This window comes from Elephas maximus, chromosome 17, assembly GCF_024166365.1.
Source record: "Elephas maximus indicus isolate mEleMax1 chromosome 17, mEleMax1 primary haplotype, whole genome shotgun sequence".
In the NCBI taxonomy this organism is placed as follows: domain Eukaryota; kingdom Metazoa; phylum Chordata; class Mammalia; order Proboscidea; family Elephantidae; genus Elephas; species Elephas maximus.
This window is the reverse complement of record NC_064835.1, coordinates 25560705-25632793: the sequence shown is the minus strand read 5'-3', so window position 1 is coordinate 25632793 and position 72089 is coordinate 25560705. Positions and strand designations below refer to the sequence as shown.

The window sequence follows — 72089 nt, the reverse complement described above, 5'->3', positions numbered from 1 at the left end:
AACAAAATTAATAAACTACTGGCCAAACAAAAGAAACACAGCAGAGGAAGCAAATAACCCAAATAATAAATGAGAGGGGCTATATTACAACAGACCCAACTGAAATTAATAGAATCATATCAGATTACTATGAAATATTGTACTCTAATAAATTTGAAAACCTAGAAGAAATGGATGGATTCCTAGAAACACACTACGTACCTAAATTAGCAAAGAGATAGAACAACTAAATAGACCCAAAACAAAAGAAGAGATTGAAAAGGTAATCAAAAAACTCCCAACAAAAAAAAGCCCTGGTCTGGATGTCTGCACTGCAGAGTTCTATGAAACTTTTGGAGAAGAGTTAACAGCACTACTACTAAAGGTATTTAAAAAAAAAAAAAAGGTATTTTAGAGCATAGAAAAGGACTGAGTACTACCAAACCCATTCTAGGAAGCCACCATATCCTTGATACCAAAACCAGGCAAAGAGACCACAAGAAAAGAAAATTATAGACCTATATCCCTCAATAATCCTCAACAAAATTCTAGCCAATGGAATTCCACAACATATCAAAAAAATAATTCACCATGACCAGGTGGGATTCATACCAGGTATGCAGGGATGGTTCAACATTAGAAAAACAATTAATGTAATCCACCACATAAATAAAACAAAAGACAAAAATCACATGATTTTATCAATTGATGCAGAAAAGACATTTGACAAAGTTCAGCACCCATTCATGATAAAAACTCTCAGCAAAATAGGAATAGAAGGAAAATTCCTCAACATAATAAAGGGCATTTATACAAAGCCAACAGCTAACATCACCCTAAATGGAGAGAGCCTGAAAGCATTCCCACTGAGATCTGGAACCAGACAAGGATGCCTTTTATCACTGCTCTTATTCATCGTTGTGTTGGAGGTCCCAGCCAGAGTAATTAGGCCAGATAAAGAAATAAAGGGCATTCAGATTGGCAAGGAAGAAGTAAAAGTATCTGTATTTGCAGATGACATGATCTTATACAGAGAAAGCCCAAAGGAATGCTCCAGAAAACTACTGAAACTAATAGAAGACTTCAGCAGAGTATTGGGATAAAAGATAAACATACAAAAATCAGTTGGATTCCTCTACACCAACAAAAAGAACATCGAAGAGGAAATCACCAAATCAATGCAATTTACAGTAGCCCCCAGGAAGATAAAATACTTCAGAATAAATCTTACCAGGGATGTAAAAGACTTATACAAAGAAAACTACAGTACACTTCTTTAAGAAACCAAAGGAGACTTACATAAGTGGAAAAACACCTTGCTCATGACTTAACGTTATAAAAATGTCTATTCTACCAAAAGCGATCTATACATTTAATGCAATTCTGATCCAAATCCGAATGACATTCTTTAATGAGATGGAGAAACAAATCACCAACTTCACATGGAAGGGAAAGAGGCCCTGGATAAATAAGGCATTCCTGAAAAAGAAGAACAAAGTGGGAGGCCTTACTTTACCTGATTTTAGAACCTCTTAAACCGCTGCAGTAGTCAAAACAGCCTACTACTGGTACAACAACAGGTACGTGGACCAATGGAACAGAATTGAGAATCCAGACATAAATCCATCCACATATGAGCAGTTGATATTTGACAAAAGCCCCAAAGCAGTTAAATGGGGAAAAGACAGTCTTTTTAACAAATGGTGCTGGCATAACTGGATATCTATCTGCAAAAAAATGAAACAAGACCCATAGCTCACTCCATGCAACAAAACAAGCTCAAAATGGATCCAAGACCTAAATATAAAATCTAAAATGATAAAGATCATAGAAGAAAAAATAGGGACAATGCTAGAAGCCCTAATACATGGCATATACAGTATAAAACATTATTAAGAATGCAGAAGAAAAACTAGATAACTGAGAGCTCCTAAAAATCAAACACCTATGCTCATCCAAAGACTTCACCAAAAGAGTAAGACTACCTACAGACTAGGGAAAAGTTTTTAGCTATGAGATTTTAGATCAGCACCTGGTCTCTAAAATCTACATGATACTTCAAAAACTCAACTAGAAAAAGACAACCCAATTAAAAAATGGGCAAAAGATATGAATAGACACTTCGCTAAGAAGACATTCAGGTAGCTAACAGATACATGAGGAAATATTTATGATCATTAGCCATTAGAGAAATGCAGATCAAAACTACAATGAGATTTCATCTCACTCCAACAAGGCTGGCATTAATCCAATACACACAAAATAATAAATGTTGGAGAGGCTGTGGAGAGATTGGAACACTTATACACTGCTGGTGGGAATGTCAAATGGTACAACCACTTTGGAAATTGATTTGGTGCTTCCTTAAAAAGCTAGAAATAGAACTACCATAGGATCCAGCAATCCTACTCTTTTAAACATATCCTAGAGAAATAAGAGCCTTTACATGAACAGATATATGCACACTCATGTTCATTGCAGCACTGTTTACAAAAGCAAAAAGATGGAAGTAACCAAGGTGCCCATCCATGGATGAATGGATAAATAAATTACGGCATATTCACACAATGGAATACCATGCATCGATAAAGAACAGTGAGGAATCTGTGAAACATCGCATAATATGGAGGAATCTGGAAGGCATTATGCTGAGTGAAATTAGTTGCAAAAGGACCAATATTGTATAAGACCACTATTATAAGACCTTGAGAAATAGTTTAAACTGAGAAGAAAACATTCTTTTGTGGTTACGAGAGGGGAGAGGGAGGGAAGGTGGGAGAGGAGTATTCACTAATTAGATAGTAGATAAGAACTACTTCAGGTGAAGGGAAAGACAACACACAATAAAGGGGAGGTCAGCACAACTGGACTAAACCAAAAGCAAAGAAGTTTCCTGAATAAAGTGAATGCTTTGAAGGCCAGCGTAGCAGGGGCAGGGGTTTGGGGACCATGGTTTCAGAGGTCATCCAAGTCAATTGGCATAATAAATCTATTAAGAAAACATTCTACATTCCACTTTGAAGAGTGGCACCTGGGGTCTTAAATGCTAGCCAGGAGCCATCTAAGGTGCATCAATTGGTTTCACCCCACCTGGATCAAAGGAGAATGAACACCAAGGCCGCAACATAATTATGAGCCCAAGAGACAGAAAGGACCACATGAACCTGAGACTACATCAGCCTGAGACCAGAAGAGCTAGATGGTGCCTGGCTACAACCAATGACTGCCCTGACAGGGAACACAACAGAGAACCCCTGAGAGAGCAGGAGAGCAGTGGGATGCAGACCCCAAATTCTCATAAGACCAGACTTAATGGTCTGAGACTAGAAGGACCCCTGTGGTCATGGCCCCCAGACCTTCTGTTGACCCAGGACAGGAACCATTCCCGAAGGCAACTCTTCAGACATGGATTGGACTGGACAATCCATGTAGAGGGATGGTGGTGAGGAGTGAGCTTCTTGGATCAGGTGAACACTTGAGACTATGTTGGCATCTCCTGCCTGGAGGGGAGATGAGAGGGTAGAGGGGGTTAGAAGCTATGGAAACGGACAGGAAAAGAGAGTGGAGGGAGAGAGTTGGCTGTCTCATCAGGGGGAGAGTAATTAGGAGTGTGTAGCAAGGTATATATAAGTTTTTGTGCGAGAGACTGACTTGATTTGTAAACTTTCACTTAATAATAGTAAAAAAAAGTACAACTCCATGCTGCAAAAAGAAACACACCTAAAAGCAAGTGATTCAGAAAGATTGAAAATAAAAATGGTGGCCAGAGATACATGAGGTAAATAAAAACAATCAACTAACCATTTTATGGGTATCAGCCAGAATGGAAATCAGGTAAAAAGATGTTAAATAAGAAAACTTAATAAGACTATAGGGTACAATTCCTAATGACTTTGTAATGGTCGTGACTCTCTATACACCTAATAATAAAATATCAGGAGCAACAGTGAGCTATAAACACACTAAAAGAGAGAAACTAAATTACCTTTCTCAGTTTATGGTAAAAGAAGATTGCAGAAAAAGAGAAAGAGAAGGGATATAGAAAATGAAGGTAAGATTATTTAATTTATATACAGGTTATATATAATAAATCTAAATTATATAGGCATATATATATAAATATGTGTGTGTATACTTCTATATTCTAGAAATTAGAATACACTTACTTAACAAGAGTCCAAGAAATAATCACAAAAATTGTGTATTAGGCAGAAAAACAAACTTTGAATGATGAGTGTGTTCTACCCTTTTGGTTTTCTAACTCCAGGTCTTTGAACTTTTCATTATAACACCTTACTTTATCTTCTCTAGCTGCCCTTTGAAATCTTCTGTTCAGCTCTTTTACTTCATCATTTCTTCCTTTTGCTTTAGCTGCTCTACATTCAAAAGGAAGTTTCAAAGTCTCTTCTGGCACCTGATTTGGTCTTTTCATTATTTGCTGTCTTTCTAATGACCTCTTGCTTTCTTCATGTTTAATGTCTTTGATGTCTTCCCACAACTCGTCTTGTCTTCTGTCATCAGTGTTCAATGAGTTATATCTATCCCTGAGATGGCCTCTAAATTCAGGTCATATTTCGGTTCTTGTGGACTTGCTCTAATTTCCTTCAGCTTAAACTTGAACTTGCATAAGAGCAATTGAAGGTCTGTTCCACAGTCAGCCCCTGGCTCTGTTCTGACTAATGATATTGAGCTTTTCTATCATTTCTTTCCACAGATGCAGTTGATTTGATTCCTGTGTATTCCATCTGGTGAGGTCCATGTGTATAGTTGCTTTTTATGTTGTTGAAAAAAGATATTTAGAATGAAGACATTGGTCTTGCAAAATTCCATCTTGCAATCTCTATCATCATTTCTATCACCAAGGCTATATTTTCCAACCACTGATCCTTCTTTTTTGTTTCCAACTTTCACATTTCAATCACCAGTAATTATCAAAGCATTTTGATTGCGTGTTTGATCAATTTCAGACTACAAAAGTTGGTAAAAATCTTCAATTTCTTCATCTTTGCCTTTAGCAGCTGGTGTATACTTTTGAATAATGGTCGTATTAACTGGTCTTTCTTTTAGGTGTATGGATATTACCCTGTCATTGACAGTGTTGTACTCTAGGACAGATCTTGAAATGTTCTTTTTGACAATGGATAGGACACCATTCCTCTTCAATTTGTCATTCCCAGTAGGGAAACCATATGATTGTACAATTCAAAATGGCCAATAGCAGTCCATTTCTGCTCACTAATGCCTAGGATAACTGACAGACTCATGGTGGAAAAAGTACGATATAAGGGGGAAATAATCAGAGACAGAAGGAATAAAAAATAAAAATACTTTGTTCAGCTCTATTCAAACGAATGACATGGATGAAATAGACAATTTTCTGGGGAAATATAATTTAATAAAATGAATTCTGGAACAAACAGAAAATCTAGAGCCCAATTCCATAGGAGAAATAGAGAATGTGTCAGTTATATTGTAAAAATTACCAGTTCCAGATGGCTTTTTTTAATTTTTTACCAAAGAACAGATCATTCCAATACTATTTAAAGTGGTCCAGAATCTAGAGCAAGAAGAGAAACTCCCAAATTATTTTCATAAAGTCAGCATAACATTGATGCCGAAATCTGGCAAGAAAATTACAGACCTACCTCACTTAATAAACATCAATACAAAAACCTTGTATAAAACACTCTACTCAAAAAACTCAGTGCCGTGGAGTTGATTCTGACTCATAGCGACCCTACAGGACAGAGTAGAACTGCCCATAGAGTTTCCAATAAAATGCTATCAAACATTATTCAGCCTCAAGTAAAAGAATAGGTCTCCAAATCTAAGTGGGATTTGTTCCATGAATGTGTGGATGACTCAACACGAAACCTGCTAATATAATTTATTCATTAGTAGAGCCAAGGAGAAAACCTATGATTATTTCCATAGATTCTTAAAAGACACTTATTAAGGTTCATTATCCATTTTTAAATCAATTCTCCTCATAACATAGGACTTGATAGAGCCAATTTGAAGTGTGGACCTTTTAAAAAAAATTTTTTTTTATTATAACTGAAAATCCTGTTGGCTTTTTTTCATTTACTTTTATCTCTAGGGATATATATATATATATTTATCAAACTGCACACCCTCTTTGGACAAAATTCACAGAGCCACTTTATTTGTTGAACACTCTTTTCTGCCCCTAAGAAATTCATGCTATGTTAAAGTAAAATATAACGTTATCACTGTCTTGTTCAGGTGTATTTATAGGTCCTTTTATCTCTCTGCTATTTCCAAGTTTTGAAAATATTCTGGGCTCCATAATTGACAGAGCAAAAGACACAGCATACTCTCATTTGCTTAGGACCAAAGGGCTTTCTGCAGCATGAAGTTTGTTTTCTTAGAGCTCTCTAGTACAAATGAAGACAAGATTTTTTATTCCTGTTTGAAAAAGAACAGAAATGTGGCAGAGAAACCCCTTAGGAGTGGGTTGAATACCTTTCCATGCAACTGTCACTCATGTCTTTGGCTCCTTGTAAGGCAGAAATAACACATGTGTATGTCTGGCCTTTGTCTTTTACAGAAGAGCACATTGAGATTCACATTCAAAGAATCAGCTAAGGTCACCAAAATGTGGCAGATTTCACTTTTAAACCCTGCTTTATTTTGCTCCAACTCCTGTGTTTTTTGCACTAATAAACATTTCCTTCCAGAAAGGAATGGAAAGAATAAGAAGACGAAATAGAGAAATAGGAGAGAAGAGGGTGACAATCTGGATAAATGGCTGAGAATCGGCACGAGAGGGGAGTCACAGAAACGATGTCCTAAATCCACGTGGCGATCCCATGTGTGTCAGAGTAGAACTGGGCTTCATAGGGTTTTCAGTAGCTAGTTTGTTGGAAGTAGATCATCAGGCCTTTCTTCTGAAGTGCCTTTTGGTTATCATCCAAGCACCATTTGCACCACCCAGGCACTCCAAATCCCTATAAGTGAGATCTAATCTGCATTGGTGTAAATGCCAAAGAAGACATGCACACACTATCCTTTAGAAGTTTGTCTACAGGGCTGGATGAACAAAGTTGACTATAAAGAAACATTGAATCAGTTAAGTCATAACAACAAATTTCACAAAGTTGAGGGATGGGCCAACCTCATTCTGGGAATATGTCAGGATCTCCAAGGACATCATGTATAGTTTAAAAAATGATTTAGTGTCATATAATTTTGTATATTGAAAATTAAATAAGAACAAATAATTTAAAATCAACTTAATGATACGTAGGACTCTAATGAAGGTACACTAAAAAAAATAGAATCTATCTTCCTGACATAACTTATTCTAAAGTTTATTCCTTTGGAGTTATATATTAGAATCTCAGGGGATTTGTAAAATTTAAATTTTCATCAAATGGATTTAAGATGGTTGAAAATGTATAGGAAAACATTTAGATTGTAGATTGTATTGGTAACCATTTAAAACTAGAAAAGAAAGTTTCCAAAAAATACCTCATTTTTATCTTCATAGCATTTTCTACAAACACCTTTTATATAATCATTAATTCACTAAATCATTCATTCATTCAACAAACATTTGTTGTGCTCCCATTATATTCTAGGTGGCAGGGATAAAGCAGTGAATAAAACTACAAAAAGTACTTTCTCTTGTGGAGGTTATGTTCTGTTGTTAGTTGCTGTTTATAAGGGATATAAAATAAAATAGGTATCTGACCTCTCAGAAAGTGACTAGACTAACTCTAAAAGTTCAAGGCAATCTTTCACCTTAACTTTTACACTTGTTGTCTAGCAGCTCCAGGTAACCTTTTCCCCAGATTCCATCTTCATTGCCTAGGAACCAAGCCATTATCATTAAGGAAATGAGTTTCTTTGCCCTCAGGCTAAAGAATGTGAACACTTAATGGAAACTTTAATCTCAGTCTCTTCCAGTTTCTGACATACTGGGCAAAGTGATAGAACACGGAAATTCTTTGTTCCCAATTTCCTCTATGAGATTGACGCTCTGAGCGAGGTAACTTTTTTTTTTTTCTTTTTTGAGCGAGGTAACTTTTAACCAACCATTCCTGAAAATATCCATCATGTCACATTGCTTTGTAACCAACACGAAACCCCCACTGTCCCCATGTCTTTCAATCATGTCTTTTAAGCAATCAATGTACTCATGCAACCAGTAAAGGAGATGTGACCCCAATACTCCCAGCATGTTTTCTCCTTTTTCAAAATGCGTGACTGAGAGCTTGACAGAACTAACACCATGATGAAGCTATAAGTTTTTCTCCTTCCTCTGCCTGCCTCCTCCTTCACATACCTCTGTTAATGACTTTGTTTTGACCTAATGTTAATGACTTTGTTCTTTGTTTTAAACTGATGCAAATAATCTTTTATTCTGTCCGACCACCTGTGGCTTACAACCCCCACAGGAAAACCAGAGCCCAGGTATCTCTTTAGCCTAATAAAGAGATGTTGGGCAGGTATCTTTCGGCACTATCCTGTAATGAATAACTCCTCTTGAGCTTACCTCCAGTCAGGCACAAATACACTTGTAACCCTTGTAAGATTCTGTATAAGCTCTAACGTAAAATTGCTCTTTGGGACTCCATAGAGACAACCTGTGTTGCTGCTGGGTCCCCGGTGATGTATACATCTCCTTATTAAACTTTCTCACTCTTTCTGACTTGGAGTATGTTTCATTGGCTCCACTGTTCCAGGGCACAGACCTTCATCTGGTAAGAGAGAGTCTTCTTTACAACACCCTTGAGTTGATTCCGACTCATGGTGACCCCATGTGTGCAGAGTAGAACTGCTCCCTAGGGTTTTCAAGGCTGTGACCGTTTGTAAGCAGACCACCAGCACTGTTTTCTGAGGCACTTCTGGGTGGGTTCGAACCACCAACATTTTGGCTCGTAGTCGAGCGCTTAACCATTTGAGGCACCCAGAGACTCCTGGTTTAATTTAAATTTTGCTTTAAAGCACATCTTTTTTTTTTTTTAAGTTTGTGTTTTAATAAGGAATTGAAAATTTTATATAAGAAGTTATATAAAATCCATGGCTCGGGTTTCGAGAAAGATGAAAAATAAGAATTTCAAGAAAAGTTCACATTTTGCACTTTAAACACCATGACTGAGGCACCAGCACAACCTGGTGGCTGCTTAAGTGAACTGCTTGGTTCAGTGTTTTGAAATCTCTAAGCTTCTCTTGTGAATTGTATCTGTGTTCTTCTGATGACCTGGCAAAATTTTTTTTAAACCACACTTAAAATTTTTTATAAATACTCTAAAATGTATACAACCCATTTTTGTAAAAGACATTTAGATGTTTCAAAATGCTATACAACCTGGTCTTCTAAAAACCATGTGATAGGTTGATTTGTCTCCCCCCAAACTTAATTTCTTGAGGGCAAAGGGAGTGCCATGTTCTTCTTAAATACAATTCTTCTCTTCCCTAGAGACTTAATAAATACTTTGTGGATTGGAAATAATCACTCTTATACTTGTTTACAATATCTTAAAGTGTCTATGGAATTTGCAGCTGCTTAATGCTCACTTAATAGGGTCTGGGAAAAGTCTCGTTGTCAGATCCATGATATATATAATCTCAGAAGTTGGAGATGACCCTTCCTCCAAGAGGCCATGGCTAGAAATATCTGGGCAGAAGCTAAATGATTTGTACTAGAAGACTTCTAATCTTAAAAATTTAAAACCACTAATGATTCATTAGTCCCTGGGTAGTGCAAATGGTGAAGTGGTTGGCTACTAACCAAAACGTTGGAGGTTCGAACTCACCTGGAAGTGCCTTAGAAGAAAGGCCCGGCAATCTACTTCTGAAAAATCAGCCATTGAAAACCCTATGGAGCACAGTTTTGCTCTGACACACAGGAGGTCACTAAGAATTAGAACTGACTTCACAGCAACTGTTTTTATTTATTTATTTTTAATGACTCATTAAAATAGTTAATTTCCATATGCTTGTACTTCCACTAACTATTGCAGGAATTTGACTCCTGTGAAATTTCCTTAACAACACCTGGGATCTGGTTGTGCTCAGGAACCAGCCCATCTTCTGGGTAGCATCACTACCCCTCCAGGCATCCTCTGTCCCTCTCCTGCAACCCTCCTGCACCAAAGCTGGTGATACACTGCTCTGGAGAGGAGAGATGTGCTGCTGGTGCCCCTGGGTTTCTGCCAGTTTTCCTGCTGCCCTCTCCCTCCAGGGCTCAGCAACTGGTCTAAGGAAGTATAGACACATTCTTCAAGGCTCTGCTACCAGGTCCTGATGCAGAATCCACCCTCCTTGGCCCTTCATTTCCATTTCCCACACACATCTGCTAATTTCTGGATGCTGGCCTCTGCCATCTCCTTTAAAAAAAATTATCCTTTTAACTTGCATTTAAACAAATACCTAAAATGTACTGGTCCCTGTATTTGGCACTGGAGATATAAAAAAGGAATTATTAAGACGTGGCCCCAGTTCTCATGAAACACCCATTCTAACAAATAAATATAGACACAAAACGATCATCTCACCATGAATGAATGAAGCCCAGCACTCCTTTGGGCTCATCTGCAGTCCTGTTATATAAGTATTGATTTTACTACCTTTGGTAAATGATACAATTAATCCATATTGAGTTTAATGATGAAATTGTAAACTTAATCTAAATAACAACAACAATAATAAAAGCCCATTGAATCACAGGTAAAAAGCATATACTCCATACCATGTGTGTTATGAAGTTGCTAGACCTTTAGGGAGCCCAGAAACTGAGCGTTTGGAACCTTTTTCTTTTATGCTCAGGATTGCACAAAGCTTTTGTTACTTTAAAGTTGGTAGATACCTCGGTCAGGTGAATGTTCGCAGAGAAGGAAGAGTGTGGATGCTTTTGGAAATTGAGACATGGAACAGAGATTCCTGGAAGGGTAGTTCAGACTCAAGATAATTAATAAAGTTATATGGATGTAGAGGTAGCAGAAGGGGGGAAAGAAAGGTAGATTTTGGCTGTGTTGGCCATGGAAAACCTTGTACATCTCAGAAGAATGAGTTAGGCAAAGGTGTAGGGATCAGGGAATGTATGATCAGCTCTTTGGTTTTAAACAAAGGGGTACAAACAGTTAAGCACCAGACTACTAATGAAAAGTTGGTGCTTTGAACCCACCCAGTTGAGTTTCTGAAGACAGGCCTGGCAATCTGCTTCCAAAACTTCACAGCCTTGAAAACCCAATGGAGCCGTTCTACTCTGCACTCTTGAGGTAGCCATGAATCAAAACTGACTTTGATGGCAACTAACAACAACAACAGCTTAAATGTGATTTGTTTTCACCCATCTAAACTGGTGTAGGACAGACCAAGTATTTAATACATACAATTCTAGTAGGCCCAGTTTTCAATCTTGGGAGTCCGCTGGCATGTTGGGGCCTCTATTAGTGGGGAGAATTCACGCAGGTAGGAACAACGTGCACATAGGATATTCCCTAACAATATGTATTGAGAGCATACCAAGGCTTAAGAGAAAGCTATTCTAGTAGGTAAAATGTTGATTACACTGAAACTATTAATCTCATGTTCAAAATAATAATAAAATTAACCTAAATGGGCAATAGCTAAATACTTCGGTTTCAGGGAGAATATAATTAAAAAAAATTCCCCTAAATATCTTAGCTTTTCTGTATCTGAGATAAAACCCTATGCTCCTTTTTAAAAATCAAGCTTTTATATTAATTGTTGGTTTATACCTTAACACAAAGAAAACCAATATCTTCACAACTGGACTAATAAGCAGCATCATGATAAATGGAGAAAACATTGAAGTTGTCAAGAATTTCATTTTACTTGGATCCATAATCAGCACCCATGGAAGCAGCAGTCAAGAAATCAAACAATGTATTCCATTGGGCAAATCTGCTGCAAAAGACCTCTTTAAAGTGTTGAAAAGCAAAGATATCACTTTGAGGACTAAGGTGCGCTTGACCCAAGGCATGATATTTTCAACTGCCTCATAGTCATGCGAAAGCTGAACAATGAATGAGGAAGACCAAAGAATTGATGCATTTGAATTATGGTGTTGGCAAGGAATATTGAATATACCATGGACTGCCCAAAGAACAAGTAAATCTATCTTGGAACAAGTACAGCCAGAGTGCTCCTTGAAAGTGAGGATGGCAAGACTCCGTCTCATGTACTTTGAACATGTTATCAGGAGGGGCCAGTCCCTAGAGAAGAACATCATGCTTGGTAAGGTAGAGAGTCAGTGAAAAAGAGGAAGACCCTTGAAGAGATGGATTGACACAGTGGCTATAACAATGGTCTCAAACATAGCAACAATTCTGAGGATGGTGCGGGACCAGGCAGTGGTTTGTTATATTGTGCATAGGGTCACTATGAGTTGGAACTGAGTACACGGCGCCTAACAACATATTAATTATAGATTTGCATGTAGATGTTTGAAATAATGCAGAAACATCCCATATACCTCTTATTCAGTTTCCCCCAATGGTAACATCTTGCAGAACTATAGGACAATATCATAACCAGGATATTGACATTGGTACAATCCATCAACCTAATTCAGATCACCCCAGTTTTACTTGCAGCCATTCGGGCAGGTGTGTGTGTCTGTGTGTCTGTGTGTATTTAGTTTTATACAAATTTATCACATGTGTATGTTTGTGCATTGACCACAACAATCAATATATAGAATAGTTTTATCAACACAAAAACCCCTCCAGTTATTCTTTTATAACCACATCCACTTCCCTTCTTCCCTTCCCCCGATCCTTAACCCCTGGAAACCATTCATCTCATCTCCATTTCTGTAATTTTGTAGTTTCACAAATGTGATATAAATGGAAGCATACAGCATGGACCCTTTTGGTATTGACTATTTCATTCAGCATAATTCCATTGAGATTCATCCAAGTTATTGCATGTACCAACAGTTTATTCCTTTTATTGATGATCCATGGTGTGGATGTACCACTGTTTTGTTTAACAGTTCATCCCCTGGAGGACATCTGTGTTGTTACCAGTTTTTTGGCTATTACAAAGAATGCTGTTGTGAACATTCATGGACAAGATTTTGTGTGAATATAAGTTTTCATTGTTCTGGGATAAATGTCTGAGAGTATAATCACTGGGCCATATAGTAGGGCCATATAGTAATCTCATATTTAATTTTAATACAAAACTTTTCAGAGTAGCAGTGACATTTTTACATTCCCAAATATGAGTGATACAGTTTCTCCACATCTCACCAGCATTAGTGTTCCCACTATTTTTTATTTTATCCATTCTGATAGGTGTGTGGTGATATCCCATTGTGGTTTTAGTTTGTATTTTCCCAATGGTTTTGAACATCTTTTCATGTGCTTATTTGCCATCCATTTGACTCTTCGGTGAAATGTTGTTTGTCATATCTTTTGCTCATTTTCTAATTCAATGACTTGTCTATCAATTGCTGAGTTTGGAGAATTCTTCAAATATTCTTGATGCTAGTTTTTTTGTCATATATGTAGTTTGCAAATATTTTCTTCCAGGCTGTAGCTTGTTTTTCACAGAGAAAAAAATTTTCATTTTGATAAGGTTAGATTTATACATTTTTCTTTTATGGACTGTGTTTTTGGTGCCTAGCCTTAGGTCCTGAACATTTTCTCAAATCTATGTTCTTTTGGGTATGTTCTTTTAATAACCTAAAGAAGTTTAACATTATTGGGTTTTTCTTTTGACGTCCACCTGTGACTGTCCTACTTAGGAGAGAAAGTTTCAAAAATAAGGGCTAGAAAATCAAGGTTTCCTTTTGGGAAGGTTTTCTAGGTGATCTTAGCTAAGAATTTACTTTTTCTTTTTTTGTGATTATTAGGAGGCTCTGTGAATCAGAGGAAATGCCCCATGAACTCTAGAGGGACATGGCCATTATATCATTAGCATTCATTATGAAATGAATCGTTTAACTGTGACACAATTGGAGGTTTCCTATTTTTAATTGTAATTGTAACCCTGATGACATTTGGAAAAGGTTGGGTAATAAATAAGGAATTTCTTTCTATGAAAAAGAACAGTATCAGTCACAGAAACAAAAGGACCATCTACCTCTGCGTAAAACTTTTAAAGGCACAGCTGCACACATTTTTGCCTTCATGGGACATTCCGTAGTGTGAGTTCCACGAGTGCAGGGAACACTTTGTTTTGCTTTGTATTACATCCCAAGCATTGCACCTACCGTGGTAGGGGTTAAAGAAATAGTTATTGAATGAAAGAATAAATACATATTACCACTAATTATTTTCTTAGCCAATTTAGGAGAGAAATCACTGAAAAAGCTGAAGGGTGAATTTACTTAGTGTTCTATATCTAAATAACAGGACTATGGAGAAGACAGGAAGAATGCTTCAGGCTGGTTACCTTGGAGAGGAAGGAGTCTCAGTCCTCTCTCCTGTTGTACTCAGTCTCAAGTACTGAGGTTTGTGTTCTGCTGGTTCACCCATATTCATTTCTAAGCTGAAAATTACCAAGATTCTCAGGTCTAGCCTCAGTCTTGGATTCCTGATTACACTCCAGCCCCTGCTAGGACTGACAAGATTCTCACCCTAAATCCTAGGCTACACTTTAGACATCACCCGGAGATAACCGCCGTTACCATCTTGCTTTATTTCCTTCCAATTCTATTTTGTAATTGTCATTTGATATCCCATTGTATGGTTATGGTCTTTCTGGAATGCATCATATTTGACTCTTAGGCTGTTCCTTCTAGAGTGTTCTCTCCCTGCCATGGTCCCACACCCTTATCTGACACTACACACCTCTCCTTTTGGTAAGTTGACCCGTTTCCTTGTTCTGTTCTACGTTTGAATCTTGCTTTCTGTATTAAGCCTCTCAGGCTCTTAAACCAATCTTATATGCTTGGACATCAATGTTCTTATCATTCTCACTGTAAGCATAAAATTGCTTGTCAGATTCAACTGCAGACTTTATGTTCTTCCAGGACAAAGGTCTTGTTTAAATCATTTGTCATTTTATCAAGCTGGCAGTAGTGTTATTGAAATGTAGCCAGGAAGTTTCTAGCCTTGGAACTACCCAGTACCATGGAGAGCATAGAAGGGTGAGTGTAGAGCTGAAAGAAAATGAACATTAAATGGCATGCTGAAAAAATCAAACCAAACCCATTGCCATTGAGTTGATTCTGACTCATAGCGACCCTATAGGACAGAGTAGAACTGCCCCGTAGGGTTTCCAATTAGTGGCTGGTGGATTCAAACTGCCAACCTTTTGGTTAGCAACCAAACCCTTAACCCCTGTGCCAGCTGGGTATAATCTAGCGTCAGAAATCCTCTAATTTTAGGGGACAGAAGAATCACCAGAATCAGCACAAACCTGGTTCCTAGTAGGTGGAGTTCAGCTTTTTCACCATTTCTGACACCAGCTATCCTCCCCATCACACTCTCTGCTTCTCTGTGAGGTTCGATAACTTGTTGCAATAGCCATACAGAACTCACAGACTGTACTCACAATTACGTGGTTGATTAGGGAAGTAACAGGCTGCAACCTGGGATCAGGATCAACTTGGAAGAACAGGATACCACTCAGGAGACAGGACACAGTTCGTCAATCAGGACAGCTTCCAGCCAGGATGGCTCTCAGCTCCTACTTGGCTGTGCCTGCAGGCAGGCCCTTCTCTCAGCTGCACCAGCTGACAGCCCTTCTGTTGGCCATGCCTGTCAACTGCCAGTCCCATGGTTCTTGCTGCTTGTACTGCTGCTGCTGCTTCTTTGCCACTGGGCTCTGCTGTGCTTGTCGTTGTTTCTTGCTGTCTTCAGTGTGACAGCTCTCTCTTCTGGGTCTAGGAGGTTCTCAGTGCAGGGACTCCTGGTGCAAAGGATGGACTCTGCTCCAGGTTCTTCTTAATGGTAGTGCGGTCTCTCTCAACCTCTGTGGGATTGGCCCTTATATTCAATTTCAAGGTATGGCCTTCCCAGCCTGACCATGAACTGAACAATCCCCTGGTAGACCACACATCAGTCCATTTGCATAGTAACTGACTAACTGCTGCAAGGTCACATAATTGTATTGGGTGATTTTATGCACCCTATTTGCATTGTGGAAACCACGGTGGTGTAGCGGTTAAGTGCTACAGCTGCTAACCAAGAGGTCGGCAGTTTGAATCTGCCAGGCGCTCCTTGGAAAATCCATGGTGCAGTTCTACTCTGTCCTGTAGGGTCACTATGAGTCGGAATTGACTCGACTGCAGTGGGTTTGCTTTTTTTTTGTGTTTGATTTTTATGTACACATATCCAATATATCAGACTGTCATAAATTTGTTTATACCTCACGGTTTACATTATAATAATGTAATTCCGTAATTATTCTTATAATGGTAATTGTTCTTACAAAAGCCTTAATACCTGTGATCCCCTTTCACTAAGCATGAGCATCTCAGATGCCATTGAGCCTTCCTTGAGCTTTCACAGTCCCTGATGCAGTACCTAAGGGAGTATCTTTTTTTTTTTTGACCCCACTGAGTATCTTTGATTCAAACTGCTGACCTTTTGGTTAGCAGCTATAGTTCTTAACTACTACACCGCCAAGGTTTCCAGGCGCTCTTTAGAAACTCTATGGGGGCAGTTGTACGCTTTCCTATAGGGTTGATATTAGTCAGAATCCACTCGATGGGAACACGTTCTATTATTATTATTTTTTCCTAACAGAGTATCTTTAGGAGCCCTGGTGGTGCAGTGATTACGGCTGCTAACCAAAAGTTCAGCAGTTCAAATCCACCAGCTGCTTCTGGGAATCCCTATGGGGGAGTTCTACTCTGTCCTATAGGGTCGCTATGAGTCAAAATCCACCCGACTGCAACCAGTTTGGTTTTTGGTTTGGAGGATCATTAATGGGAATAAATTAGTGCTGCATCTCTGTATATTCATAGGTTTAGAAAATTTGATCAGAATCAATTTTTGATATTTTGCATTATGAAACTACAAGTTTTTTCCCCTGTTTCTAAATATAAAATATAATAGCTATTTGGATTTTTCTTACATATTCACAGAGATTCTGTCATACCTCTCCAATTCAGGAGAGAATCACTATTATAAAGACTTTGATTAAATGTATCTAGAGGTATAAGCATTTCTACAGTTTGGAGCCAAAGCCTTTATGGACCATCCTTCTATACAGAGATTTTTTGGCCAAGGGGCCATTTACAGCCTCAGTTTTAGGCTGATTCCTAAAAAATTCTCTAGATTTTTATCTCCCATCTCTTTTATTTCCCGTATTTTTCCTTCAATTCCTTCTTGAGAGTCAAAATGATACCGTGGAAAGGACACAGGATTTGGAGTTGCTTGAACTGGGTTCAAAGCTGGGCTCTGCCATAAGCTAATTTTGTGACCTTGAGCATCTTACATAACCACTCTGAATCTGTTCCCTCATTTACAAAACAGGACTTTAAGCCTTATATTATGATAGCCTTTATAAAGTACCCAATCCCTTCTTGGTAAGAAGAACTCAACAAATGTAAATTTTTCTCAGAAGTGAAAGTTACAAAATGAAAGCATAACACCCTTCAGGACAAAGCTAACCCATGGTTGTTTTCATGTCTTGAAGACGAAACAGGTTTCTAGCTTTGCAAAGGGAAATTCTTTTGAACAGCTGGGCGAAGAAATCTCATGTTGAACCTGACTCATTTTTCTGAAACTAAAGACGCTTACTAAGTTGTGAATTTTATTTCATTCACCTATAGATCTCAAAATCTTTGTCTATAATTATGTAAATATTTGAGAAAAAATCAACAGACAAGACAGTAGCAATGTTCTTTCTTTCTATGATATCAAACCATTTACCCAGTGCCATGAAACAGAGCCATATTTCTCAAGGGATATCTGTAATTTTCATCTTTGATGGGTTTAAGAAGGTAGGCCCGTTGGTGAGCCTCAGATATCCTTATGTATTCTCAGGAATAAAGACAAAAGCAAAGGTTGAACAAAGTATATGGCTCTATCTCATATATGAGGCAGGAAATCTAGTACAGAAACCATGACTAAAAGAATTTTGAAAATCTTGCAAAGTTTATAAAAGTGTTTATAAATGTTGTCACCTAATTTTTTTTTAATATTTTGTCTTAATGTAGCACTAATTTTTAGAATGTTTAAAAGCAGAAAGGGCCATATATAATTGTTTTCAGGGAAAACAAAGAGTGGGTAACCTTTTCAGACATTGTTCCACTCCAATGTTTACTACTTATGAAAAATACATAGAAAGAGGCAAAGCGTGAGGTGGTCTAAAAAGGATTGGGAGTCAGGCTGAGTCCCTGGGACATCGTTTGAAGAACAAGTTTCAACTGAGGGGGTAATCATAGGACTGAGAATAACCACAGAGTTCAACAATATGTTTTCATGGCATGCTTAGAGAGGAAAAAATGTTTAAAGACCTTGTTCTGAAGAAATTTCAGTGAAAAAAGGCACACCAAAAAAACACAACAACCCAGCAACATCAGTTCTACTTAATTTGCAAATCTCTTCAGGGTTTTCTTCAGAGCAAATCTGACATCCTTGTTCCTCAGGCTATAGATGAGGGGGTTAAGCATGGGCACTACATTGGTATAAAATATTGAGAAGAACTTCCCCTGGTCCACAGAATCAGCAGAAGAGGTCTTGAGATGTGTGAACAATCCAGAACCATAAAATAGAGCAACAGTTATCATGTGGGAGCCACAGGTGCTGAAAGCTTTGGACAAACCCCCAGTTGATGAGATGTGGAGGATATTGGAAAGGATCAAAGCATAAGAAATGAAAATAATAAAGCTGGATAGTGTTACAACTGTGCTCACAATAATGGAATCCACCAGTTCATTGGTATAGGTGTTGCTGCAAGAGAGCTGGAGGAGGGGGAAGATGTCACACATATAATGGTTGATGGTATTGGTATCACAAAAGGACAGTCTGACCATGTTAGCTATGTGGGCTATGGCACCAGTGAACCCCATAACATATGAACCACACGTCAGCAGAAAACAGACCTGAGGGGACATGGCAACTGTGTACAGCAGGGGCTTGCAAATGGCCACATAGCGATCATAGGCCATGGCTGTCAACACATAGCACTCAGAATGGACAAAGAAACAGAAGAAAAATAGCTGAGTCATGCATCCTGCAAAGGAGATGATGTTCTTCTCTGACATAAAGCTCATTAGCATTTTAGGGGTAAGGACCAAAGAGTGACAGAGGTCTATGAAGGACAGATTGAAGATGAAAAAATACATAGGGGTGTGAAGATGAGAATTCAGGACAGTGAGATTCATTAAGCTCAAATTTCCCACCACCGTGACCACATAGTTCACTAAGAAGAGAAAGAAGAGGGGTAGCTGGAGTTCAGGCTGGTTGGTCAATCCTATCAGGATGAACTCAATTACTGAAGAATCATTTTCCATAGCCACTGTCTTTAGGGAATGATCTGTGAGGAAATGGGAGACTACCACGTCAGGAAGAGCCTCAGATTCTTTGCTTCTAGAGGAGGCTGGTTTTGTTGGTGGGCTCAAGTCCCAAGACTGGCTGTTGCCAGGGCAACTATGACTCCTCATGTTTTACCTTTCTTCTCTTACTTGTCCTTTCCTTCTGTATTTTCAAACACCAACTGTAATTTCTCATCTTTCGTGTGCTGACACTGCCCAGTATAAAGCCTTTTAGTACGAGTACTAAAATTGACCTCTACATTTGAGAGACAATGAAATGATATCTTGAAGAGATGAATGGGCTGACCAAGGTTATACAGCAGGAGAACAAAGGAGCCAGGAACGGTGCTTCGGACTGCTTCCTATGGAAATGCCTGAAGCTCTGAAACAAGAAAGTCACCATGTTCCTCCCTGCACCTAATACTCAACCCATTCTTTCCCTCTTACCTTTCTGATACTCAGTGCCTGGCTTAGAGAAAGTATTAAGGATGTCCTCTAATACCCTGCATTTCTCCTACCCATTCCCTTCATTCAGTCTTACCTCAAAATCAGAATGCATTGTTCAGGGAGGGCAGGTGGCCTGCCCAGAACTCTCCACTCTTGTAGCTCTGGGAGGGAAAACACCAGAACAGAGACTACTCAGATGCTCAACTTCTTTCTGTCTGGAGACCTCACTACTGCTGGCCCTTAAATGTTCATTCCTCTCCACTGTCCTGAAGAACACAAAGGTTCTGATAATGAAGGAGGCAGTATCCTGAGGACAGATCTCAGTCTCTGAACAGCTGGATTAGTTTTTTAGTGGAAAGGAGGTGATTCTGTTTGTGGATTTGCCTATAATGTCTTTTTCAGGGCTAGGCAAGAGCATAACTTTTTTCTCCACCATCAGTGTTAATTTATCTTGTTCTGCATGGATATCAGCATCTTAATTGGAAGCTTGGCAAATGAGCCTTTTATTTAGGATTTTAGGCAAAGTTTGATCAGGCTCTCAAGGGAAGAAATTATTGAGCCTATGTTTACATCATCTGTCTGTGAGTTAACACTGGTTCCTTTGGGGCTCAATGTTCTCCAAGTATGAGTTCACATTAGGAATTTTGAATTCTCTGAGCAGGAGGGAGTAGCCTCCCTTGTGTTCTCTGCACTGTCCCCCAGAACCCATGCTCAATTCTAAAAGAGGAACATTTGGGGAAGAGTCATTTACAATTTCCAAAACTTTCTTACATTTCTCTGTAATTGATATAGTATTATGTCATGCTATACTTTAATAATATCCATCTTCTGGTGTCTTTCATACCTATGTTGTTGCTATGTGTTGTTAAGTCACTTCTGACTCATAGCGACCCTATATGACAGAGTAGAACTGCCCCACATGGTTTCCTAGGCTGTAATCTTTACAGGAGCAGATTGCTAGGTCTTTCCTCCCATACAGTGCCTGGTGCGTTTGAACTGCTGACCTTTTGGTTATCAGTCAAGAACATAACCATTGCACTACCAGGGCTCCTTTCATACCCATAGAGAGTATAATAGAGAAATAAGAGCTTGAACTCAAACTCCTCTACTTAACACATGTGTGATCTTAGACAAGTTACTTAACCTCTCTGAGCCTTTTTGACTTATCTACATTATGAGTTTACTAATAGTTCCTACTTCCAAATATTGTTTTGAGGAATAAATACCTTATAACCTTTAGAACACTTAGAATGTTGCTTGGCATGTTATAAGTGCTAATTAAGTGTTGGGGTCCCTGGATGGTATAAACAGTTAACATGCTCAACTGTTAACCGAAAGTTTGGATGTTCTGGTTCACCCAGAGATGCCTCATAAGAAAGCCCTGGTGATCTAATTCTGAAAAATCAGCCACTGAAGAACACTATGGAACACAGTTTACTCTAACACACATGGGGTCACCATGAGTCAGAAAAGATGGTAACTGTTTGTTTTTTTTTTCCCCCTTCTTTATTCTTCTTGTCCGTATCTATAGCATGGACCTCTTCTCTAAGGTCACAGTTCTGTGTCCAACTGCTTACTATGCAGCCCCACTCAAAGTGCCCCAAACTGAATTCAGTGTCTCCTTGTGGTCCCAGAACTGTTTCTCTTATTATCTTTTTCTGTGCCAATGATACCACCTTCGCCTGTTAACTAATTCAGAAACAGGTTATCATTCTGGGATCCTCCTTCTCAATCAGCATTAACATCTGGTGTTGAAATTTTGTGTGATTCAATCTTCTTAAAATCTCTGACCCTTCCTCTTTACTGTACTTTGATAAAGCTGTCTTAGATCTGGAATACCCTAAAGATTTCCTAAACTTCAGTCCTACCGTCACCTATTGTATTAAATTTTTATTGCTCTGTAACACATTGCAACAATGCAGTAACATAAAACAGCACCCATTTATTATTCACATTCTGTAAGCCAGAAATCTGACATGGGCACAGTTGGATTTCTGCTCAGACCAAAATCAAATGTCAGTGGGGCTACATTCCCTTCTGGAGACTCTGGGGGGAAAACTTGGTTTCCAAGCTCATTCAAGTTGTGGTTGTAGGACTGAGGTCCTGTTTTTTTTTGCTGGGTATCAGTCAGGGGCTGTTCTCAGCATCTACAGATTACTCACACTCCTTGTTATGTGGCTCCCTCCACCTCCAAGCTAGCAATGGCTTCACAAGACTGTCTCTGCCCACTTCTACTCTCTCCCCTTTTCTCCCAATAAATCTCTTGCACATCTAATCTTATCTTGGCGTCTGTACTGACAGAGGTGGTACCAGGAGTAGTCCAAGACAACAGGCAGAAAAATAGTTCTGGGCCTGGCTTACTATCATCCAGCTGACAAGAGCACAGATCATCTTGAGTAGAATGTAGGGTATGAACAGGCCCTAGCATAATGGGGCAGTTGAATTGTAGATTTCACCAGTGATGAATGGTGTAAATATCCCAATGGAAAGGAATGATCATACTGGTTCAGGATTCTGCATTTGAAAGGTAAGGTGGCAATAATACCTATTAGGACAGCAGAGTTGCCTAGTTATTATTAAATTAAATTTACCTTGCTTGGAAAACTAATGAGAAACTGAGGATGTTGAATAAATTGTTAAAGGCTGCATGTTAGACCCAGAGGACTCTTTGGTAGCTTAAAAAGAGATCCTTATCTTCTGCAAAAAAAAAAAAAAGACACAGTTGTACAGCAGATTCAGCATTTGATAGAATAACAGAGCTTTTGGGATGTTTAAACATTTCAGCATGTACTTCAGAAAGTAGGCGATATTGGATTTTGAGAATGCTTGTTCAGAGCAGTTGAAACTTAAAACTGGAATTAAACAAGAATTCATTGATTTTGGTGGTACTTTCATGGGACTCACTATTTAACACCTCAGGAAGGACCCTAAGGGATGGGGTGAACTTGCTGCTGGTATGGTTCTTCATAAAGCTTAGAGAAAGTGATGCCCATGTTAAATGAAGTGGAAATCCTGGGTTGTCTTTGCAGATATTAAAGGAAGGGGAAAAAAGAAGAAAGGCCCAGAGGGGTATGTGTGCTGGAGTGGATATAACACATGAGGCCAGAAGACCCAGCAGAGTATGATTTTCCATGTGAGGGCCAAGCCGTCCATAATGCACTGCTGAGAGAGACACCAGCATCAGTAATAAGTTCAGTGGTGCCTCTCCTCTGCAAGCCAGGGCTGACATTAGAAGAGGTTGTCACAGAGATGGGTCATTAATAATCATAGAGATGATGTAACCCCAAAGTAATAGAGACAATTGACAGCATTTAGCTAGCAGAAGCCCGGGTGATACAAGTACCATAATACCAGTTATGCGGGGGGACAGTTTAAAGAGATGGCTCATAGAGCATAACACCCCTAGGGACAAAATGGATGATCAGCAAATGAGGAAATTGTGGAAACAAGCAAAGACTACCCAAATGAAGACAAGCAAAATCTATTTATTCAGAGATTGCAGCCATCACTTGTATTTGTCAGAGACTCAAAGGCAGACAGAAAAGTGGGAAAGTTTTAGAGTGGAAAAAATTTTTTTCAGGTATGTCCACATTGGAAGGCTGTTGGCAAGGAGAAACTGGAGGAGGACTAAGTAGGTGACCCTAGGGTTACCATAGGCAAGGCATGCTATGTGATTGGTTAGGGAGCATATTTGGCTTTTTCCAGTTGGTCCTAGTTTGATGTGGGGGCAAAAATTAAGGAAGCTGTCAGTTATTGATCAAGTAGTAATCATTTTGGGCTGATTGGTGCAGACTGTGGTTTGGCTTCCTGGGCTGGTTGTTGCTGGTTGTGGGTCAGAGTTCTATTGCCATATATGGTCTGGCCATTGCATTTTCAATCTCTCAATACCGACAACTCAAAGAAGGCAAAAGTGGAGGAGCAGAAGACTGAAGGTGGTCACCTGAGTAAAAAGTTATGACCCCTTGATCAGTTTAGACCCCTTGCTAAGTTTATAGACCTGAGCTAAGTTGTAGAACTTTAACCTGTTGACTGAGGAGATTGCAAGGCCCTGCCCTTGCTCCTTCCCCAAAGGAACGTGCAACCATTTACTTAGTTGACTGTACACTGAGGAAAAGAGATTGCCACACATTTTTAAGGAGAATTGGATACAGGGTCTGATTTGACTTTGATATGTGTTATTTCTCTAATTAGACTTCCGCAAAAATTTGAAAGCAGTAAAGTAGATAAATGAGCAATATCTGACTTAGCATACTCATGAAAGCTAGCTTGTAAGATAGAAGTGAGGAAAACTTTGAAAACACCTGAGCAATTCACATATGCCCAGGAATTGGTGACACCAGTTACCTCTGGCAGTAATGAAAAAAGTGGGGACAAAAATAATCAGAAAGCTTGAAAGTCTGTATAAGAAACCATAGGCAGAAAATCAGATTGATTATCCCACTCCGTGCAGTCAGGTGGTTTGTCCTCATTCACACCAGTAGAAAACTAGAAGGTAAAACAAAAAGTAAAGAAGGTAAAAAAACAAAAGTCTATAAATTTGGAGACTATATGCATATTGGGTTATGCATATTTGTGGGAGGTTTTACTATACTGTAAGCAGTGTAGGTAAGGAAAAGTTTTCTGTAAAGAACGTTGGCACACTTAGACTTCTTCCTCCATTAGCTCTGAGAATGCTAAAGCCATGCTTACGCTCTCCAGAGAGACTGTAAGATTCTTCTCTGTGGAATCAGACCTCGGCCCACTACACAGTAAAGCCCATATTTGATGACTAACCACCCATTCACAGATAACAATCAACTTTTTAGAAACCTACTCTTTAATGTAAATGGATATGCAGGTATGCTGAAACATTTAACAAGAGAGTATTATAACACAAAATCAACAGTCAAACAAAATTTGAACAACTTGAAAGAAACAGACAATGCAAAGGAAAGAAAACGTTAAGGAAACCTGTTACTAGAAGACAAAACGACCTCTTGAAAATGAAAATGATGCTGGAAATGAAAACAACATACCTATTTAATAAAATGGTTGGAACATAAAGTTGAAATCGTTTCCCAGAGAGTAAAGATATGGAAAAGTAGAAGAGAAAATACAATACAAATAAAAGAAACAGAGCTTCAACATCTGAATAATGGAAGTTCCAGAAAGAAAGAATTGAGTATTAGGAGGAGAAAAACCATCATTGGTATAATCCAAGAAAAAATTTCCAGAACTAAAGGACTTGAGTTTCCAGAAAGGGTGTAATAAATATTTATCCCAATTGATAAAAGTAGGACCATTCTATGACACATTATTGTGAACTTTTAGAACACTAGAAACAAATATATATATTTTTAAAAAGATTCCAGAGAGATAAAAATAATGAAAAGATTTTATACAAAGGCTCTCAGTTGATTAAAATAAGGACCATTCTATGACACATCACTATGAACTTTTAGAATACTAGAAACAAATATAAATTTTTAAAGATTCTAGAGGGATAAATATAGTGAAAAGATTTTATACAAAGGGTCAAGAATCAAACAGGCAGAATTAATGCCTTTAAAACTCTGAGAGCTAGGGATGCAATTATTCTGGCCCCAAATTCCTGGAGATAGATCAGATTTCACGTATAAGGCATAATCCACAAGACTACCCTCAACTTCAGACACCAGCAGCAAGTTCAGGAATTCCCAGGCCACCACAATTCTGACCTACTGATGAAAAATTTGGTGGCTTCCACTAACCTCTCAGGTTCCATTCACTAGAATGACTCACAGAACTCAGGAGAGTGCTAAACTTACAATTACAGTTTTATTTATCAAAAAAGGATACAAACTAGAACCAGCCAGAAGACGAGAGTGTAAGTGAGGTCTGGGAGGGTCTCAAACATGAAACGCTATGCCCTCTCCCAGTGAAGTCAGAATGCATCGATGTACATCGATGTATTGTAAATCAGGGAAGCTCACCTGAACTTTGACGTCCAGAATCTTTATTGAGGTATCATTACACAGGCATGGTTGATTGAATCATTGGCCATGTGATTGAATTCAACCTTCAGTCCCTCTCAGCTCCCTGAAGATCAGCTGATGTCACATGATGGGTCTTTGTAGTTTGGCCAGCCCCTATCAGGAATGACACTGTTAGGATAAACTATCAGCCCCCTGTGAATAAAAAATACACTGTAATCACTTGGGAAATTTCAAAGATTTAGAGGTTACCTTCCAGGAATCAGGAACAAAGGCCAAATACTTTGGATAAAGTTTTTGCTGCTCCCCACCCCAAGAATAACTTTTAAACTAGAAATCTGTACCCAACAATTGCTAATAAAATAAGAAAGTAAAATAAAGGCGATTTCAGATATGTGAGGTCTGTAAAATTTGCATTCCATGTACCTTTTAGTCAGGAGGCTAGTGGAGTATTTGCTGCATGCAAATGAGGAGGAAAACCAAGAAAGAGGTAGACATAAAAGGATCTCGAAAATAGAGGACCCAATGCGGAAAAGAGGGGAAGAGAATCATCAAAAATTTGGTAAAGAGAAATCTCAAGATATTAGGTTTCTTTCCTTTTTTTTTTGCAACAAAACTAGAAGGCATCCTATTAAGACTAGAGTGGATCAGGAGTTTCATGAGAAAACTTCTTTAAGAAAATGAAATTGATAGAATATCAGTGATTAAATATACCCAGAAGAGACTCATACAAGAGGGAAGAACTTGGGACTAAATGATGAAAATCATAGAATATTAAGTGAATGAAAACGCATGAAAATATTCACTTCAAAACAAAATTTTGTTTTCAAGGAAAACAAAAAGGAACATAATTATAAGATATGATGGGTTAACTGTAAATGGTGTTTAAAATAGTCTTAATAATGCAACTACTAAATATTGACCTGAACTAATGTATAATAAACATGTTGAGAGAAATTTGGGGGCAGGAAGAGAAGGGGTGTGTGTGTGTGTGTGCACGTGTTGGAAACTATTGGAGTAATCTAAACATTAGATGAAGAGAACCTTATCAAAGAAGTATGGTTGTTAGGAATTTCAGATGGGGGATTCAAGGAGATATATTCTTCATGACTTAGAGACTGGGTGAAGATGGAGAGTGAGAAAGAAGAGGGTAAGGTGAACACATGACTTGCAGATTATTGGTTCTAGATGGTGGTGAAAATAATGACCAGGGAATGAGCATTCTGGCAATTCATAATGCTGAATTCGGTTTGGGGCACTTTGAGCGTGAAACAACTTTCGGATATAAAATAGATCTAACCAGAAAACAGGAAAAAAGCTTCAGGCTCTTCTTACAGGTGAATATGAATGTGGGGAGAGCAAACACATTAAAATCAGACTCTTTCCAGGTGCCTGACAGTGTCCTTATTGTGTATGTTAGTACTCATTTAATGTCCACAGCAATCATCAGTCATTACAGTGAGGATACAAGGGTCAGAGAAGTCCAATGACTTGTCTAAAATCTCACAGTGATTAAGTGGAGAAGTCTAAATTTAAACTCAGGGATTCTGACTTGAGGGCCCACTCCCTTAACCACTTTGCTACAACATCTCTATTGAGGTGAAACCCACAAGCATATCTGGTATTAAAAAGATGACCTAATATTTTACTAATGTAATCCCAGAGGAATGTAAAAAGTAATAGAAATAACAAATGACTATGCCCCTGGACCTTCCTCATTTAAAGATGTGCAGAGGCTCCAGGTGATAATGCAGGCAGTGACAAAGGGGACTACTCACTCTTTTGCACTGGGGAGTAAACATTTCTGCTGTGAAGTGATAATTGGAAAAGGCAATTGAGTCCCTCCCAAAGGATCCAGTGGCACAGGAAGTAAACGCAGTTTAGTAATTGCTAATCTCAAGAGGCTCATAAAAGTTTTGGAGGAAATCACAGCAGGAGACTTGTCCTTAGGACTTTGAATTCATTTCCTCAGAACTACTACAAGGTCCCCAAGCTGTTCTTCCTTCCTTGAAACAGTTTCAGAAACTCAAGCTTCTTTACTTTCAGTCTAAAGATAATACTATCTACTTTTTTTCATGTGGTTCTTTCCCATCCATGATGAGCTATGGAATCATATGCTTTGCTTTCCCTAAAACAGTTACACAGGGGCTTTTTCCCTGTTAAGTGTGTGGGAGGCTGAAAAATGGGCTCCCAAAAGATATCCATGCCTTAATTCCTGGAACATGTAAATGTTACCTTATATGGCAAAGACTTTGCAGATGCAATTAAATTAAGGATTTTGGGATTCTGAGATTATCCTGGATTATCTGAGTGGGCCCTAAATGCAATCTCACATGTCTCCCGAGGGTGGCAGAAGGAGATTTGACATAGAGAAGAAGGCAATGTGAATATGGAGCAGAGAATGATTTGAAGATGCTGGCCTTGACAAACTCTCATTCTTTGCTGATGGGAATGCAGAATGGTATAGCCGCTTTGGAAGATAGTTTGGCAGTTTCTTACAAAATTAAACATAGTAGAACAATCCAGGAATCCTGCTCTTAAGTATTTACTCAATTGATTTGAAAACTTATACCCACAAAAACACCTGCACATGAATGGTTATAACAGTTCTATTTAAAATCTCCAAAAACTGGAAGCAACTACAAAGTCCTCAAATAGATGAATGGATAAACAAACTAGTAAATCCATACAAAGGGATTTAATTTAATGATAAAAAATGAAGCATGAAGCCACAAAAAGAAGAAAAAGAGCCTTAAATGCATATTGCTAAGCCAGTCTGAAAAGGCTGTATATTTTATGATGCCAGTTATATAACATTTGTGAAAAGGCAAAGCTATAGAGACAGTAAAAAAACATCATTCATTGTCAGGGGTTTGGAGGGAGTTGGGGAGGGATGAATAGGAGAAGCAGGGGGTATTTTAAAGGCATTAAGCCTATTCTGAATGGCATTGGCACTTTCCAGAATTCATAGAATTTTTCAGCACAGAGGGTGGACCTTTATGTATGCAAATTAATACAATTAATTTAGAAGGTTGAGGGATCCTAGAAAGGAATGTAGATTTCACAAGAGCATCTAACTGTATTGAAAACATATGAAACAACCACGCTAAGGAGGTTGGGGGTGGGGGGCAGGGGGAAGGTGTTTTCCTAGGTAACTTAGGAAACCCTGGCAGTGTAGTGGTTAAGTGCTACAGCTGCTAACAAAAGGGTCAGCAGTTCGAATCCACCAGGCGCTCCTTGGAAACTCTATGTGGCAGTTCTACTCTGTCCTATATGGTCACTATGAGTCGGAATTGACTTGATGGCACTGGGTTTGGTTTTTTGGTTTGGTAGGACTAAAGGCAAGGGAACTGCACGTAAGCATTTTAGTTGATAAAACTAGTTCTCATAGGGGTAAATCTGAAAAAAAAAAAAAAAAACCATTGCAGTTGAGCCGATTCTGACTTATAGTGACCCTATAAGGGGCATAACCACACCCATAGGGATATGGGTTAATAATTCTGATACTGTTATATATGTATACTGGAATTGAGTGGCAGATGGTGGGAGCCAGATTTCTCATTATGGAGTGGGAATTTCAGGATTAGCAAGAGGAGGGGACTAGAATGATATGTGTTGTAATGGACTGGAGTTGGAAACATCAGTAAGAAATCATGTTTATAGATATATGTATATTTATAAATATATGTATATATTTAAAGATTTTTTTTTATATATATACATGGGTAAGTATACAAACATATTTCTTAGCTCTCTCGGGTGAGGGGGCCTAAAAGAAATGACACCTGGTGGCAACAAGCAACCTAACATCCAGATCTTGGTTTCTAATGCCATTCTCCAATAAAAGAAATTGGGGCTCTCTCTTTTTTTTTTTTTAGCATTACCTAGCAATTTGATAGAAATGCAGAATATCAGTCCCCACACCAGACGTACTGAATTAGAATGTTCATTAACTTTTCCTTTCTGGCACTTGAAGATTTAATTTTCTCGTATCTTGGTTATATGTATCTTCACTTAAAAATATGTTAGCCAGGGTATCTGGGTGTTTGTTGCTGGTTAGCTCAGTGTGACATAATTCTGCAAATCAAAAGTCCATTAAGTTAAGATACATGCTTTCTTTTTCTGCATTATGATAATATATATAAAGCTTTTTTAAGTTAAATTACCACTGACTTTGGCAAGTTAGAACATATTGGTCTTCAGTTACCCAAGCCCAATGGATAGGCCAAAGATGCTATGGTATATCTCCGGGAATAAGATCATGAAGTACTTTGTCATAATTGAATTAGGCTAAGGTGATGTTATGCAGATAGAAGAAAGGAAGGGAATGAGACAGGTTTGCAATGTAAGGACCAAGTTCAGACTAGCTTTTTCTATAATCATTCCATGTTTGCTCATATTTCTACTGCTAATCAAAAGGTCTAAGGGTTCCAACCCACCAGTTGCTCTGGGGGAGAAAGATGTAGGTCTGCTCCCGTAAAGATTTACATCCTCAGAAACCATTATTTGTTGTTCAAAATAAAAATAAAAGGAAGGTGTACATTTAGTGTGTTCAAATAATTACACAAAATCCAATATAAGTAAGCTCATCTTTTTTTTTTTCTCAAAGGTTTTCAAATTTTTTGAAGGGTAGAGATTTTTTTTTACTAATTTCACATTTTACTTTCCTTCCTTTCACTTATGCTTAACAGTACTGGCTCATTAAGCCTGTTGAATTGAATACAGTTTATTTTTTGGCTATGGAAATTAACAAACATAATGATTGTGAGGATGGTGCAGGGCCTGGCAGGGTTTTGTTCTGTTGTACAAGAGGTCGCTATGAGTCAGAACCAATTTGACAGCACCTAACAACAAGAACAAATTAAATTAAATCTCTATTTTTCTTCCTGCAGTTGTGAAAGAGCACTCTAAAACTGAGGCTCGACATAACAAAATGAATGGCTGACACAAGCTGAATTGGACTCCATTTAGTCCAAGGCCCCTGTTTCTGCTTTTTAGAGTACCTGACCCAAGACAGGAAACCCTGGTGGTGTAGCGGTTAAGAGCTATGTCTGCTAACCAAAAGGTCAGCTGTTCAAATCCACCAGGCACTCCTTGGAAACTCTATGGGGCAGTTCTACTCTGTCCTGTAGGGTCACTAGGAGTCAGAATCCACTCAATGGCAATGGACGGGACCCAAGACATACTCTTGACCAGGATAGTTTGTTCTACTACATTCTGAGGTGGCCTACCCAGAATGTTGCAGGAAACAGAAGGACTCAGGTGTGAAATGCAGGAAATGATAGCTAAGACTGAGTACTCAAGCCAGTAGTGATTCTTGATAAATGAGTCTTATGAGAGCATGTTGAATGTCGAGCAGTCAAATGTAACCCCGTACTCTTCCCAACGCTGTACAAAGTTCTGGAAAATCGAGTATAAAAGATTTGAGCTTATGCTCCTTTTTTGGAATGCCATTTTGAACTTTCATTTTGGTGCTTCCTGAATGCAAATCTTTGAGTCTGAATAAAACTCTTATTTTACAGAAAATTTGCTTCATTTTTAACACAGTATAATGATAGAAATAAACTACATATACTTGAACTGTATAATGTGATGTTTTAACATATGTGTATACCCATGAAATCATCATCAAAATGAAGATAGTGAACATATCCAACATCCTCAAAAGTATCCCTATTTGTAATCCTCTTGTCTTGCCTCTTCCAACCTCCTGTCACCAGGCAACTACTGACCACCTTTGTGTCATTATAGATTCTTTTGCATTTTCTAGTTTATAATATAAATAAATCCATATAATATGCAAATTTTTTATCTTGCTTCTTTAACCCAGTAAAAACATTTTGAGATTGATTCAAGTTGTTATATGTATCAATAGTTTCTTGCTTATTGCTAAGTAGTGCTTAATTGTACAGATATACCACAGTTTATTTCAGTTTACTGATGGACATTTGGATTGCTTTCAGTTTTTGTTATTATAATTAAACCTGCTATGAACATTTGCATAAAAGTGTTTTATGGATATATTCATTCATTTCTCTTGAATATATACATAGAAGTAGAGTTGCTAGGTCATATAATGCATGAATATTTAAATTTTAGAAGAACTGCCAAATTGTTCTCCAAAGTGTTTATCATTTTCCATTCTTGTCAGCAGGGCATGAGGGTTCCATTTCCTCTACATCTGTGCTCATATTTGGAAGGGTCAGTCTTTTTAATTTTAGACATTTTAAAAAGATGTGCAGTGGTATTTCATTACAGTTTTAATTTTCATTTCCCTGGAGCCTTGGTGGCGCAATGGTTAAGTGTTCAGCTGCTAGTCAAAAGACTGGCAGTTCCAATCCACCACCTTCTCCTTGGAAACCCTGTGGAGCAGTTCTACTCTGTCCTATAGGATCACTATGAGTCAGGATCCACTCGATGGCAATGGGTTTTTTAAGGAATTAGTATCCTATTTGTACTGTAATAAATTACCACAAATACAGTGACTTAAAACAATACAAATTTGTTATCAGGTTATGGCAGTCAGAAGTTGAAATAGGTCTTATGGGTTAAAATCAAAGGGTCAGCAGAGCTGCATTCCTTTGGAGACTCTAGGAGAGAATATGTCCCTTTCATTTTCCAGCTTCTAGAGGCAGCTCACATTCCTTGGCCCATGGCTGCATGATTCCAACCCCTGCTTCCGTCATCTTATATCCTTCTCTAACTTGACCCTCCTTCCTCTCTCTTATAAGGAACCTTGTGATTACAACAACTCACTTCAATAATCAGGGATAATTTTCCCATCTCAAGATCCTTAACATAATCACACCTGTAAGTTCCTTTCGCCATGCAAGTTAATGTAGGTTATGGAGATTATGCCATGGGCATCTTTGGGTGCCAAAGAGTTATGTCTGTCCAATATGCAGTATAAATTTACACCATTTCAACATCTTCAAAAGTCTCAACCCATTACAGGATCAACTCAAAGTCCAATTTCTAGTATGAGTTCCATGAGTGCATGGAATTCTCTTTTGTACCCTAGCACCTACCATGGTCGTGTTCAAAAGTATCTGTTGCATGAATCAGTGAGTATTAATACCGACAGGATTCATGATCTAATTCTTAGGCAATGAGTTTTCTTTCTTTCTTTACAAGTGATAAATTGGCATGAAATATCAAAGCAGTGACTTCTCTAAGTTGTCGTTTTATAAATAACAGGACTATAGAGAAGAGAGGAAGAAAGCTTCCAGGTGGTTACCTTGGAAGAAAAGGTGTCCCAGTGTGGCCTCCCCTGTCCTGTTCAGTTGTAGGTTCTGAAGTTTGTGCCTTGGTGTGCTGATTCAGCCAAGTACCAAGATGGGCGATATGTTGGCATACCGTTGTCCTCCATACACAGAGTGGCCCTGCAGCCCTAAACTCAGTGCTTAGTGGTTGTACGCTGATTTTCTGGGCACCCATACTCTCTGGCCTTCCACAATCTCCCCTTCCCTTTTCTACTTGCACCTAGTTCTTATGCCTAATCTCAGTCTTGTTGTTGTTGTTGTTAGGTGCTGTCCAGTTGGTTTCAACCTGTAGTGATCCTATGTACAACGGAGTGAAACACTTCCTGATCCAGCATCATCCTCACAATCGTTGCTGTGTTTGATCCCATTGTTGCAGCCACCGTGTCAATCTATCTTGTTGAGGGACTTCCTCTTTTTCTTCAGCCTTAGATTCCTGAGTATATTTCAGCCCCTCCAGGAACTGACTAGATTCTCACCCTAAATACTAGGCTAGAGCTCACACATTACCCAGAAATGATTACCGTTGTCATTTTACTGTGTATCCTTAAAATCTTAATTTGTAATTGGCATATTATTTTCCATTTTATGGTTATACTCTTCCTGGAATGCTCTGTCACCTGCACTTCTTTTCTATAGTACCTTCTTGTCTATTCTTCTCCTCCTTATCTGAAAACATTAAAAACAAAACAAAACTCATTACCCTTGGAGTCAATTCTGACTCATAGCGACCCTATAGGACAGAGAAGAACTACCCCATAGGTTATCCAAGGAGCAGCTGGTGGATTGGAAATGCTGACGACATTTGGTTAGCATAGCTCTTAACTATTGTGCCACCAGGGCTCCTATCTGACAATATACTACTTCCCAAATTCTCAGCTAACTCTTCAATTTTCTGTTCTCTATTTAATCATTTCTGCCCCTGTTATGCCTTCCTGGCTGTTAAACTTACCTTACATTCTGGGAAAAAGGAAAGAAGGAGGGAGTACTTATCCTTCTCATTTGGAGTGCCAAATTGTTTTGTCAGTTAGCCTCATACACTCTAAGCTCTTCTATGGTCAGGACCATGTTTCTTCATTCTTCATGTACCCAGCTGGTAAAGAAGTCTGGGAAAAATATTTTGTAGGCTTCTAAATTTGAAAGTCCAGATTAGAGCATAGAAAGGGAGTGTAGAGATGAGAGATAATAAACATTATTTCGCACATGTTGTCATGTTTAGTATTTTCTATTCTTGAAAAATATTATGGGTTTCAGAGGTCATACTGAGTATAATTAACACTGAGTTGAATTCAACTGGACATCAAAATGCGATGGCATTGTCACTGATAACCTGAGGCTGTGCATCCCTACAATCTAGGTTTGGAATATTTCCATCACCTCAAAACATTTCCTTATGCCCATTTGCAGTTCATTCCTGCTTCCACTCCCAGCCTTAGTGAAGCACTGATTTACTTTACCTCTATAAATTTGACACTTTTTCACATTTCATGTAAATAGAATTATATATTATGCAGTCATTTTTGTCTGACTTCTTTCACTTAGCATAATGTCTGTTATTACCCGGTTGTTTGCAATTGCAGTCAGCATTTTGCATGACAAGTGAAAATAATTTGCAATTTTGTTATACTCAAAGTCTTTTCACTGACTTATTCGCTCATGACAAATAATGATGAAGCTATGCACTTTCACAATAGAGTTAAGGTGGGACATAGGCAGTGTTCATGAGGTTTTTGATTATGGGACCTTCTGAAACTCTGGGTGTCCCAGTTTTATTCTTGGAGGAGAATGAGATCCTTGACTCAGGTTAGCTTAAAGAAAATTCCAAGAAGAACCAGTCTCAACTATAATCGTCTAGCCTATGAAATGTTTCCCAAAAAATAAATCAGTCAGTTTTGTACCAAAACAAGGATGTATGAATGTTTAAACTATTACAGAAGATTGACAGAATTTGGGTTGTAAAAAATAGAATATCACTCAGTAATAAAAAGAAGTGAACTACGCATATATACAACAAGTTGGATGGAATTTAAAGGTATTATGCTGAGTGCCAAGAGCCGATCTCCAAGTTTACATGCCATATGATTCCATTTATTTATATCCTGGTGTTGTGTAACAACCGGGTGGCACCTGGACCCAAGATTGGCCGCATCTCCAAGAGACTGAAGAAAGACTCCGGAACCAGTGATAATGCTTTATGGTTTATTTGGGGAGCTTATTTATGGGACAGTCAGTCCAGGCCAGCAGCTGGACCAGTTTAGTGCTCCGCAACTGCCTAGCAGGGAACACAAGCTTATGGCTAAGACTCATTGTTTTCCTCCCAAGTCCTTGGGCAGCCAGCTTTCCCAGGGACTTCACATCCAGGCACAGATATTTTTCATCTTGTTGCTAAGGCATTCCTTAGCCTTGGCCATCCGGCCCAGTCACACCACTCCTGGCCTTGTGCCTTAGCCTGAGTCAACCCCGAGTTCATCCCCAGCATGCTTCTGGGAAGAGGAAAGCTAACTCCATTAGGAGGGAATGCATATAGCTGAATAGCATTACCCTACACCTGGAAGTGACTAAATTATAGGGATGGAGAACAAATTAGTGACTACCCAAAGACAGAAATGGTGGTGGAAAGGGGTAGGTAAGACTATCATTATTGCTGTTAGTTGCTCTCGAGTTGATTCCAACTCATGGCAACCTCATAAAAAGGCATTATGAGGGAGTTCTCTTGTGATTTTGAAACAGCTTTGTATCTGATTATGCTGACAGTTACAACAAATCTATACATGGGATCAGATTATATAAAACTGTTCACACAACACACACATACACAAATAAGTGCCTCGAAACTTGTAAAAGCTAAATAAGGCCCATAGCCTAATTAACATTATTATACCAATGCCAATTCCCAACATTGCTATTGTACTGCAGTTATAGAAGATGTTGCCCTTGAAGGAAGCTTGGTGAGTAGTTTAAGGGACTCTATGTTTTTGTTACTTCCTGTGAACCTATCATCATTTCAAAATTTCAATGCTAAGAAAAATAGGTGCCAAAAGGTGAAAACAATATAAATGTCCATCAGTGGATAAACAGATAGACAAAATGTGGTACATACATACAATGGAATGCCATTCAGCCATAAACAGAAATGAAGCCCTGATCCATGATACAACATGCTAAAACCTTAGGCTTAATGAAATAACTAAATCACCAAAGGACAACTATTGTATGATCTTACTTATATGAAATAATGAGAATAGGCAAATGTACAAAGACCAAAGTTTATAGTGTTGACCAGGGATGGGAGGGAGGGGGAAAGAAGGAACCATTGTTTAGAAAGCAGTAAGTGTTTGTTTATGGTGATGGGAAATTTGCCAGCAATTATGGTGATATTTGCACAACATGATTAATGTAATTGATACCACCAAATTGTATACCTGAAAACTGTTGAATTGTCAAATCTGTTATATTTATATTTACAATAAAAAAAAAGAGGTGCCTTTTCATAAACACAAGTGAATTCTAAGGGAATTCTAAAGTCATATTTTCTTAAAATAGAAGCCCTTAAAAGTTGTTTTTCTTACAGATTTGATTTTAATCTGTTAAAAGCAAAGAACTATTAAGTCAAAACAACCCAAAATAATTAAATTTTCATGAAATAAAGGGGCATTATTCTATTAAACAGCTTTTAATAAAGAATAATAAGCTCTGTAATCAATTAAAAGGTATCCTTTTGCTTTATGTCTGTAAATATGCATAATTAAACAGACTATTTAAAGGGCCTCAAAATATTTAAAAGGAAACATTATAAATAAACTTTCCAGAAATATACATCAATCCTTTCTGAAACTACCTATGCTACCTAGGTGAAATTTTCAATAACATTACTACTACTTACCATCCTTATCTAGGACAGCAGAGGCTCCCTTATACTTTGCCCTAAGGATTGTATAATCCCTTGTGGGAAAGTTAACATTTACTATCACAATTTAGGATGTAAACACAAACACCATAATTTCTTCCCTGCAACACTTATCGTGAGCAGGAGGTCCTATGGAAGAGCTATGCCTGGATTTCTAACCAGGCCAAAAGAATTGTAAGCTCTAGGTGAGCGCCATGTGCTCTATGACATGGTGGCTCTGGTGTCAAGTGTGTGGTTTCCGTGCATACAGCCTCTTGTCAAATTTATAAGAAGAATTTTGATTTATATCTCAGGATGACTCTTGGAAGATTCAGGTTATGAGATCTGTGCTACAACCTTCTTACCAGTAGAAGGGGAAGAAGATTCTGTGACTACATCTGGTCAGCTTTGTTATCTCCAAAGCCAATTCTTCCCCCAGGACAGTGGAGGTGAAAGGCACATAGAGTCAGCATAGAGTCAGTGGAGGAAGGGTGAGTTAGTCAAGTTTTTATTGTTCTCACTTACTCTCTATGTTGCTGAAAAAGGAGGAAATATATTGCATAGCAAGACACTCACTGCCATGCAGCACTGACTGTACTGCCTGCACCCTTCTCAACTTATTCTATCCATGTTGGCTTCATCCTCGCTTCATAGTAAGTAAGACAGCAGTAGCAGTTCCGAGTGGCACATCTAGTACAAAGTAACATCAGAGGAAGAAGAGCTGTGCCTCTTTCCTAAACTTATTTATTGAAGTATGATTTGCATATAGAAGAGTTTACATAAGGGTATTGAATGAATTTAATGAATTTGATAAATTTTAACAAACTTGACCACTTACGTAGCTAGCACCCGGGTTGTGTTTCTCTTTCATGCCCTCATACAGAAGCCTGGGAAAGCACATCTACCTTTCTTTCTTCGTTGTGCAGCTGAGATGCAACAAAGGAGAGAATGTGTAGAAACACTGAGGCATATGATTGAATATAAATTTTAGACTACTGTCTCTTCAATACATGGTACCCTTTTTTGATTTCAAGGATTCTTTTAGAAAAACATCTGAATATCCTACAAACAAGTGAGGGACTCCCTTCTAGGAAGAAGAATGTCAATATGATCTCTAGGGAAATCCTCTCTTCATCGATGGTTATCACAGGGGAGCTGAGGTGTTGAGTACAGTAATGGAAACATGAGTAGGAAGCAGGAAGTAAAGGGCCAGATGAATGAGAGGGATAGATGGGAGAGGGTTTCCCACTCTGTATACTCATCATCAGGTAGACTTGTACCTCAGCTACTCCATCCTTCTATCTTCTAGTAAAGACAGGAAGAATTGTTCACCACAAGTTAACTCATGCAGACAAAATATAGGGTGATTGAACTGTTGAGCCATGTATATGGCAGTACATTCAGACTCCACGAAGCAAAGGAAAACTTACTTGAATTCTGCCAATCAGAGTCCCTTTTGTAATGAGTGAGTACATGTAAGGAGGGAGCTGGGTTCTCTACTAACGGAATTTTCTTTTTTCCTCACAGATTTCCAAAATGAGAATGCTGGCAAAAAATGACTCCTTAGTGACTGAATTTATTCTTGCTGGATTAACAGATCGTCCAGAGCTCCAGCAGCCTCTCTTTTATTTGTTTCTAATGAACTACGTTGTTACCATCGTGGGCAATCTTGGCTTGATCGTTCTTATTGGGATAAGTTCTCACCTTCACACCCCCATGTACTATTTCCTTTTCAATCTATCTTTCATTGATCTCTGTTACTCTTCTGTTTTCACACCCAAAATGATGATGAACTTTGTATCAAAGAAGAATATCATCTCCTATTTTGGTTACATGACCCAACTGTTTTTCTTTCTATTTTCTGTCATCTCTGAAAACTATATGTTGACCTCGATGGCCTATGATCGCTATGTGGCCATTTGCAATCCATTGCTATATAGAGTCACCCTGTCCCATCAGGTATGTTCTGTGCTGACACTTGCTGCATATGCCATGGGATTTGCTGGAGCCACTGCCCACACAGGCTGCATGCTTAGACTAACCTTCTGCAATGCTAATATCATCAACCATTACTTGTGTGACATCCTCCCTCTCCTCCAACTCTCCTGTACCAGCACCTATGTCAACGAGGTAGTAGTTCTCATTGTGGTGGGTATCAATATTACAGTACCCAGTTTTACCATCCTAATTTCTTATATTTTCATCCTCATTAGCATTCTTCATATCAAGTCTACTCAAGGAAGATCAAAAGCCTTCAGCACCTGTAGCTCCCACATCATTGCTATTTCTCTTTTCTTTGGGTCGGCAGCATTTATGTATCTTAAGTATTCTCCTGAATCTACGGACCAGGGGAAAGGTTCATCTATTTTCTACACTAATGTGGGGCCCGTGCTTAACCCTCTGATCTACAGCTTGAGGAACAAGGATGTTAAAGTAGCCCTGAGGAAAGCCTTGATTAAAATCCAGAGAAGAAATATATTCTAACTAGAAGCAGTGGTAATATAAAGAAATTCAAGCATCTCAAATTTTCGTCAGTATTTTCATGAGGCACTGTTTACAACTATGTTGACTCTACAGATTGTGTTATGTATGATTTAATAGACTTGTTTTTATCACTTCTCTTACAGCTAATCTTGTCTCGTTCTTTGCTTCTTTATCTACTGCAACTCGTACAACCTTACTATATAATTAATAATGTGTTATAAAAGGAACATACCTACTGACTATTTTCATTATTGTTTTCAATCCCTTCTATCTCCTGGTCTATTCCTAATCAGAACAAATATGGTGAGTTCCAGAAGTCACCTAAGGTAAATAACACTACAGCTTGCTCACCTAAACACAGAAGTGCCAAATACAATAAAAGCATTCTCATTCTTACCAATATTGTTACTGGTATAAAACCCAAAAGCAAACTCATTGCCATTGAGTCAATTTCGACTCATAAAGATCATATAGGACAGAGAAGAACTGCCCTATAGGGTTTGCAAGGAGTGGCTGGTGGATTCAAACTTCAGATCTTTTCATTAGCAACCGGATGCTTATCCACTGCACCACCAGGGCAGTGGGATTAATGAAATGTTTTCATTACAAATCGTGTATGTAGTTTAAAATAGAACCTAATCCTCCTGTTTTTCCTTTTGTCCTTCTCTTCTGAGAAACAAAATCTGTGCCACATGCTCTCAGCTTCTGAGATCCTCCATCATCCCAGTGCGTTTAATATTGAGAATGCATATCACCCTATTGTCAAAGACATCGTTAACAGAGGCTGATGATAGGAATAATATGTATGCGTCTCAGTTCTCCAATAAGGGTGCAGGATGGTTTTTGTGATAAAAATTGCATTTATTACTATCTAAAATGACAGCAAATATTTTGGAAAAGGAACACGTAGTTCTTATTGTGAATTTTTTTGTTATTTGTCACTTAAAGGAAAATACTGCCCATTAGGTTAGATGAAATGTTTTAGCTGTTGTTTTAGTTATCCCATGAGGTTCATCATGAACAAAAAATAATGTATATTAATATTAATAGAATATGTTCTTAGAAACATTTTGTGAGCTTACTTAAACATCGTATCACCAGTAAGGCAACAAATATCTTTAGCATAGAAACTCTTTCCTGTAATTCCTTAATTTCTCCTTTTGTATATTTAGAATATCAAATAACATTTAGAGGTCAAGAAAAACTCATTGAGTAGAATTTTCTTGTTTGAGTAACAACAGCAATAATAAATTTATTGTTATAGATAATAAAATAATGACAGCAATAATAAATAAATCACAAATAACCTTGAGGTTTGTTTTTTCTTTGTACTCTCTAATATGGTACCAAAGTAATACCATTACATTTTTTTAGTTTCAGTTTATTTTCTTTAAACTTTTTATTTTATAAAAAAAAAAATTGAAAAATAGTAAATTTCTCTAAAGCCTTCACCCAGCCTCTTAGATAAACACTGTGCCATTATCAACATCAGAATCAAAAGATTGCTCTTTTCTGTGTGCATTTTTTTTTTTTTAATAATGGTAGTCTCACACAATATTTGTCCTGTTGTGTTTGAATTATTGGCTGCAGGTTCATGTTTCATAGATTCATCATTGTTCTCCATTGTTGTGTAATATTCCCTTGTGTGTATCCAGCATAGTTTATTTATCCATTCATCTATTGATGTCACTTAGGTTGTTTCTGTTTTTTGCTATTGTGAACAATGCTGCAGGGAACATCAGTGTCCATAAGTTTATTTGTGTGAAGGCTCTTATTTCTCTAGGGTGTGTTCCTAGAAGTGGGCTTGCTGGATTATGTGGTATTTCTATTTCTAGTTTCTTAAGGAGGTGCCACATCTTTTTCCGTAGTGGCTGTACCATTTTACATTCCAACCAGCAGTGCATAAGAGTTCCAATCTCTCCACAGCCTCTCCAATATTGTTTATTTTCTGTTTTTTTGAATTGTGACAGCTATGTTGGGGTGAGATGATATCTCACTGTAGTTTTATCTAATGCCTAATTTCATTTTACTTGGATCCACAATCAAAACCCGTGGAAATAGCAGTCAAGAAATCAAAAGACACATTGCACTGGGCAAACCCGTTGCAAAGGACCTCTTTAAAGCGTCGAAAAGCAAAGATGTCACCTTGAAGACTAAGGTGTGCCTGACCCAAGCCAGGGTGTTTTCAATCACATCCATATGCATGTGAAAGCTGGACAATGAATAAGGAAGACTGAAGAAGAATTGACGCCTTTGAATTGTGGTGTTGGAGAAGAATATTGAATATGCCATGGACTGCCAAAAGAATGAACAAACCTGTCATGGAAGAAGTACAACCAGAATGCTCCTTAGAAACAAGAATGGCGAGACTGAATCTTACATACTTTGGACATATCAGGAGGGATCAGTCCCTGGAGAGGGACATCATGCTTGGTACAGTACCGGGTCAGCAGAAAACAAGAAGACCCTTAACCAGATGGATTGACAAAGTGGCTGCAACAATGGGGTCAAGCATACCAACGATTGTAAGAACGGTGCAGGACCAGGCAGTGTTTCATTCTGTGGTACATAGTGTTGCTATGAGTCAGAACCAACTCCAGGGCACCTAACAACAACAATGGCTAATGATCTTGAGCATTTCCTCATGTATCTGTTATCTGCTTGAATATCTTCTTTGGTGAGGTATCTGTTCATATCCTTTGACCATTTTTTAATTGGATTGTCATTTTGTTGTTTAGATGTGGAAGTATTCTATATATTTCAGAGATTAGACCCTTGTCAGATATGTTGTAACCAAAATTTTCTTCCCAGTCTGTAGGTTGTCTTTTTACTCTTTCGCTGAAATCTTTCAGTGAGCATAAGTGTTTAATTTTTAGAAGTTCTCAGGTACCTAGAATGTCTTCTAGTGTTTCTGGGTTCTTAGTTATGGTTTGTATTGTACTTATGCCATGTATTAGGGCTCCTAGTTGGGTTTTGGGTTAGTGTTGTCCTTATTGTTTCTTCCATGATCTTTATCATTTTAGGTTTTATATTTAGGCCTTTGATCCATTTTGAGTTAGTTTTTGTGTATGGTAGGAGGTATGAGTCTTATTTCATTTTCTTTTTACAAATGGATATCCAGTTTTACTACTACCGTTTGTTAAAAAGATGGTCTTTTCCCATTTAATGGATTTTGCTTCTTTGACACAGATCAGCTAATCATAGGTCGATGGATTTACATCTGGATTTTCCATTCTTTTCGCTTGGTTTATGTGTCTGTTGTACCAATACTAGGCTGTTTTGACTACCTTTGCTGTATAGTAGGTTGTGAGATCAAATAGTATGAGGCCACCTAAGTTGTTCTTTTCCTTCAATAATGGTTTGCTTATCTGGGGCCTGTTTACATGTAAAGTCGGAGATTAATTTTTCCATCTGGTTAAAGAATGTTGTTGGTGTTTGGATCAGAAAGGCTTTATATCTGAGATTGCTTTGGTCAGGATTGACATTTTCACAATGTTGAGTCTCCCTATCCATAGAGCATGGTATGTTTTTTCATTTATGTAGGTCTCTTTTGGTTTCCATTTATGTATGTTTCTAATAGTATTTTGTAGTTTTCTTTGTATAGGTCTTTTATATGTCTAAGGAACCCTGGTGGCACAGTGGTTAAAGTGGTGGCCTGCTAATGGAAAGCTCAGTGGTTGCAACCCACCATCAGCTCCACAGGAGAAATATGTGGCAGTTTGCTTCTGTCAGTATTTATAGCCTTGGGAACCTAGGGAGTCCCTTTGAGTTGGAATTGACTTGACAGCAGTAGGTTTGGTTTTTATGTCTCTGGTTTGATTTATTCCTGAGTATTTTATCTTTTTAGAGGCTATTGTTTCCTGGTTTCCTTTTCAAACTTCTATTTGTTCATGTATAGGAATCCAACTGATTTTTGTATGTTGATCTTGTATCCTGCTTCACTGCTGAATCTTTCTATTAGTTCCAGTAATTTTCTTGTGGAGTCTTTGGGGCTTTCTATGTATCATCTCATATCATCTGCAAATAGGGAGAGTTTTACTTCTTCCTTACCAATTTGGATGCCCTTAATTTCTTTTTCTTGCCTAATTTCTACAGCTACCACCTCCAACACAATGTTAAATAGGAGAGGTCATCCTTGTCTTTTTCCCATTCTCAGAGGGAATGTTTTCAGCCTATCTCCATTGAGAATGATGTCAGCTGTTGGTTTTGTACAGATGCCCTTTATTATGTTAAGGAATTTCCCTTTTATTTCTATTTTATGGAGAGTTTTTCTCAGGAACAGTGTTAGACTTTATCAATGCCTTTTCTGCATCAATTGAGATGATTATATGATTCATTTCTTTTGTTCTGTTTATGTGGTAGATTAAGTTAATTGATTTTCTAAAGTTTAAACATCCTTGTGTACCTTCTATGAGTCCCACTTGGTTGAAGTGCTTTTTTTTATATGATGCTGAATTCTATTGGCAAGAAATCTGAGAATTTTTGCACGTATGTTCATGGGAGATATTGGTCTCTAATTTTCTTTTTATTGTAGTATCTTTGGCTTTGGTGTCAGGGTTATGCTGGCTTCATAGAATGAGTTCAGGAGTATTTCTTCCTTTTGTATTCTCTAAAATACTTTGAGTAGTACTGGTGTGAGCTCTTCTCTGAATATTTGGTAGAATTATCTGGTGAAGTTGTCTGGGCCAGGTCTTTTTTTGTTGTTGTCGTTGGGAGGTTTTTTTTTTCCCCCCTTCTAATTATTATCTCTTTAATCTCTTCTCTTGTTATGGATCTGTTCAGATTTCCTATCTTAGTTTGTGTTAGTTTAGGTTGGTAGTGTGTTTCCAGAAATTTGTGCATTTCCTGTAGGTTCTCAAATTTCTTGGAGTACAATTTTTCATAGTATTCTGCTATGATCTTATTTATTTAAGTTGGGTCTGTTGTAATGCCCCCTTTCTCATTTCTAATTTGGGTTATTTGCTTTCTCTCCTGTTTTTCTTTTGTCAGTTTGGCAAATGGATTGTTGATTTAATTGATATATTCAAAAAACCAAATTTTTGGTCTTGTTGATTCTTTCTATTGTTTCTCTTTTTTCTATTTCATTTTTTCTGCTCTATCTTTATTATTTCCTTTCTTTCTGTGCCTGTGGTCTTCTCTTGCTGTTCTGTGTGTATTTGAGTTGTAGGGCTAACCTTTTGATTTTGGCTCAGCTTTCTTTTTTGATCTGTGCGTGTATTGCTATATAAATTGGTTGCTGAGAACTGCCTTTGCTGTGTCCCAAAGAATTTGGTATGATTTTTTTTTTTCATTCTCATTAGAATCTAGGAATTTTTTTTATTACCACTTCGATTTCTTCTATTATGCTATCTTCTAATACCCTATATTTCTTTTATCACAACTTTTTTTTTTTTTAAATAAAAGGTGTTATTCAGTTTCCAGGTATTTGATTTTTTTCCTTGCTCTTCCTGTTATTATCTCTACTTTTATGGCATTGTGATCAGAGAGAATGCTTTGTATTATTTTGATGTTTTGGATTTTATTGGAGGTTGCCTTATGACCTAAAATGTGCTCTATTCTGGAGAATGTCCCATGTGCATTGGAAAATAATATATTCTTTGCTGCTTTTGGGTGGAGTGTTCTATATATATCTATGGGGTAAAGTTGGTTAATTATGGTCTTTAGATCTTCAGTATCTGTTGAGTTTCATCCTATATATTCTGTCATTTATCAAGAATGGTATGTTGAAATCTCCTATTATTATTGTGGAACTATCTATTTCTCTTTTTGGTGCTGTTAGAGTTTACTTTATGTATTTTGGATCCCTGTCATTGGGTACGTAGATATTTATTATGGTTGCATCTTTTTGTTGAGTTTTCCCTTTACCCATTACATAATGTCCTTTCTTGTCTTTTTGGATTGAGTTTGCATTAAAGTCGATTTTATCTGGGGTTAGTATTGCCACTCCTGACCTTTTTTGATTACTGTTTGCTTGATATATACATTCATTTTTTTTAAATAATTTTTATTGTGCTTTAAGTGAAGGTTTACAGATCAAGTCAGTCTCTCACACAAAAACCCATATACACCTTTATATACACTCCCAATTAGTCTCCCCCTAATGAGACAGCCCACTCTCTCCCTCCACTCTCTCTTTTCGTGTCAATTTCGTCAGCTTCTAACCCCCTCCACCTTCTCATCTCCCCTTCAGGCAGGAAATGTTAACATAGTCTCAAGCGTCCACCTGATCCAAGAAGCTCACTCCTCACCAGCATCCCTTTCCAACCCATTGTCCAGTCCAATCCGTGTCTGAAGAGTTGGCTTCGGGAATGGTTCCCATCCTGGGCCAACAGAAGGCCTGGGGGCCATGAACACTGGGGTCCTTCTAGTCTCAGTCAGACCATTAAGTCTGGTCTTATGAGAATTTGAGGTCTGCACCAAACTGCTCTCCTGCTCCCTCAGGGGTTCTCTGCTGTGTTCCCTGTCAGGGCAGTCATCGGTTGTGGCCAGGCACCATCTAGTTCTTCTGGTCTCAGGATGATGTAGTCTCTGGTTCATGTGGCCCTTTTTGTCTCTTGTGTCCTTGATGTTCTTCATTCTCCTTTGATCCAGGTGCGTTGAGACCAATTGATACATCTTAGATGGCCGCTTGCCAGCATTTAAGACCCCAGATGCCACTCTTCAAAGTGGGATGCAGAATATTTTCTTAATAGATTTTATTATCCCCTGCCCCTGCTATGCTGACCTTCGAAGCATTCAGTTTATTCAGGAACCTTCTTTGCTTTTGGTTTAGTCCAATTGTGCTGACCTCCCCTGTATTGTGTGCTGTCCTTCCCTTCACCTAAAGTAGTTCTTATCTACTATCTAATTAGTGAAAGCTCCTATCCCACCCTCCCTCCCTCCCGCCCCCCTCACGCTCACGTAACCACAAAAAAAATGTTTTCTTCTCAGTTTAAACTATTTCTCAAGTTCTTATAGTAGTGGTCTTATACAATGTTTGTCCTTTTGCCTCTGACTAATTTCACTCAGAATAATGCCTTCCAGGTTCCTCCATGTTATGAAATGTTTCACAGATTCACCACTGTTCCGTATCAATGCGTAGTATTCCATTCTGTGAATATACCATAATTTATTTATCCAGTCATTTGTTGATGGGCACCTTGGCGGTTTCCATCTTTTTGCTATTGTAAACAGTGCTGCAATAAACATGGGTGTGCATATATCTGTTCTTGTAAAGCCTCTTATTTCTCTAGGAAATATTCCAAGGAGTGGGATTGCTGGATCGTATGGTAGTTCTATTTCTAGCTTTTTAAAGAGGCACCAAATTGATTTACAAAGTGATTGTACCATTTGACATTCCCACCAGCAGTGTATAAGTATTCCAATCTCTCCACAGCCTCTCCAACATTTATTATTTTGTGTTTTTTGGATTAATGCCAGCCTCATTGGAGTGAGATGAAATCTGATTGTAGTTTTGATCTGCATTTCTCTAATGGCTAATGATTGTGAACATTTCCTCACGTATCTGTTAGGTACCTGAATGTCTTCTTTAGTAAAGTGTCTATTTATATCTTTTGTCTATTTTTTAATTGGGTTATTTGTCTTTTTGCAGTTGAGTTTTTGCAGTATCATGTAGATTTTAGAGATCAGACGCTGATCAGAAATCTCATATCTAAAAACTTTTTCCCAGTCTGTAGGTAGTCTTTTTATTCTTTTGGTGAAGTCTTTGGATGAGCATAGGTGTTTGATTTTTAGGAGCTCCCAATTATCTAGTTTTTTTTTCTGCATTTTTTATGATGTTTTATATACCATTTATGCCATGTACTAGGGCTCCTAACATTGCCCCTATTTTTTCTTCCATGGCCTTTATCATTTTAGAGTTTATATTTAGGTCTTTGATCCATTTTGAGTTAGTTTTTGTGCATGGAGTGAGGCATGGGTCTTGCTTCATTTTTTTTTTTTGCAGATGGATATCTAGTTATGCCAGCACCATTTGTTAAAAAGACTGTCTTTTCCCCGTTTAACTGTTTTGGGGCCTTCGTCAAATACGCATTGCTCATATGTGGAAGGATTTATGTCTGGATTCTCAATTCTGTTCCGTTGGTCCATGTATCTGTTGTTGTACCAGTACTACGCTGTTTTGACTACTGTGGTGGTATAATAGGTTCTAAAATGAGGTAAAGTAAGGCCTCCCACTTTTTTCTTCTTTTTACTAATGCCTTCTTTATCCAGGGCCTCTTTCCCTTCCATATGAAATTGGCGATTTGTTTTTCCATCTCCTTAATGAATGTCTTTGGGATTTGGATCGGAATTGCATTGAATGTATAGATCGCTTTTGGTAGAATAGACATTTTTATAATGTTAAGTCCTACTATCCATGAGCAAGGTACGTTTTTCCACTTATGTAAGTCTCTTTTGGTTTGTTGCAGAAGTGTACTGTAGTTTTCTTTGTATAAGTCTTTCACATCTCTGGTAAGATTTTTCCTAAATATTTTATCTTCTTGGGGGCTACTGTAAATGGCATTGATTTGGTGATTTTCTCCTTGATGTTCTTTTTGTTGGTGTAGAGGAATCCAGCTGGTTTTTGTATGTTTATCTTGCTTCCTGATACTCTGCTGAACACTTCTCTTGGTTTCAGTGGTTCTCTGGAGGATTCCTTAGGGTTTTCTGTGTGTAAGATCAAGTCATCTACAAATAGAGATACTTTGACTTCTTCCTTGCCAGTCTGAATGCCCTTTATTTCTTTATCTAGCCTAATTGCTCTGGCTAGGACTTAGGGCATAATGTTGAATAAGAGTGGTGATAAAGGGCATCCTTGTCTGGTTCCTGATCTCAGTGGGAATGTTTTCAGACTCTTTCCATTTAGGGTGATGTTGGCTGTTGGATTTGTATAAATGCCCTTTATTACGTTGAGGAGTTTTCTTTCTATTCCTGTTTTGCTGAGAGTTTTTATCACGAATGAGTGTTGAACTTTGTCAAATGCCTTTTCTGCATCAATTGATGAAACCATGTGATTCGTGTCTTTTGTTTTATTTATGTGGTGGATTACATTAATTGTTTTTCTAACGTTGAACCATCCCTGCATACCTGGTATGAATCCCACTTGGTCATGGTGAATTATATTTTTGTTACGTTGTTGAATTCTATTGGCTAGAATTTTGTTGAGGATTTTTGCATCTACATTCATGAGGGATATAGGTCTATAATTTTCTTTTCTTGTGGTGTCTTTACGTGGTTTTGGTATCAGAGATATGGTGGCTTCATAGAATGAGTTTGGGAGTATTCCGTCCTTTTCTATGCTCTGAAATACCTTTGGTAGTACTGGTGTTAACTCTTCTCTGAAAGTTTGGTAGAACTCTGCAGTGAAGCTGCCAGGACCAGAACTTTTTTTTGTTGGGAGTTTTTTGATTACCTTTTCAATCTCTTCTTTTGTTATGGGTCTATTTAATTGTTCTACCTCTGTTTGTGTTAGTTTAGGTAGGTAGTGTGTTTCTAGGAATTCATCCATTTCTTCGAGGTTTTCAAATTTGTTTCAGTATAATTTTTCATAGTAATCTGATATGATTCTTTTAATTTCAGTTGGGTCTGTTATAATATCGCTTCTCTCATTTCTTATTTGGGTTATTTGCTTCCTCTCTTGTCTTTCTTTTCTCAGCTTGGCTAGTGGTTTATCAATTTTGTTGATTGTTTCAAAGAACCAGCTTTTGGTCTTCTTAATTCTTTCAATTGTTTTTCTGTTTTCTCTTTCATTTAGTTCAACTCTGATTTTTATTATTTGTTTTCTTCTTGTGCCTGTGGGTTTCTTTTGTTGCTCTCTTTCTATTTGTTTGAGTTGTAGGGATAATTCTTTGATTTTGGCCCTTTCTTCTTTTTGTATGTGTGCATTTATTGATAAAAATTAGCCTCTGAGCACCACTTTTGCTCTGTCCCAAAGGTTCTGATAAGAAGTGTTTTCATTCTCATTGGATTCTATGAATGTCTTTATTCCATCTTTAATGTCTTCTATAATCCAGTCTTTTCGAGCAGGGTATTGTTCAGCTTCCAAGTGTTTGGTTTCTTTTCCCTGCTTTTCCTGTTATTGATTTCCACTTTTATGGCCTTATGGTCAGAGAAGATGCTTTGTAATATTTGAATGTGTTGGATTCTGCTAAGGCTTGCTTTATGACCTAATATGTGGTGTATTCTAAAGAATGTTCCATGTGCACTAGAAAAGAAAGTATAGTTGGTTGCTGTTGGGTGGAGTGCTCTGTATATGCCTACGAGGTCTAGTTGGTTGATTGTGGAATTTAGTTCTTCCGTGTCTTTATTGAGCTTCTTTCTGGATGTCCTGTCCTTCACCAAAAGTGTTGTGTTGAAGTCTACTATTATTGTGGAGCTGTCTATCTCACTTTTCAATGCTGATAGAGTTTGTTTTATGTATCTTGCAGCCCTGTCATTGGGTGCATAAATATTTAATATGGTTATATGTTCTTGGTGTATTGTCCCTTTGATCGTTATATAGTGTCCTTCCTTATCCTTTATGATGGATTTAACTTTAGGGTCTATTTTGTCAGAAATTAATATTGCCACTCCTGCTCTTTTTTTTTTTTTTTTTTTTTTATTTTCTCATAGTCTAGTAGCTAGAAGTCCAAATTCAGGGCGTCAGCTCCAGGGGAAGGCTCTCTGTTGGCTCTGGAAGAAGGTCCTTCTCATCAGTCTCCCCCTGGACTAGGTAGGAGATTATCTGCGCAGGAACTCTGGGTCCAAAAGACATGCTCTGCTCCTGGCACTGCTTTCTTGGTGGTATGAAGTTCCCCTCCCCTGCTCCCTTCCCTTTCCTTTTTTTTTTTTTTTTTTTTTTTTTTATAATAACTTTTATTAAGCTTCAAGTGAACGTTTACAAATCCAATCAGTCTGTCACATATAAGTTTACATACATCTCACTCCCTACTCCCACTTACTCTCCCCGTCTTGAGTCAGCCCTTTCAGTCTCTCCTTTCTTGACAATTTTGCCGGCTTCCCTCTCTCTCTATCCTCCCATCCCCCCTCCAGACAAGAGTTGCCAACACAATCTCAAGTGTACACCTGATATAATTAGCTCACTCTTCATCAGCGTCTCTCTCCCACCCGCTGACCAGTCCCTTTCATGTCTGATGAGTTGTCTTCGGGGATGGTTCCTGTCCTGTGTCAACAGAAGGTCTGGAGAGCATGACCGCCGGGATTCCTCCAGTCTCAGTCAGACCATTAAGTTTGGTCTTCTTATGAGAATTTGGGGTCTGCATCCCACTGCTCTCCTGCTCCCTCAGGGGTCCTCTGCTGAGCTCCCTGTCAGGGCAGTCATCGATTGTGGCCGGGCACCAACTAGTTCTTCTGGTCTCAGGATGATGTAGGTCTCTGGTTCATGTGGCCCTTTCTGTCTCTTGGGCTCTTAGTTGTCATGTGGGCTTGGTGTTCTTCATTTTCCTTTGCTCCAGGTGGGTTGAGACCAATTGCTGCATCTTAGATGGCTGCTTGTTAGCATTTAAGACCCCAGACACCACATTTCAAAGTGGGATGCAGAATGATTTCATAATAGAATTATTTTGCCAATTGACTTAGAAGTCCCCGCAAACCATGTTCCCCAGACCCCCGCGCTTGCTCCGCTGAGCTTTGAAGCATTCATTTTATCCCGGAAACTTCTTTGCTTTTGGTCCAGTCCAATTGTCCTGCTCTTTTTTGATTGTTGTTTGCTTGATATATTTTTTTCCATCCTTTGAGTTTTAGTTTGTTTGTGACTCTGAGTCTAAGGTGTGTCTCTTGTAGGCAGCACATAGGCGGATCTTGGTTTTTAATCCATTCTGCCACTCTCTGTCTCTTTACTGGTGCCTTTAGTACATTTACATTCAAAGTAATTATGGTTAGGTATGAATTTAGTGCTATCATTTTGATGTCTTTTTGCGTGTTGACAATTTCTTTTTCCCACTTGATTTTATGTGCTGAGTAGATTATCTTTATATATTTTCCTTTCCTCATTTTTTTTTTTTTTTTTAATAATCTTGCTTTGCTTTTTTGGATTTCCCTGCCTGGGTTGACTTCTGGTTGCTCTGACTACTGTTCTAGTCCTGGGTTGGTACCTGATATTGATTTTCTAACCAAAGAACTCCCTTTAGTATTTCTTGTAGTTTTGGTTTGTTTTTTACGAATTCCCTAAACTTCTGTTTATCTGGAAATGTCCTAATTTCACGTTCATATTTAAGAGACAGTTTTGCTGGATATATGATTCTTGGCAGGCAATTCTTTTCCTTCAATTTTTTAAATACGTCATCCCATTGCCTTGTTGCCTGCATGGTTTCTGCCGAGCTTATTCTTATTGGCTCTTCTTTGTAGGTGATTTTTCATTTATCCCTCGCTGCTCTTATAATTCTCTCTTTATCTTTGGTTTTGGCAAGTTTGATTATAACATGTCTTGGTGACTTTCTTTCTTTTTTAACTTTTATTGAGGTTCAAGTGAATGTTTACAAATTAAGTCAGACTGTCACATATAAGTTTATATACACCTTACTCCATATTCCCACTTGCTCTCACCCTAACGAGTCAGCCCTTCCAGTCTGTCCTTTCGTGACAATTTTGCCTGCTTCCAACTCTCTCTGTCCTCCCATCCCCCCTCCAGACAGGAGATGCCAACACAGTCTCAACTGTCCACCTGATACAAATAGCTCACTCTTCATCAGAATCTCTCTCCATTCCATTGTCCAGTCTAATCCCTGCCTGAAGAGTTGGTCCTGGGAATGGTTCCTGTCCTGGGCCAACAGAAGGTTTGGGGACCATGACCACCGGGATTCCTCTAGTCTCAGTCAGACCATTAAGTCTGGTCTTTTTATGAGAATTTGGGGTCTGCATCCCACTGATCTCCTCCTCCCTCAGGGGTTCTCTGTTGTGCTCCCTGTCAGGGCAGTCATCGATTGTGGCCGGGCACCACCTAGTTCTTCTGGTCTCAGGATGATGTAAGTCTCTGGTTCCTGTGGCCCTTCCTGTCTCTTGGGCTCATAGTTATTGTGTGACCTTGGTGTTCTTCATTCTCCTTTGATCCAGATGGGTTGAGACCAATTGATGCATCTTAGATGTTTGCTTGTTAGCATTTAAGACCCCAGATGCCACATTTCAAAGTGGGTTGAAGAATGTTTTCATAATAGAATTATTTTGCCAATTGACTCAGAAGTCCCCTTAAGCCATAGTCCCCAAACCCCCGCCCTTGCTCCACTGACCTTTGAAGCATTCAGTTTATCCTGGAAACTTCTTTGCTTTTGGTCCAGTCCAGTTGAGCTGACCTTCTGTGTATTGAGTATTGTCCTTCCCTTTACCTAAAGTAGTTCTTATCTACTAACTAATCATGCCCTCCCTCCCTTGTAACCACAAAAGTATGTGTTCTTTTCAGTTTATACTATTTCTCAAGATCTTATAATAGTGGTCTTATACAATATTTGTCCTTTTGCCTCTGACTAATTTCACTCAACATAATGCCTTCCAGGTTCCTCCATGTTATGAAATGTTTCAGAGATTGGTCACTGTTCTTTATCGATGCATAGTATTCCATTCTGTGAATATACCACTATTTATTTAACCATCCATCTGTTGATGGACACCTTGGTTGCTTCCAGCTTTTTGCTATTGTAAACAGAGCTGCAATAAACATGGGTGTGCATATATCTGTTCGTGTAAAGGCTCTTATTTCTCTAGGGTATATTCCGAGGAGTGGGATTTCTGGGTTGTATGGTAGTTCTATTTCTAACTGTTTAAGAAAATGCCAGATAGATTTCCAAAGTGGTTGTACCATTTGACATTCCCACCAGCAGTATAAGAGTTCCAATCTCTCCGCAGCCTCTCCAACATTTATTATTTTGTGTTTTTTGGATTAATGCCAGCCTTGTTGGAGTGAGATGGAATCTCATCGTAGTTTTAATTTGCATTTCTCTAATGGCTAATGATCGAGAGCATTTTCTCATGTATCTGTTAGCTGCCTGAATATCTTCTTTAGTGAAGTGCGTGTTTATATCCTTTGCCCATTTCTTGATTGGGTTGTTTGTCTTTTTGTGGTTGAGTTTTAACAGAATCATATAGACTTTAGAGATCAGGCGCTGGTCGGAGATGTCATAGCTGAAAGTTCTTTCCCAGTCTGTAGGTGGTCTTTTTACTCTTTTGGTGAAGTCTTTAGATGAGCGTAGGTGTTTGGTTTTTAGGAGCTCCGAGTTACCTGGTTTCTTCGTCATTTTTGGTAATGTTTTGTATTCTGTTTATGCCTTGTATTAGGGCTCCTAAGGTTGTCCCTATTTTTTCTTCCATGATCTTTATCGTTTTAGTCTTTATGTTTAGGTCTTTGATCCACTTGGAGTTAGTTTTTGTGCATGGTATGAGATATGGGTCCTGTTTCATCTTTTTGCAAATGGACATCCAGTTATGCCAGCACCATTTGTTAAAAAGACTGTCTTTTCCCCAATGAGCTGACTCTGGGCCTTTGTCAAATATCAGCTGCTCATATGTGGATGGATTTATATCTGGGTTCTCAATTCTGTTCCATTGGTCTATGTGCCTGTTGTTGTACCGGTACCAGGCTGTTTTGACTATTGTGGCTGTATAATAGGTTCTAAAATCAGGTAGAGTGAGGCCTTCCACTTTCTTCTTCTTTTTCAGTAATGCTGTACTTATCCGGGGCTTCGTTCGCTTCCGTATGAGGTTGGTGATTTGTTTCTCCATCACATTAAAAAATGTCATTGGAATTTGGATCGGAAGTGCATTGTATGTATAGATGGCTTTTGGTAGAATAAACATTTTTACTATGTTAAGTCTTCCTATCCATGAGCAAGGTATGTTTTTCCACTTATGTAGGTCCCTTTTAGTTTCTTGCACTAGTACTTTGTAGTTTTCTTTGTATAGGTCTTTTACATCTTTGGTAAGATTTATTCCTAAGTATTTTATCTTCTTGGGGGCTACTGTGAATGGTATTGATTTGGTTATTTCATCTTCGATGTTCTTTTTGTTGATGTAGAGGAAACCAAGTGATTTTTGTATGTTTATCTTTTAACTTGAGACTCTGCCAAACTCTTCTATTAGTTTCAGTAGTTTTCTGGAGGATTCCTTGGGGTTTTCTGTGTATAAGGTCATGTCATCTGCAAATAGAGATAATTTGACTTCCTCCTTGCCAGTCTGGATGCCCTTTATTTCTTTGTCTAGCCTAATTGCTCTGGCTAGGACCTCTAGCACAATGCTGAATAAGAGCAGTGATAAAGGGCATCCTTGTCTGGTTCCCTTTTTCAAGGGAAATGCTTTCAGGCTCTCTCCATTTAGAGTGATGTTGACTGTTGGCTTTGTATAGATGCCCTTTATTATGTTGAGGAATTTTCCTTCAATTCCTATTTTGCTGAGAGTTTTTATCATAAATGGGTGTTGGATTTTGTCAAATGCCTTTTCTGCATCAAATGATAAGATCTTTTGGGTTTTTTCTTTTGTTTTATTTATATCGTGGATTACATTAATGTTTTTTCTAATATTAAACCAGCCTTGCATACCTGATATAAATCCCACTTGGTCGTGGTGGATTATTTTTTGGATATGTTGTTAAATTCTATTGGCTAGAATTTTGTTGAGGATTTTTGCATCTATGTTCATGAGGGATATAGGTCTGTAATTTTCTTTTTTGTGATGTCTTTACCTGGTTTTGGTATCAGGGATATGGTGGCTTCATAGAATGAGTTAGGTAGTATTCCATCATTTTCTATGCTTTGAAATACCTTTAGTAGTAGTGGGGTTAACTCTTCTCTGAATGTTTGGTAGAATTCTGCAGTAAAGCCATCCAGGCCAGGGGTTTTTTTTGTTGGGAGTTTTTTGATTACCTTTTCAATCTCTTTTTTCCGTATGGGTCTATTTAGTTGTTCTACTTCTGATTGTGTTAGTTTATGTAGGTAGTGTTTTTCTAGGAATTCATCCATTTCTTCTAGGTTTGCAAATTTGTTAGAGTACGATTTTTCGTAATAATCTGATATGATTCTTTTAATTTCAGTTGGGTGTGTTGTGATGTGGCCCATCTCGTTTCTTATTTGGGTTATTTGTTTCCTTTCCTGTATTTCTTTAGTCAGTGTGACCAATGGTTTATCAATTTTGTTAATTTTTTCAAAGAACCAGCTTTTGGCTTTGTTAATTCTTTCAATTATTTTTCTGTTCTCTAATTCATTTCGTTCAGCACTAATTTTTATTATTTGTTTTCTCCTGGTGCCTGATGGATTCTTTTGTTCCTCGCTTTCTATTTGTTCAAGTTGTAGGGACAGTTCTCTGATTTTGGCTCTTTCTTCTTTTTGTATGTGTGCATTTATCGATATAAATTGACCTCTGAGCACTGCTTTTGCTGTGTCCCAGGGGTTTTGATAGGAAGTGTTTTCATTCTCGTTGCATTCTATGAATTTGTTTATTCCCTCCTTAATGTCTTCTATAACCCAGTCTTTTTTCAGGAGGGTATTGTTCAGTTTCCAAGTATTTGATTTCTTTTCCCTAATTTTTCTGTTATTGATTTCCACTTTTATGGTCTTGTGGTCTGAGAAGATGCTTTGTAATCTTTCAATGTTTTGGATTCTGCAAAGTTTTGTTTTATGACCTAATATGTGGTCTATTCTAGAGAATGTTCCATGTGCGCTAGAAAAAAAAGTGTACTTTGCAGCAGTGGGGTGGAGTGTTTTGTATAAGTCAATGAGGTCAAGTTGGTTGATTGTAGCAATTAGGTCTTCCGTGTCTCTATTGAGCTTCTTACTGGAAGTCCTGTCCTACTCTGAAAGTGGTGTGTTGAAGTCTTCTACTATAATTGTGGAGGTGTCTATCTCACTTTTCAGTTCTGTTCAAGTTTGTTTTATGCGTCTTGCAGCCCTGTCATTGGGTGCATAAATATTTAATATGGTTATATCTTCCTGGTCAATTTTCCCTTTAATCATTATGTCGTGTCCTTCTTTATCCTTTGTGGTGGATTTAACTTTAAAGTCTATTTTGTCAGAAATTAATATGCTACTCCTGGTCTTTTTTGCTTGTTGTTTGCTTGATATATTTGTTTCCATCCTTTGAGTTTTAGTTTGTTTGTGTTTCTAAGTCTACCTATCTCTTGTAGGCAGCATATAGACGGATGGTGTTTCTTTATCCAGTCTGAAACTCTGTCTCTTTATTGGTGCATTTAGTCCATTTACATTCCATGTAATTATAGATAAGTATCTGTTTTTTTTTTATCTGTTTAGTGCTGTCATTTTCATGCCTTTTTATGTGTGTTGTTGACCATTTCATTTTTCCACTTACTTTTTTGTGCTGCAATGTTTTTGTAAATTGTGTGTTCCTCATTTTCATAGTGTTTGACTTTATGTTTGCTGAGTTGTTATATTTTTCTTGTTTTTTTTTTTTGAGTTATGGAGTTGTTAAACCTGTTTGCGGTTACCTTAATATTTACCCCTATGTTTCTAAGTAAAAACCTAACTTCTATTGTCCTATATCGCCTTGTTTCCCTCTCCATATGGCAGTTCTATGCCAGCTCTATTTAGTGCCTCTTTTTGATTATTGTGATCTTTTACATATTGACTTCAATAATTCCCTGTTTTGAGCATTTTTTTCTTGTTAAAATTAATCTTAATTTGTTTTTGTGATTTCCCTATTTGAGTCGATATCAGGATGTTGTTTTACGACTTGTGTTGTGCTGGTATCTGATATTATTGGTTTTCTGACCAATTTCCTTTAGTATTTCTTGTAGCTTTGGTTTCGTTTTTGCAAATTCTCTAAGCTTGTGTTTATCTGTAAATGTTTTAATTTCGCCTTCATATTTCAGAGAGAGTTTTGCTAGATATATGATCCTTGGCTGGCAGTTTTTCTCCTTCAGTGCTCTATATATGTTATCCCATTGCCTTCTTGACTGCATGGTTTCTGCTGAGTAGTCTGAACTTATTGATTCTCCTTTTTGGGGGCCTTTCTTTTATCCCTGGCTGCTTTTAACATTTTCTCTTTTTCTTTGGTTTTGGCAAGTTTGATGATAATATGTCTTGGTGATTTTCTTTTTGGGTCAATGTTAAATGGGGTTCAGTGAGCATCTTGGATGGATATCCTTTCGTCTTTCATGATGTCAGGGAAGTTTTCTGCCAACAGATCTTCAACTATTCTCTCTGTGTTTTCTGTCCTCCCTCCCTGTTCTGGGACTCCAATCACATGCAAGTTATTCTTCTTGATAGAGTCCCACATGATTCTTAGTGTTTTTTCATTTTTTTAAATTCTTTCCAGCTATATTGGTGTCAATTCCCTTGTCCTCCAGATCCCCACCCTGCATTCCAATTGCTCGAGTCTGCTCCTCTGACTTCCTATTGAGTTGTCTAATTCTGTAATTTTACTGTTAATCTTTTGTATTTCTGAATGCTGTCTCTCTATGGATTCTTGGAGCTTATTAATTTTTCCACTATGTTCTTGAATAATCTTTTTGAGTTCTTCAACTGCTTTATCAGTGTGTTCCTTAGCTTTTTCTGTAGATTGCCTTATTTCATTTCTGAGGTCATCCCTGATGTCTTGAGGCATTCTGTAAATTAGTTTTTTATGTTCTGCATCTGGGAATTCCTGGATTGTATCTTCATTTGGGAAAGATTTTGATTCTTTAGTTTGGGGAGTTGTAGAAGCAATCATGGTCTGCTTCTTTATGTGGTTTGATATCGACTGCTGTCTCCAAGCCATCTCTAAGATATTGTAGTGATTTATTTTATATTTGTTCACTGAGTCTTATCTTGTTTTGTTTTCTTTCAATATATGTGGATGGGCTACTAGATTGCCCTGTCTTGATTGCTGTAGCCCTTGAATCACTTATGTCCTATTACCAGCTGGTTTGGGCTGTTACCAGATATATAAGCCTAAGATTCCATTCACTGTTCTTGAGTAGAATCTGATTTTGGGTCATCAAGTGTGTGGTGCAGACTGTCACCTCTCCACCTAGAGAAGTAGTGGAGATAGACGTGTGCACCAGATTCTAGTAGCAGCAGGGGTTCACACTCCGGGGGGACAGGATGCTGACAGACTTCCCCCAAGTTCCAGTGAGGTAGGTGTGTCTCTATTCCTAAAGCACTTTGGTGGGTGGGCTCTGCAGCTGTACGTTAGGCACCCAATGCAAGTACCTCTACAGATCAGTAGGTGTCACCCTCCTTAGACCCTTATGGCAGGAGGCTAGGTGGTCTGGGGGGAGTTTCAGCCCTCAGTTCCCCATTGTGGGTCAGTGAGGGCTCTGTTGAATACGCAGAGATATCAGACCTGGGAAACTCATCTTTCTAGTAATCCGCTAAAACAATTACAGTCAGATCCCTATCAGAATTGCCTTTCCATTATAATAGCCACCTTGTTCCCTGTAGGGATGAAAGCCCAAGACTGTGGATCACATATGCTTGGCTGGAGCTGGTTCTGTGTTTTTAGTCCAAATAGGGAAGGATTTTTGGTCCCTGGGTTTTTAGTAGCTGCTTCTCTCAGACCAGGAGAATGGGTTAGTAAAAGACCAAAAAAAAAAAAAAAGAAAAGAAAAGAAAAAGAAAAACCACAGTGCACTTCACTTTCTGGCTCATGAAATTCCAATGTTAATGAAGCCGCCTGGGAAGAGGAGGGGAGGGTTCAGATAAATAAGAGAGAGTAGCACTCCGGAATATAGACAAAGTTACTTATCTTGCTTGGGATGACTGTTTTATTTGAGATTCTCGAGGGGCACATCAACTGTGTGTCCTGGCTGGGTAGAGATTGCCCCCGAGGGTCAGGCCTGTGCCCCGTGCTTGTGGTGTCTCAGAAGCCGTGCTCAGTTCCTATGCTCCTAGTCCAAAGCCCAGCACCAAGGTTCCCTGTCTGGGATGCCACACTCCAGGCTCCAAAACCAGTCACTGCCTCCCGGTGACTTCTCCTTCTGTCAGCCGCATCGCTGTGCTGCCTGCGTGCACCAGCTGGGCTTCCCCCGAGGTCACTTCTGGGTGCTAGGGCTGTGTCCAGTGTTTGCGCAGTCTCAGGATGCTGTGCTCAGCTCCCCTGCACCCAGTCCGAAGCCTGGTGCCAAGATTTCCTGATTGGGACACTGGCTCCAGGCTCCGAAAACAGTCGCTTCTTCCCCGTGGTAGTTCGTTCTCAGTCTCTGTCACTCAGGTCAACTCTTTAGATCTGTGTTTGATGGTCAGGGTTCATAGATTGTCATGTATGTGATCGATTCACTTGTTTTCTGAGTCTTTGTTGCAAGAGGGATCCGAGGCAGCTTCTACCTCGTCAGCCATCTTGGCCCCACCTCCAGGACCCCTTTATTCTTGATCTCCCAAGAAAACCTTTCTATACTACAACGTAGCAGAACAATCAGACTGAAAAAACAACCTACCAGTCCAAACCTGATTGTCCTGGGGTCAATATTTCAATATGTAATGCATTTGCCATACTGGGTGCTCTGCAGTCTTTGGAAAACTCTGTCCCAATCCTTATTCATGAAGGAGGAAGAATGACAAATTTGGGTACAAGTGGCTAAAACCTACTCCATTGGTAAGTCAGCGTTGTGTCTGGGGCCTTAAATGCTAGTATGTGGCCATATAAGATTCAACAATAGGTCTCAACCCATCGGGAACAAAGGAGAATGAAGAATACCGAAGACACAATGTAATTATGAGCATAAGAGACAGGAAGGGCCACTTAAATCGTACTGCATCAGCATGAGACCAGAAGAACTAGATGGTGCCTGGCTACAACTAATGACTGCCCTGACAGGGAACACAACAGGGAATCCCTGATGGAGCACGAGAACAGTGGGATGGAAACCTCAAATTTTTGTAAAAAGACCAGACTTACTGGTCTAACTGAGACTAGAAGGACCCCAGAGGTCATAGTCCCTGGACCTTCTGTTAGCCCAAGACTAGACCATTCCCGAAGCCAACTCTTTAGACAGGGATTGGACTGGACTATAAGACAGATAATGATACTGGTGAGGAGTGAGATCCTTGGCTCAAGTAGACACATGAGACTTTGTGGGCAGCTCCTGTCTGGAGGTAAGATGAGAAGGCAGAGGGAGACAGGAGCTGGCTGATTGGACACGGGGAATACAAGGGGGAGAGGAGGTGTGTGCTGTCTCATTAAGGGGAGAGCAACCAGGAGTACATAGCAAGGTGCATATAAGTTTTTGTATGAGAGGCTGAATTGATTTGTAAACTTTCATTTAAAGCACATTAAAAAAAAAAAGAGGAAAAAAATGTCAGCCTTGGTGATATGTCAGATGAAGGAACTGATACCACTTCAATTCCTTTAGACAGATGATGGAATGACAAACAGACACCATTCCATGAGCACAAAAATAATAGGTTTCTGAGATATCTAACTTCACGTTTTCCCTGAAAAGTTAAACCTTGGGATATTGCCTTAGTCTACTTAAAACAAAAGTATAATTACTATAATTCAGCTTTCATGAAAAAGCATTTTATATGCCCGTAACATGCTAATATGTTACTGAATGTAAGTAAAACAAAACTTTCCAATTTAAACTGATTATGAAACAGCTGTGACATAAAAAAGGATAAGAAAAATGTATAAGAAAATAACTTTGTCTTTTAGAAATTCACCAGTTTACACATACAGAAATTCCAAACATTCAATTATTGCAAAATAAGTTTATAGTTACTAAATTATTTCCCATTTAATTTTCTAATTATGTCCATTTAAAAACACTAGGTTTGGATTTAAATAATTTTACTTATAAATATTATAAAATGTAATTTTAATTAAAATATTAGATTAGATTTGTAAGATCCACCAAGAATATAGATTCAATCAGAAAAATAAGCTCATTCACGTCACAGAACTGACCCAGGGTGTTTTCTGACTCAACTCCAGTAGGGAGTGCTAATGACTACAATGTAGTACTCAGGCCGCAAGGCATGTGCTTGTGTGTGGATTCACATTATTTTTCACATTTTGATTCTTTTGTTAAGCACCAAAGATTTGTGGACATGGATTTATAAACCTTATTTTATGTCTTCATTAAAAAATGTGAACTTTCACTCTTAGTAATAGAACAAAGCTAAAAGACTTAAAACAGAGAAACAGAGATATCAATCTATAAAAGACAATAACATAAAAACAATAAAAGGGGGAATAAAAAGTGTAGGTATAGAAGTTCCAAATGAGGAAGAAATCAAGGTGGAATCAGGTAATAAAAGAATGGCTGAAACCAAAGAAGATAAGGATAAATTTCAAGGTAACCAGAAGAAAAGTTCACAAGCCTACTCATCAGAATAAAAAAGAAGAAAAACGTAGTCTCAGAAAATACAAAATCTATAGTAACAAAAGAAAAGAGAATCCACAAAAAAAAAAAAAAAGGAACTCAGCACAGGAAAATAAGAGGAACAAAGAAAAGGTCAATACCACACAGAAAAAGCACAATGTGACAGAAATAAACTCAAAACTATCAAAAATCAGAATGAATGTAAATGGCTTAAATGCACCTGTACACAGATAAAGACCGCCAGAATGGATAAAAAAGCATGACTCACTACAATGCCATCTACAACAGACACACCTTAGTCACAAAGACATAAATATATTGAAAATCAAAGGAAGAAAAAATATATATCAATAGAGAAAGGCAGAGCTAAGATGGTGGAATAGACAGATGCTTCCAGCAAGCCCTCTTCACAACAAAGACCAGAAAAAATAGGTGAAACGAGTATATTTGTGACAAGCTGGGAGCCCTGAGCGACAAAGTCAAGCTTAGATAATGAACTAAGGGGCAGGCGGAGGAAGAGACCATTCAGAAGTGGAGAGGAGTTACCAGACCTGAATCAAGGGAAGCCCTCAGGCACTATAGCCGAAGTGGCAGCGGTGGCGGCGGCAGCAGAGAGCTAGTCATAGCGTTCGGCCACAGCTTCCTCAGGGAGAAGCAGCCAGCCACACAGCCTACTCACACCTCACCTCAGTAACCTGAGAACGGCACTTCCAGCAAAAGCTAAGTACTTGGGTATATTTTACCACGCCTCCCCCCACCACCCCCCACTAAGCCAGCTTCAGCGGCTGAATCCCTGGGCCTGAGATAGACCCCCCTGAGCACCTGGAGCCACCCGCCCAGTCTTGGGGAAGGAAAAAATTGCAATTGGGGGAAAAGATACTTTGCTAGCCCCCTTAACAGGGGGAGCTCAGGACAGAAGCAGCTTCTGTCCAGGCGTAAACTGTCCATGGACGTTGAGTGCCTTTTCCTTCTGCATGGACCTGTGTGGACCTAATTCGGGAGAATAGGCCCTTGTTGGCAAACTCCAACCATTTCAGCTGAGCATTGGAGAGGTGGGTGTTTGATGTTTGACATTGCTTTGCCTATTAAACAAGGTCCTCACCTACCCACATCAGGGACCTAAGGACTGGTAGCTCCACTCAGGTCCCCCAGCCACCCACGACAGGGGTCCAAAGAAAACTGATATCTCCCAGTCCTTACAACCAAAAACTTTGGGTGCCCATGGTCCCTCTGCAGAACCCACCCACCAGCACGCTCTAGGGAACAGAGGCATGTTTTCCTCAGAGATAACGGTGGGGGGGTCAGTTCTCAGCTCCCGGCCTTGTTCAGAGCGTGACCCCTTGCTGCAATCAGATACCGGTATATACGCCAATCACCCCTGCCCCTCTAAGACTGTAGGACAGAGCCTGTACCACACACTTGATGATCAGCTACCTGGAAACCTGACCTGAATTCATACCAGAAAACTGAATGGACTCCTAGACTGATATACCTGATAACAGCTCTAGCCAGCTGGGGACAGGACGTCAGAGCTCCAAAGGTGAAAATAATCAAGGTAGCTCACTCAAGCCACCCATAGGGGTATACCAAAACAAAATAAAGCAAGCAGCTATGACACAGTAAGCAAGCATAAACTAATACAATAACTTATAGATGGCTCAGAGGCAACAGCTAATATCAAGTCACACAAAGAAACAGACCATGATCGCCTCAACAGGCTCTCAAAACAAAGAATCAAGGGATCTTCTAGATGAAAGTGCATTCCTGGAATTACCAGAGCCAGAATACAAAAGTTTAATATACAGAACCCGTCAAACATCAGGAAGGAAATGAGGCAATGCGCATAACAAGCCAAGGAACACACAGATGAAGCAACTGAAGAAATTAGAAAGATTATTCAGGAACATGATGAAAATTTAATAAGCTGGAAAAATCTATAGACAGACAGCAATCAGAAATTCAGAAAATTAACAATAAAATTACAGAATTGGGCAACTCAATAGAAAGTCAGAAGAGCAGAATTGAGCAAGTAGAAGCTAGAATTTCTGAACTCGAAGATAAATCACTTGGCATTAATATACTTGAAGAAAAATCAGATAAAAGAAATAAAAAAAAATGAAGAAATCTTAAGAATCATGTGGGACTCTATCAAGAGAAATAACCTACGAGTGAATGCAGTACCAGAACAGGGAGGAATAACAGAAAATACAGAGAAAATTGTTGAAGATTTGTTGGCAGAAAACTTCCCTGATATTGTCAAAGATGAGAAGATATCTATCCAAGATGCTCATCGAACTCCACATAAAGAAGATGTTAAAAGAAAAGTCACCAAGACATATTATAATCAAACTTGCCAAAACCAAATATAAAGAGAGAATTATAAGAGCAGCGAGGGATAAAAGAAAAATCACCTACAAAGGAGAGCCAATAAGAATAAACTCGGACTACTCGGCAGAAACCATGCAGGCAACAAGGCAATTGGATGACTTATTTAAAAAATTGAAGAAAAAAAAAACTGTCTGCCAAGAATCATATATCCAGCAAAACTGTCTCTTAAATATGAAGGTGAAATTAAGACATTTCCAGATAAACAGAAGTTTAGGGAATTCGTAAAAACCAAACCAAAACTACAAGAAATACTAAAGGTAGTTCTTTGGTTAGAAAATCAATAATATCAGGTATCAACCCAAGACTAGAACACTGGGAAGAGCAATGAGAAGTCAACCCAGGCAGGGAAATAAAAAAAAAAAGGCAAGATTAAAAAAAAAACACTCAAAACAGGGTAACAGTGAAGTTATTATTTAAAAGAACACAACATTAAAACAATAAACAGGGACTAAGAAATGTAGTCATAGATCTTCTGTATGAAGAGGAAGATACAGCGATACAAAGAAATAAAAGTTAAGCTTAAATTTAGAAAAATAGGGCAAATAATAAGGTAACAACTACAAGGGAGACAAACTCTCCTACATATCAAAATAAAATACACCAAAAAAAGAGAGACTGAGCAGAAACAAAATCAAGAACAACGAATATGAAGAAAGGACAACATATAAAGATAATCTACTCTGCACATAAAATTAAGTGGGAAAAAGAAACTGTCAACAACACACAAAAAAAGACATCAAAATGATAGCACTAAATTCGTACCTATCCATAATTATGCAGAATGTAAATGGACTAAATGCACCAATAAATAGACTGAGTGTGGCAGAATGGATTGAAAAACATGATTTGTCTATATGCTGCCTACAAGAGACACACCTTAGACTTAGAGACACAAAGAAACTAAAACTCAAAGGATGGAAAAAATACATCAAGCAAACAACAATCAAAAGAGAGGAGGAGTGGTAATATCAATTTCTGACAAAATAGACTTTAAAGTTAACTCCATCATAAAGGATAAGGAAGGACACTATATAATGATTAAATGGACAATACACCAAGAAGATATAATCATATTAAATATTTATGCACCCAATGACAGGGCTGCAAGATACATAAAACAAACTCTATCAGCATTGAAAAGTGAGATAGACAGCTGTACAATAATAGTAGGAGACTTCAACACACCACTTTTGGTGAAGGACAGGACATCCAGAAAGAAGCTCAATAAAGACATAGAGGATCTGAATGCCAAAATGAACCAATGTGACCTCGTAGATATATATGGAACACTCCCCCCAACAGCAACCAACTATACTTTCTTTTCTAGTGCACATGGAACATTCTCTATACTAGACCACATATTAGGTCATAAAGCAAGCCTTAGCAGAATCCAAAACATTGAAATATTACAAAGCATCTTCTCTAACCATAAGGCCATAAAAGTGGAAATCAATAACAGGAAAAGCAGGGAAAAGAAACCAAACACTTGGAAACTGATCAATACCTTGCTCAAAAAAGACTGGATTATAGAACACATTAAGGATAGAATAAAGAAATTCATAGAATCCAAAGCGAATGAAAACACGTCCTATCAGAACCTCTGGGACACAGTGAAAGCAGTGCTCAGAGGTCAGTTTATATCAATAAATGCACACATCCAAAAAGAAGAAAGGGCCAAAATCAAAGAATTATCCCTACAACTCGAACAAATAGAAAGAGAGCAACAAAAGAAACCCACAGGCACAAGAAGAAAACAAATAATAAAAATTAGAACTGAACTAAATGAAATAGAAAACAGAAAAACAATTGAAAGAATTAAGAAGACCAAAAGCTGGCTCTTGGAAACAATCAACAAAATTGATAAACCATTGGACAAACTGGCAAAAGAAAAACAGGAGAGTTAGCAAATAACCCAAATAAGAAATGAGATGGGTGATATTACATCAGACCCAACTGAAATTAAAAGAATCATATCAGATTACTAAGAAAAACTGTACTCAAACAAATTTGAAAACCTAGAAGAAATGGATGAATTCCTAGAAACACACTATCTACCTAAACTAACACAAACAGAGGTAGAACAACTAAATAGACCCATAACAAAAGAAGAGATTGAAAAGGTAATCAAACCCCCCCCCCCAAAAAAAAAGCCCTGGCCCAGAGGGCTTCACTACAGAGTTCTACCAAACTTTCAGAGAAGAGTTAACACCTCTACTACTAAAGGTATTTCAGAGCATAGAAAAGGACAGAATACTACCAAACTCATTCTATGAAGCCTCCATACCCCTGACACCACAACTAGGTAAAGACACCACAAGAAAAGAAAATTATAGACCTATATCCCCCATGAATGTAGATGCAAAAGTCCTCAGCAAAATTCTAGCCAATAGAATTCAAGAACGTATCAAAAAAATAATTCACCATGACCAAGTTGGATTCATACCAGGTATGCAGGGATGGTTCAATATTAGAAAAACAATTAATGTAGTCCACCACATAAATAAAAGACAAGAATCACATGATTTTATCAATTGATGCAGAAAAGGCATTTGACAAAGCTCAGCACTCATTCATGATAAAAATTCTCAGCAAAACAGGAGTAGAGGGAAAATTCCTCAACATCATAAAGGGCATTTATACAAAGCCAATAGCCAACATCATCCTAAGTGGAGAGAGAGCCTGAAAGCATTCCTACTGAGATCGGGAACCAGGCAAGGATGCCCTTTATCACTCCTCTTATTCAATATTGTGCTGGAGGTCCTAGCCAAAGCAATTTGGTAGATAAAGAAATAAAGGGCATTCAGATTGGCAAGGAAGAAGTAAAATTATCTCTATTTGCAGAGGACATGATCTTATACACAGAAAACTCTAGAAAAGTCCTCAAGAAAACTACTGAAACTAATAGAAGAATTCAGCAGAATATAGGGATATGAGATAAACATACAAAATCAGTTGGATTCTTCTACACCAACAAAATGAGCATTGAAGAGGAAATCACCAAATCAATACCATTTACAGTAGCCCCCAAGAAGATACAATACTTAGGAGTAAATCTTACCAGAGATGTAAAAAGACTCACACAGAGAAAACTGCAAAACACTTCTGCAAGAAACCAAAAGAGACCTACATAAGTAAAAACATACCTTGCTCATGGATAGGAAGATTTAACATTATAAAAATGTCTGTTCTACCAATACCAAAATGGATCTATAGATTTAATGGAATTCCGATCTAAATTCCAATGATATGTTTTAATGAGATGGAGAAACAAATCACCAACTTCATTTGGAAGGGAAAGAGGCCCCGGACAAGTAAAGCATTACTGAAAAAAAAGAACAAAGTGGGAAGACTTAGTCTACCTGACTTTAGAACCTATTATTCCACCACAGTAGTCAAAACAACCTGGTATTGGTACAACAGATATATAGACCAATGGAACAGAATTGAGAATCCAGACATAAACCCATCCACGCATGAGCAGTTGATATTTGACAAAGTCCCCAAAACAGTTAAATGGGGAAAAGACAGTCTTTTTAACAAATGGTGCTGGCATAACTGGATATCCATCTGCAAAAAAAATGAAACAGGACCCATACCTCACACCATGTACAAAAATGAGCTCAAAATTGACCACAGACCTAAATATAAAATCTAAAAGGATAAAGGTCATGGAAGAAAAAATAGAGACAACGCCAGGAGCCCTAATACATGGCATAAACAGTATAAAAAACATTACTAACTAATGCAGAAGAAAAACTAGATAACTGGGAGCATCTAAAATCAATTTACGCTCATCCAAAGACTTCACCAAAAGAATAAGACTACCTACAGACTGGGGAAAAGTTTTTAGCTATGACATTTCTGATCAATGTCTGACCTCGAAAATCTACATGATACTGCAAAAACTCAATTACAAAAAGACAAATAACCCAATTAAAAAATGGGCAAAATATATGAACAGACACTTCATTAAAGAAGACATTCAGGTAGCTAACAGATACATGAGGAAATGCTCAAGATCATTAGTCATTAGAGATATGAAAATCAAAACTACAATGAGATTTTATCTCACTCCAACAAGACTGCCATTTATTCAAAAAACACAAAATAATAAATGTTGGAGAGGCTGTGGAGAGATTGGAACACTTATCCACTGCTGGTGGGAATGTAAATTGGTACAATCGCTTTGGAAATCGATTTGGTTCTTCTTTAAAAGCTAGAAATAGAACTACCATGTTGTTGTTGTTAGATACCGTCTAGTTGGTTCCGACTCATAGTGACCCTATGCACAACAGAAGGAAACACTGCCTGGTCCTGCGCCATCCTTACAATCGTTGCTATGCTTGAGTTCATTGTTGCAGCCACTGTGTCAATCCACCTCGTTGAGGGTCTTCCTCTTTTCTGCTGACCTGTGCTCTGCCAACCATGATTGCCTCCTCCAGGGACTGATCCCTCCTGACAATATGTCCAAAGTATGCAAGACGCAGTCTTGCCATCATTGCCTCTAAGGAGCATTCTGGCTGTACTTCTTCCAAGACAGATTTGTTCTTTCTTTGGCAGTCCATGGTATATTCAATATTCTTAGCCAACACCACAATTCAAAGGCATCAATTCTTCTTTGGTCTTCCTTATTCATTGCATATGATGTGATTGAAAATACCATGGTTTGTGTCAGACGTACCTTAGTCTTCACGGTGACATCTTTGCTCTTCAACACTTTAAAGAGGTCCTTTGCAGCAGATTTACCCAATGCAATGCCTCTTGATTTCTTGACTGCTGCTTCCATGGCTGTTGATTGTGGATCCAAGTAAAATGAAATCCTTAACAACTTCAATCTTTTCTCCGTTTCTCATGATGTTGCTCATTGGTCCAGTTGTGAGGATTTTTGTTTTCTTTACGTGAGGTGCAATCCATACCGAAGGCTGTGGTGTTTGATCTTCATTAGTAAGTGCTTCAAGCCCTTTTCAAGTGAAGAGGGCTTGAAGAACTACTTGAAGAACCACCATACAATCCTGCAATCCTACTCCTTGGAATATATCCTAGAGAAATAAGAGCCTTTACACGAACAGGTATATGCACACCCATGTTCATTGCAGCACTGTTTACGATAGCAAAAAGGTGGAAGCAACCGAGGTGCCCATCAACGGATGAATGGAGAAATAAATTATGGTATATTCACACAAGGGAATACTACATATTCAAGAAAGAATAGTGATGAATCTGTGAAACATTTCATAACATGGAGGAATCTGGAAGGCATTATGCTGAGTGAAATTAGTCAGTTGCAAAAGGACAAATATTGTGTAAGACCACTACTATAAAAACTGGATAAATAGTTTAAATAGAGAAGATAATATTCTCTGATGGTTACGAGAGGGGGGAGGGAGGAAGGAAGGGAGAGGGATTTTCACGAATTAGGTAGTAGATAAGAACTACTTTAGGTGATGGGAAAGACAACACACAATACTGGCAAGGTCAACACAACTGGAGTAAACCAAAAGCAATGAAGTTTCCTGAATAAATTGAATGCTTTGAAGCCCAGCATAGCAGGGGTGGGGATCTAACGACCATGGTTTCAGGGGACATCTAAGTCAATTTGCATAATCTATTTAGAAAAAATTCTGGATCCCACTTTGGAGAGTGTCGTTTGGGGTCTTAAACGCTAGCAAGCAGCCATCTAAGATGCATCAATTGGTCTCAACCCACCTGGATCAAAGGAGAATGAAGAACACCAAGGACACAAGGTAATTACGAGCCCAAGAGACAGAAAGGGCCACATAAAGCAGAGACTACATCAGCCTGATATTCTATTTCTTCATCTTTGGCTCTTGTGGTTTGTGTGTAAATTTGAATAATAGTCGTATTAACTGGTCTTCCTTGTAGGCATATGGATATTATCCTATCACTGACAGCTCTGTACTTCAGGATAGATCTTGAAACGTTCATTTTGGTGATGAATGCAACACCATTCCTCTTTGAGTTGTCATTCCCAGCATAGTAGACTATACGATTGTCCGATTCAAAATGGCCAATACCAGTCCATTTCAGCTCACTAATGCCTAGGATATCGATGTTTATGCATCCCGTTTCATTTTTGACGATTTCCAATGTTCCTAGATTCATACTTCGTACATTCCAGGTTCCGATTATTAATGGATTTTTGCAGCTGTTTCTTCTCATTTTGAGTCGTGCCACATCAGCAGATGAATGTCCCGAAAACTTTACTCCATCCAAATTTTGTGAAGATCATTCAAAAACGGCTGCAGCAATATATCGATAGGGAACTGCCAGAAATTCAGGTCAGTTTCAGAAGAGGACGTGGAACCAGGGATATCATTGCTGATGTCAGATGGATCCTGGCTGAAAGCAGAGAATACCAGAAGGATGTTTACCTGTGTTTTATTGACTATGCAAAGGCATTCGACTGTGTGGATCATAACAAACTATGGATAACACTGCGAAGAATGAGAATTCCAGGACACTGAATTGTGCTCATGAGGAATATTTACATAGATCAAGAGGCAGTTGTTTAGACAGAACAAGGGGATACAGATTGGTTTAAAGTCAGGAAAGGTGTGCGTCAGGGTTGTATTCTTTCACCATACCTATTCAGTCTGTATGCTAAGCCAATAATCCAAGAAGCTGGACTCTATGAAGAAGAATGGGGCATCGGGATTGGACGAAGACTCACTAACAACCTGCGTTATGCAGATGACACAACCTTGCTTGCTGAAAGTGAAGAGGACTTGAAGCACTTACTAATGAAGATCAAAGACCACAGCCTTCAGTATGGATTACACCTGAACATAAAGAAAACAAAAATCCTCACAACTGAGCCAATGAGCAACATCATGATAAATGGAGAAAAGATTGAAGTTGTCAAGGATTTCATTTTACTTGGATTCATAATCAACAGCCATGGAAGCAGCAGTCAAGAAATCAAAAGACTCATTGCATTGGGTAAATCTGCTGCAAAGGACCTCTTTAAAGTGTTGAAGAGCAAAGATGTCACCCTGAAGACTAAGGTGTGCCTGACCCAAGCCATGGTATTTTCAATCACATCATATGCCTGTGAAAGCTGGACAATGAATAAGGCAGACTGAAGAAGAGTTGACGCCTTTGAATTGTGGTGTTGGCAAAGAATATTGATTATATCATGGATTGCCCAAAGAATGAACAAATCTGTCTTGGAGGTACGGCCAGAATTCTCCTTAGAGGCAAGGATGGCGAGACTGCATCTTACATAATTTGGACTTGTTGTCATGAGGGATCAGTCCCTGGAGAAGGACATCATGCTTGGCAGAGTACAGAGCCAGCAGAAAAGAGGAAGACCCTCAACGAGGTGGATTGACACAGTGGCTGCACCAATGAGCTCAAGCATAACAACGAATGTGAGGATGGCGCAGGACCTGGCGGTGTTTCATTATGTTGTGCATAGGGTAGCCATGAGTCGGAACCGACTCGGAGGCACCTAACAACAACAACAACAACATCAGCCTGAGACCAGAGAAGCTAGGTGGTGCCCGGCTACAACTGATGACTGCCTTGAGAGAGCACAACAGAGAACCCCTGAGGGACCAGGAGAGCAGTGGGATGCAGACCCCAAATTCTCGTAAAAAGACCAGACTTAATGGTCTGACTGAGACTAGAAGGACCTCGGTGGTCATCCCCCAGACCTTCTGTTGGCCCAGGACAGGAACCATTCCCAAAGCCAACTCTTCGGACAGAGATTGGACTGGACAATGGGTTGGAGAGGGATGCTGGTGAGGAGTGAGCTTCTTGGATCAGGTGGACACTTGAGACTAACTTGACATCTCCTCCCTGGAGGGGAAATGAGAGGATAGAGGGGGTTAGAAGCTGGTGAAATGGACACCAAAGGAGAGAGTGGAGGGAGAGAGCGGGCTCTCTCATTAGGGGGAGAACTGTTGAGAGTATGAAGCAAGGTGTATATAAGTTTTTGTGTGAGACTGACTTGGTTTGTAAACTTTTACTTGAAGAACAATAAAAATTAAAAAAAAAAAAAAGAAGTTGGAAGGAGTACACCAAG

At 38.5% G+C, this 72089-nt stretch overlaps 2 protein-coding genes across 2 annotated transcripts; one reads left to right on the top strand and one right to left on the bottom strand.

Moving 5' to 3' along the window:
- Positions 1 to 18466: 18466 nt before the first annotated feature.
- Positions 18467 to 19543, bottom strand: LOC126061130 (olfactory receptor 143-like). Its single transcript, XM_049857462.1, has one exon. It carries the CDS (start codon positions 19541 to 19543, stop codon positions 18467 to 18469), a length of 1077 nt encoding a protein of 358 aa, XP_049713419.1.
- Positions 19544 to 38490: 18947 nt separating this feature from the next.
- On the top strand, positions 38491 to 39441 carry LOC126060624 (olfactory receptor 8B3-like). Its single transcript, XM_049856855.1, has one exon. It carries the CDS (start codon positions 38494 to 38496, stop codon positions 39439 to 39441), a length of 948 nt encoding a protein of 315 aa, XP_049712812.1. The 5' UTR covers positions 38491 to 38493.
- Positions 39442 to 72089: the final 32648 nt, after the last annotated feature.

Bases quoted from the DNA above. Each gene is read 5' to 3' on its own strand.
- LOC126060624 (XM_049856855.1), top strand. From the start codon at position 38,494: ATGAGAATGCTGGCAAAAAATGACTCCTTAGTGACTGAATTTATTCTT.
- LOC126061130 (XM_049857462.1), bottom strand. From the start codon at position 19,543: ATGAGGAGTCATAGTTGCCCTGGCAACAGCCAGTCTTGGGACTTGAGC.